We start from the raw sequence: 71,832 nt of genomic DNA on the forward strand, positions 1-71,832 counted from the left end.
GAATATACTTACCGCTACAGGCCTGGTTTCAAGTAGCATACCTTTTCATAATGCTACATACCAGGGTTCAAAAAGCATACCTTTTCATAATGCTACATACCAGGGTTCAAATAGCATACCTTTTCATAATGCTACATACCAGGGTTCAAAAAGCATACCTTTTCATAATGCTATATACCAGGTTTCAAATAGCATACATTTTCATAATGATACAGCCATGGGTTCAAATAGGATACCTTTTCTTTTAAATACTTTCAGCATTCCGTTGACCCTAGCTGGAGACCCAGACGGACAGAGTTTGTAGTTTCCCTTTTGGGAACATTCCACTTGTTCCACTACACCAGGCCAAGCTCATTCAGGCTCAGCTGAAATATTTTAAATGAAAACAAGCACTATTTGAACCCAGGAATGTATTTTGAAGCTTTGATAAACACAGTCTTGTATTCATTTGAGCCTCCTGTCTGTCTTGTCAGAGAGGTGACCGACCGGTTCAATTGGGCTCAGATGAGTTCTGTGTCTGTGTTTTCAGAGTGGTGACTGACCTGTTTATTGGGCTCAGATGAGTTCTGTGTCTGTGTTTTCAGAGTGGTGACTGACCGATTCAGTTGGTCTCAAATTAGTTCTCTCTCCATGTTTTCAGAGCAGTGACCGACCGGTTCAATTGGGGTCAGATTAGTTCTCTCTTGCTCTCTCTTGCTCTCTCTCTCTCTCTCTCTCTCTCTCTCTCTCTCTCTCTCTCTCTCTCTCTCATCTCTCTCTCCTCTCTCTCCTCAATCTACTCTCTTACTCTCTCTCTCTCTCTCTCTCTCTCTCCTCCTCTCTATCCCCCTCTCTCTCTCTCTGGGTACTGACCTTGTGTTTTGCTGTGTCATTAAACGCAGAGCCTCGGTAATGGAAAATACCAAGTTGTTTACAAAGATGTCGACCATTGATATGACAAACACACTGGCTGAGTTGAACAGTAACTTTTGTCTTGCCATAAAACAACACCACCAATATCGTTCTTTCTCTCTCTGTCTTTCTCTCTGTTTCCTCTCTCTCTTTCATAGGAAACTTAAAATTGCATTGCCAAAGCAAGTGAAATAGATTAAAAAAACAAAAGTGAAATAAACAATAAAAAATAAACAGTAAAAATTACACTCAAAAGTATAAAAGGAATAGACACATTTCAAACGTCATATTATGGCTACGTACAGTGTAATAAAGATGTGGAAATAGTTAAAGTTAAAGTGCCACACTGTGGAATTTTCACTGCAAACAAATTGGATTTGTTTTGGAATCCTTTGTGGGTCTGTGTAAATCTGAGGGAAATGTGTGTCTCTAATATGGTCATACATTTGGCAGGAGGTTAGGAAGTGCAGCTCAGTTTCCACCTCATTTTGTGGGCAGTGTTGCACATAGTCTGCCTTCTCTTGAGAGCCAGGTCTGCCTTTGGATGTCTTTCTCAATCAATAGCAAGGCTATGCTCACTGAGTCTGTACATAGTCAAAGGCAGACCACTTCCTTTTTAGGTGGTTGTAGAATTTATCGTTTCTATTCTGGATTTTGATAATTAACGGGTATCGGCTTAATTTTGCTCTGCATGCATTATTTGGTGTTTTACGTTGTACACCAATGATGTTTTTGCAGAATTCTGCATGCAGAGTCTCAATTTGGTGTTTGTCCCATATTGTGAATTCTTCGTTGCTAAGAATTCACAATATGGTTTCTATAACTGATTCAAGTATTTTTAGCCAGCGTAGAAGGCCCTTCTTGCCTTATCTCTCAGATCATTTACAACTTTGTGGAAGTTACCTGTGGTGCTGATGTTTAGGCCAAGATAGGTATAGTGTCTTGTGTGGTCTAGGGCAACGGTGTCTAGATGGAATTTGTATTTGTGGTCCTGGCAACTGGACCTTTTTTGGAACCCCAATATTTTATCTTATTGAGATTTACTGTCAGGGCCCAGGTCTGTCAGGGCCCAGGTCTGTCAGGGCCCAGGTCTGTCAGGGCCCAGGTCTGTCAGGGCCCAGGTCTGACAGAATCTGTGCAGAATCTAGGTGTTTCTGTAGGCCCTCCTTGGTTGGGGACAGAAGCACCAGATCATCAGCAAACAGTAGACATTTTACTTCAGATTCTAGTAGGGTGAGGCCGGGTGCTGTAGACTGTTCTAGTGTCCTCAAGCTGCATCCCTGTCTCACCCCACAGCCCTGTCTCACCCCACGGCCCTGTCTCACCCCACAGCCCTGTCTCACCCCATGGCCCTGTCTCACCCCACGGCCCTGTCTCACCCCACAGCCCTGTCTCACCCCACCGCCCTGTCTCACCCCACGGCCCTGTCTCACCCCACGGCCCTGTCTCACCCCACAGCCCTGTCTCACCCCACGGCCCTGTCTCACCCCATGGCCCTGTCTCACCCCACGGCCCTGTCTCACCCCACGGCTGTTGTTTGTCAATTATGGTGAGCAGGGTGAATACGTGGTCTGTTGTATGGTCATTTGGTAAAAATCCAATTTGACATTTGTTCAGTACGTTGTTTTTATTGAGGAAATGTACACTTCTGCTGTTAATGATAATGCAGAGGATTTTCCCAAGGTTGCTGTTGACGCATATCCCATGGTAGTTATTGGGTTCAAATATTTCTCCACTTTTGTGAATTGGGGTGATCAGTCCTTGGTTCCAAATATTGGGGAAGATGCCAGAGCTAAGGATGATGTTAAAGAGTTTAAGTTTAGCCAATTGGAATTTGGTGTCTGTATATTTTATCATTTCATTTAGGATGCCATCAACACCACAGGCCTTTTTGGGTTGGAGGCTTTGCATTTGGAAAATCCTGTGGGTTCTGGTCTTTAATAGCTGATTCTAAGATTTGTAAATGATCATGTATCTGTTTTTGCTGTTTGTTCTTTGTTAAAGAGCCAAAAAGATTGGAGAAGTGGTTTACCCCATACATCTCCGTTCGGATAGATGACTCTTCACGTTGTTGTTTGTTTAGTTCAAATTTCCCAGAAAGGGTTAGAGTCTATGGGTTCTTCAATTACATTGAGCTGATTTCTGACGTGCTGTTCCTTCTTTTTCCGTAGTGCATTTCTGTATTGTTTTGGCGAATCACCATAGTGAAGGTGTAGACTCAGGTTTTCTGGGTCTCTAGGTTTTTGGTTGGATAGATTTCTTTCTAAGGGTTTTGCATTCTTCATCAAAACATTTGTCATTGTTTTTAGATTTGATTGGGAAGCTGAAAGGTCAAATATACTGTTTATGTTTTCTACTGCCAAGTTTACACCTTCACTATTACAGTGAAATGTTTTCTCCAGGAAGTTGTCTAAAAGGGATTGAATTGTTTTTTGTGGGTTTCCACTTTCCTTCCGTCTATAGCATTTCTTAATATTGTGTAGTCCCTTTGGCTTCATGCTTCATGATTTAGTATTGCTCTGTTCAAGTACTGTATACTCTGATTTTGTTGTGATCTGATAGGTGCATCAGTGGACTGACTGTGAACGCTCTGAGAGACTGGGTTGAGGTCTCGCTCTCTCGCACTCTCTCATGTGCTCTCTCTCTCATTTGCTCGCACTCTCTCTGTCTCTGTCTCTGTCTCTGTCTCTGTCTCTGTCTCTGTCTCTGTCTCTCTCTCTCTCTCTGTCTCTCTCTCGCTCGCTCTGTCTCTCTCTCTCTCGCTCTCTCTCTCGCGCTCTCTCTCTCTCTCGCTCTCTCTCACTCTCTCGCTACCAAAGGAACCACTTTGCCATCTAGCATTCTGGTCATTTAAAAATATAATAATGCCTCACCTATTTGTCTGCTGTTGGTGTTTTGTATTGCATTAATGTGTTGCTAACAAAGCAGAGGGTCACGGAATGTGTCGTCATTCAGAGGAAAGGAATACTCATCTGCTGTACATCTACAGATGAATACAGTGAAGGCTACATGTTTTCTTATCAAATTAGGCGCAGGAGTAAAATGTCGAACCAATGCGCAGCGTGGTATGTGTCCATAATATATTTTAATGAGACAAACGAACACAGAAACAAAACAATAAACGATACGTGAAATACAAACCGAAACAGTTCCGTGTGGGACAAACACTGACACGGAAAATAACCACCCACGAAACCCAGGTGGAAAAAGGCTACCTAAGTATGATTCTCAATCAGAGACAACTAACAATACCTGTCTCTGATTGAGAATCATACCAGGCCAAACGAAAAAACCAACATAGAAAAATGAACATAGATAACCCACCCAACTCACGCCCTGACCATACTAAAACAAAGAAATAACAAAAGAACTAAGGTCAGAACTTGACATTATGCTATGCATGGTACGTATAAAGGCATGGATTACTACATGCACAAAGGTGAGACAGTGGTTTTATATGTGATAGTTGGCTCTAAATAAATAGCTGGAGGGATGAATTATAATTGTCTTTCTTTATCAATTTATTCAAGATTCCTTTTTTTGTTGTTGCCGTATATACGGGATAGACATGGTACACATCGTCCAACAAAATGCTTACTTGCAGGTTCCCTCTGCACAATGCAACAATAACAACTAATAAAAGATAAGAATACGAACATAAAATAAATGGTTCAGTAGAATAGAATCGACATTTTAGTGTAACCGATGTGAAATGGCTAGCTAGTTAGCGGTGGTGCGCGCTAATAGCGTTTCAATCGGTGACGTCACTCGCTTTGAGACCTTGAAGTAGTGGTTCCCCTTGCTCTGCAAGGGCTGCGGCTTTTGTGGAGCGATGGGTAACGATGCTTCGTGGGTGACTGTTGTTGATGTGTGCAGAGGGTCCCTGGTTCGCGCCCGGGGCGAGGGGACGGACTAAATTTTAAACTGTTACATTAGCATCAGTATAATACAGGAAGGCACAATTTATAGTCCAGTATTTACACATGTTTTGGGGAGGGGGGGGGGGCAGTATAAACTGAGCAGTATAATAAGTCTGGTAGCAGCAGGTGTGTTTGTGTGTGTGTGTGTGCGTGTGTGTGTGCGTGTGTGTGTAGCATGAATGTACGTGTGTGAGTATGTCCGTGTGAGTGATTGAGTGCATGTGTACTAAGATGCAGAGAATCAGAGCAGGTGGTCAGTCCAGTTCAAGTGTTCTACAGGCTGATGGTTTGTAGATAGAAACTGTCTTTTTAGCCTGTTGGTATCAGACCTCATGCTCCAAAACCGTACTAAGATGCAGAGAATCAGAGCAGGTGGTCAGTCCAGTTCAAGTGTTCAGCAGTCTGATGGCTTGTAGATACCAACAGGCTCAGAGACAGTTTCTATCAGACCTCATACTCCAAAACCGTCTGCCCGACAGTAAAGGAGAGGACTGCTCGTGGGGTCATTGATGATGCTGCAGGCCTTCCTCAAGCACCGTTTCGAGTAGATGATTTGGAGCACGGTTCCAGTGATGTACTGGGCCGTCTTCACCACCCGCTGGAGTGCCTTGCCGGGCCGTGATTCAACCAGTCAGGACGCTCTCGATGGTGCAGCAGTAGTATTTGGAGAGGACCTGGTGCAGCAAGCTGAATTTCTTCAGTCGCCTTAGGAAGTAAAGATGCTGTTACGCCCTCTTGTGGTGGGGTTGTTGGTCGGTGATGTTGACGTCAAGAAACTTAAAACTGCTGACTCTACTACAGTCCCATTGATGTGAATCAGGACATTTACCCTGCTCTGCTTCCTGAAGTCAACAATCAACTCCTTTGTTTTGATCACGTTAAGGGGGGGGGGGGGGGGCGGGTGGGGGGGGGGGAGGGGGGGGGGGGGGGTTTGTTGTCATGACACCACAATGCCAGTACACTTACCCTCCCTATAAGCTGACTCGTTGTTGTTGGTTATCAGGCCTACAACTGGGGTGTCATCAGCAACGTAATGATGGTGTTGGAGTCGTGCCTGGCCATGCAGTCACGAGTGAACAGCGAGTACAGGATGAGGCTGAGGGGCCCCCGTGTTGAGGATAGCTTGGCGGTTGTGTTGTTGCCTACCCGTACCACCTGGGGGCGGCCCATCAGGAAGTCCAGGATCCAGTTGCGGAGGGAGGTTTTAGTCCCAGGGTCCTTAGCTTAGTGATGAGCTTTGTGGGCACTATGGTGTTGAACGCTGAGCGGTAGTCATTGATAGCATTCTCACATAGATGTTCCTTTTGTCCATGTGTGAAAGGGCAGTGTGGAGTGCAATAGAGATTGCATCATCTGTGGATCTGTTGGGGCGGTATGCAAATTGGAGTGGGTCTAGGGTTTATGGGATAATAGTGTTGATGTGAGCCATGACCATCCTTTCAAAGCATTTCATGGCTACAGACGTGAGTGCTATGGGTCTGTAGTCATTTAGGCAGGTTAACTTAGTGTTCTTGGGCACAGGGACTATGGTGGTCTGCTTGAAACATGTTGGAATTACAGACTCAGACAAGGAGAGGTTGACAATGTCAGTGAAGACACTTGCCAGTTGGTCAGCGTATGCTCGGAGTACACGTCCTGGAAACCCGTCTGGCGCAGCGGCCTTGTGAATGTTGACCTGTTGGAAGGTCTTACTCACATCGGCTGTGGAGAGCATGCATGCTCTCATGCATGTTTCAGTGTTATTTGCCTCGAATCGAGCAAATAAGTTATTTAGCTCATCTGGTAGGTTCGTGTCACTGGGCAGCTCTCGGCTGTGCTTCCCTTCGTAGTCTGTAATAGTTTGCCAGCCCTGCCACATCCGACGAGCGTCAGAGCCGGTGTAGTACGTTTCGATCTTAGTCCTGTATTGATGCTTTGCCTGTTTGATGGTTCGTCTGAGGGCATAGCGTTATTTCTTATAAGCCTCCGGGTTAGAGTCGCGCTTCTTGAAAGCGGCAGCTTTTAGCTCAGTGCGAATGTTACCTGTAATCCATGGGTTCTGGGTGGGTATGTACGTAAAGTCACTGTTGGGACGACGTCCTCAATGAACTTACTGAGAAAGCCAGTGACTGATGTGGTGTACTCCTCAATGCCATCGGAAGAATCCCGGAACGTGTTCCAGTCTGTGCTAGCAAAACAGCCCTGTAGTTTAGCATCTGCTTCATCTGACCACTGTTTTATAAACTGAGTCACTGGTGCTTCCTGCTTAAATTTTTGCTTGTAAGCAGGAATCAGGAGGATAGAATTGTGGTCAGATTTGCCAAATGGAGGGCGAGGGAGAGCTTTGTACACGTGTCTGTGTTTGAAGTAAAGGTGGTCTAGATTTCTCCCCCCGCTGGTTGCACATTTAACATGCTGATAGAAATTAGGTAAAACTGTTTATGTTTCCCTGCATTAAAGTCCCCGGCCACTAGGAGTGCCGCCTATGGATGAGCGTTTTTCTGTTTGCTTATGGCGGAATACAGCTCATTGAGCGCGGTAGTAGTGCCAGCATCGGTCTGTGGTGGTATGTAGACATCTACAAAAAAATACATAAGAAAACTCTCTCGTTAGATAGTGTGGTCTACAGCTTATCATGAGATACTCTACCTCAGACAAACAAAACCTTGACACTTCCTTAGATATCGTGCACCAGCTGTTGTTCACATCAATGCATAGGCCCCCGCCCCGTGGCTTACTGCTGTTCTGTCCTGCCGATTGAGTTTATAACCCACCAGCTGTATGTTCATACCCAAGAAGACTTGAGGCTGTAACAAAGTATTAAGTAAAGGGTCTGAATACTTATAAAAATGTAATATTTCAGTTCATTATTTTTTATACAATTCCAAAAAATAAGCTGTTTTTGCTTTGTCATTATGGGGTATTGTGTGTAGATTGATGAGAAAATACCTTTACCTTTTTTAATACCTTTTAGAATAAGGCTGTAATGTAACACAACGTGGAAAATGTCAAGGGGTCTGAATACTTTCCGAAGGCATTGTAGGTGTTCCTCTTGTTCAGATGTGTTACTGCCGTGTGAACAGCTATAGAAATATCACCTTCCGTGGAGCTGTTGGAACGGTAGGCAAAGTGGAGTGGGTCCAGTGTTCCTGGTATACTGGCCTTGATGTGGGCCATGACCAGCCTCTGGAATCTCTTCATGATGACTGAGGTGAGTGCGACGGGGAGATGGTTAGTTATTTGGCCATGTCACCTTGTTTTTCTTGGGCACTGGGACGATGGTGGTCTCTTTTAAAGCAGGTGGGGACTACAGCCTGGGAGAGGGACAGGTAGAAGATGTCTGAGAAGATGGCCGCCATCTGGTCAGCACACACATCTGGGCTGGCGGCTTTGTGGGTATTCACTCTTTTGAGGGGTTTTTCTTCACGTCCCTTTCGGGGAGAGTGAAAGCACCTGGTCATCCGGAGCAGCAAGAGTCCTCCTGGATGACTTGGTATTGTCTGCCTCGAAGCAAACATAAAATGAGTTAAGCTCATAGACTGTGATAAACTCAATCTCTGAATGTGCGGGGACATCCTCTCCGGACAAATTTAATTGGTCGGCTAACAATAGGTGATAGATCAATTCCGTCATATCAGTTCAATCCAAGTGGTCAGGGGAGCGTAGGTTTGTGTCTTAACTCAGAGACATCAGTGAGGCTCTAAACAGATGTTCTGGTTATGGTCTCTGTTTCTCTGCAGGCAATAAAGTGGACCAGATATATACAAAACCAAGGTCAGACAGATTACACACCAATCGGATTCTAATAGTGGACTTCTCTTCTGATGCAGTAGTTCTATGTCCATCGTGTAATTTGGATTATTTACCTTTTTTAGAAGGCTTGAGTCCACTTTAGATTGTGAGACGAACAATGCAATCATACATATAGTAATGAGTAATAATATAATAACCACATAATGATCATACACAAATAAAACATGTATAAACTAATAATTAGGTAAAATAAAATGTTCTCCTTGATCTGTATAATCACTATCTATACTTTGTGCCACAAAATGTCCAGTTCCGTTTCATATCCTACTGTATAATGTTTTGGGTCCATTGCTGGTTGCATGCAACCCTCACAACACGAGGTTCCTTCCCCGGGAATACTCTTAGTCATGACAACACCGACAGAATGCTGTGCGTGTGCCTCGCATGTAGGCCGGGACAGAACATGCTGTGGAACTTCAAATATGCTGCAGGCACCAGAAGTATTTTAACCATGCGGTTTATTTAGCATCACAGCAATATAATATACTGCCTTGCTTTTGATCTCTCCAGGCCACCATAGGTTATAGCTGTTTTGCTATCCAGTGTAGACCTACTTCATTTTATTACTGTTCTGGATATGAGACTCCATGCTCTTGAAAGTGCTGTTCCTGGTTAGAGGGTGATATAACTCTGCATGCCCTCAATTTTTAAAGTGTGTCGAATAAATCATGTGGGGATAGTTAGCATGCTGCTGTCAACGGGAGGCTGTGAAAACATGATGTCGTACATGTTTGAGGTGTCTGAGGAAGTCTCCGGCTTCAGCAGGTGTCTGTTCAATGCTTTTGGGTGATCTCTGTTACTCCAAGCAAGAATAAGGATCTCATTTTAACTCAACACACAGATGGAATTTTGCACATTTTTAGCAGTGACGTGTCTTTACCCCAGAAGCTGATAATATTGCAGTCCATAACATACATCAACCCCTAGTTAAATAAAGATTCAATAATCATACATGTAATAGAAGAGGTTTTGAGGGCCATGTTTGTGTGATGATTAACTTTGTCTTAGCCCTTTCTGTGAGCCATGTTTGTGTGATGATTAACTTTGTCTTAGCCCTTTCTGTGAGCCATGTTTGGTGGTGATGTTAACTTTGTCTTTAGCCCTTCCTCTTGTGAGCCATGTTTGTGTGATGATTAACTTTGTCTTAGCCTTTCCTGTGAGCCATGTTGTGTGCATGATTCACTTTGTCTTAGCCTTTCTGTGAGCCATGTTTGTGGTGATGATTAACTTTGTCTTAGCCCTTTCTGTGAGCCATGTTTGTGTGATGATTAACTTTGTCTTAGCCCTTTCTGTGAGCCATGTTTTGTGTGAGGATTAACTTTGTCTTAGCCTTCTCTGTGAGCCATGTTTGTGTGATGATTAACTTTGTCTTAGCCCTTTCTGTGAGCCATGGTTTGTGTGATGATTAACTTTGTCTTAGCCCTTTCTGTGAGCCATGTTTGTGTGAGTGATTAACTTTGTCTTAGCCTTCTCTGTGAGCCATGTTTGTGTGATGATTAACTTTGTCTTAGCCCTTTCTGTGAGCCATGTTGTGTGATGATTACTTTGTCTTAGCCTTTCTGTGAGCCATGTTTGTGTGAGGATTAACTTTGTCTTAGCCTTCTCTGTGAGCCATGTTTGTGTGATGATTAATTTTTCTTAGCCCTTTCTGTGAGCCATGTTTGTCGTGATGATTAACTTTGTCTTAGCCTTTTGTGAGCCAGTGTTTGTGTGAGGATTAACTTTGTCTTAGCCTTCTCTGTGAGCCATGTTTGTGGTGATGATTAACTTTGTCTTAGCCCTTTCTGTGAGCCATGTTTGTGTTATGATTAACTTTGTCTTAGCCCTTTCTGTGGCCATGTTTTGTGATGATTAACTTTGTCTTAGCCCTTTCTGTGGAGCCATGTTTGTGTGATGATTAACTTTGTCTTAGCCCTTTCTGTGAGCCATGTTTGTGTGATGATTAACTTTGTCTTAGCCCTTTCTGTGGCCATGTTTGTGTGATGATTAACTTTGTCTTAGCCCTTTCTGTGAGCCATGTTTGTGTGATGATTAACTTTGTCTTAGCCCTTTCGTGAGCCATGTTTGTGTCATGATTAACTTTGTCTTAGCCCTTTCTGTGAGCCATGTTTGTGTGATGATTAACTTTGTCTTAGCCCTTTCTGTGAGCCATGTTTGTGTGAGTTAACTTTGTTTTAGCCTTTCTGTGAGCCATGTTTGTGTGATGATTACTTTGTCTTAGCCCTTTCTGTGAGCCATGTTTGTGTGATGATTTAACTTTGTCTTAGCCCTTTCTGTGAGCCATGTTTGTGTGAGATTTAACTTTGTCTTAGCCCTTTCTGTGAGCCATGTTTGTGTGAGGATTAACTTTGTCTTGCCCTTTCTGTGAGCCATGTTTTGTGTGATGATTAACTTTGTCTTACGCCTTTCTGTGAGCCATGTTTGTGTGAGGATTAACTTTCGTCTTAGCCCTTTCTGTGAGCCATGTTTGTGTGATGATTGACTTTGTCTTAGCCTTCTCTGTGAGCCATGTTTGTGTTATGAGTAACTTTGTTTAGCCCTCTGTGAGCCATGTTTGTGTGATCATTGACTTGTCTTAGCCTTCTCTGTGAGCCATGTTTGTGTTATGAGTAACTTTGTCTTAGCCTTTCTGTGAGCCATGTTTGTGTGATGATTGACTTTGTTTTAGCCCTTTCTGTGAGCCATGTTTGTGTGATGTTGACTTTGTCTTAGCCCTTTCTATTTTTTTTTTTTTTTATTTAACATTTATTTAGCTAGACATGTGTTTCTTACAGTAAGGACCATGCTACCAAACAGAGATGTTTTAACTCCCAACTTAAACGTTGTGGTTTGTGACAGGAATATGGACTCAGTGAAATATATTCTGCCACTTTCTATCCCTGTTCATCATACAGTGCATTCTGAAAGTATTCAGACCCTTTGACTTTTTCCACATTTTGTTACAATACAGCCTTATTCTAAAATGGATTAAATAAAACATTTTCATAAGCATTCTGCACACAATACCACATAATGACAAAGTGAAAACAGGATTTTATAAATATTTGCATATTTATAAAAAACAAAAAACAGAAACACCTTATTTACATAAGTATTCAAACGCTTTGCTGTGACACGTGAAATTGAGCTCAGGTGCATCCTGTTTCCATTGATCATCCTTGAGCTGTTTCTACAACTCTATTGGAGTCCACCTGTGGTAAATTAAATTGATTGGACATGATTTGGAAAGGCACACAGCTGTCTATATAATGTCACACAGTTGACAGTGCATGCTAGAGCAAAAACAAAGCCATGAGGTCAAAGGAATTGTCCATAGAGCTCCGATATAGGATTGTGTGGAGGCACAGATCTTGGGAAGGGTACCAATTTTTTGGGGGCAGTATTGACGAAAGTGGCCTCAATCATTTAAATGGAATAAGTTTGGAACCACCAAGACTCTTCCTAGAGCTGGCCACCCGGACAAATGGAGCAATTGGGGGATTAAGGCAGGTCAGGGAGGTGACCAAGAACCTGATGGTCACTTTGACAGAGCTCTAGAGTTCCGCTGTGGAGATGGGAGAACCTTCCAGAAGGACAACCATCTCTGCAGCACTCCACCAATCAGGCCTTTATGGTAGAGTGGCCAGACGTAAGCCTCTCCTCAGTAAAAGGCACATGACACATGACAGCCTGCCAAAAGGGACTGGGAGACAAGTCAGGATCGAGATAAAGATGAATGGAGCGAATATCAGAGAGATCCTTGATGAAAACCTGCTCCAGAGTGCTCAGGACCTCAGACTGGGGCGAAGGTTCACCTTCCAACAGGACAATTACCATAAGCACACAGCCAAGACAATGCAGGAGTGGCTTCCGGACAAGTCTCTGAATGTCCTTGAGTGGCCCAGCCAAATAGCTGTGTAGCGACACTCCCCATCCAACCTGACAGCGCTTGAGAGAATCTGCAGAGAACAATGGGAGAAACTGCCCAAATACAGGTGTGCTAAGCTTATAGCGTCATACCCAAGAAGACTCGAGGCTGTAATTGCTGCCAAAGGTGCTTCAACAAGGTACTGAGTAAAGGGTCTGAATAGTTATGTAAATGTGATATTTCAGTTTTTAATTTTTAATACATTTTCAAAAATGTCAAAGAAGCTGTTTTTGCTTTGCCATTATGGGTTATTGTGTGTAGATTGATGAGGAGAATAAAAACAATTTCATCATTTTTTAGAATAAGGCTGTAACGTAGCAGAATGAGGAAAAAGTCAAGGGGTCTGAATATTTGCCGAATGCATTGCATAACTGTGTGCAAAAGCCTTCCCACTGGACACACACTGGTTGAATCAACATTGATGTATAGCCCACCTTTATTTATTTTCAACATGTCTATGTGCCATTTTTCATATTGTACAGCATTGTAAAGTTCAAATCAATGTGTATGGGGATGTTTGGTAATTGGCTGGCTGTGGTTTGAGGAATATATTTTTTTCGGGGGGGGCAGTCTGGCCATTATAACTGCACAGAGGTGGTCCTTACGTAATTTGCTTCACAAACTGGAAGTTCATAGGTTATATGTTTATTTGACATTTTATAGATTTTATTGCATTTTTACAGATTTTATTTAGTTTTTACAGATGTAATGTTTGTAGTTTTTAGTAGGTAACGTTCTTGTTCAAGGTGATTGTCCCAATTTGAGGTACCTCACCTGAAGCTCATTACTTTTCATTTCAGGTGGGATCTGCATCGCTCAGTCCTTGAAGATCCCTCACAATCACAAGCAGGAGAACTTCGACAAGATCGTCAGGCTGCTTCTGGACACCCGTTACGCTCGGGCAGTCGTCCTTTTCACCTCAGATGAGGACATACGGTATGTGTCCACTAGTTATTATCCCCTTGAGCTAAAGCCTAGGTATTGGCTGTGTGCTAGCGCTCTAACCAAGATTTCAAATATTATCTGTACCACTGAAGGGCTGCTCAGTACCTTGGGAATTAAAACTGAAAAGCTAAAAGACAGTTCAGGAGTTCGGCAACTGAATTTCACTTCAATAAGGTTTAATTTAATACTGATGCATTTCGGAGCAGGCGCCATTGTCACACCACTATGCATCTCCTGTTCATTATCTCAACAAGCATACTGTGTGACAACAAGCTCAATGATTTATCCCTGTGTTTGCGGAAAGGAAGACTCCACACAAAATGTTTTGTTGGTTTATTGAAACAAAGTATTGAACCTTTAGGTCTTCATCAAAGGGGGTTGGAGTGTTGTTTCAAGGAACCACATGGGGAGGATAAATGATTGAACTCAGTCTGTGGAATTCTCTTTCTGATGAGCATTCCTCTAGCAGCTGAAACAGCTTCAGACCACCTTATTGGTCAATTTCACACAAGGTCCAACCCGAAATTGTATAGCATTATACATAGTGTAGTATTAAATTATAGCATTATAGTAAAGCATTAGTATTATAGTACATAGTATTAAATTATAGCTTTATATTATAACATTATATTACAGCATTGTACATAGGATAGCATTATAGTATACAATTATATTATAGAATTATATTGTAGCATTATAGTGTATTAAGGCATTATACAGAGTATAGTGTTAAATGACAGCATTAAAGTATAGCATTATAGTATAGCATTATAGTATAGCATTACAATATAGTACAGCATTATGGTATTGCATTATAGTATAACATTATAGTACAGCATTATATTATAGCATTATATTACCGTATAGTAGTACATTATAGTACAGCATTATAGTATAGCATTACATTATAGTATTGCATTATAGTATAACATTATAGTACAGCATTATATTATAGTATAGCAGTATATTATAGTATAGCATTATAATGTAGTATAGTACTATAGCATAGCATAGCATTATATTATATCATTATATTATTGCATTATAGTATAGTATAGCATTATATTAAAGCATATCATTATAGTATAGCATTATAGTATAGCAGTATAGTATATCAGTATAGTATAGCAGTATATTATATCAGTATAGTATAGCAGTATAGTATTATAATATAACAGAATAACATAGCATTATATTTTAGCATTATAGTATAGCATTATATCATAGTATAGCATTATAGTATAGAATTATAGTATACTGTTTATGGTATAGTATTATATTATAGCAATATAGTATATCATTACATTATAGTATTATAGTGTACCATTATATTGTATCGTTATATTAAAGCATAGCATTATAGTATAGTATAGCATTATAGTATAGCATTATAGTATATTTTTATGGTATAGTATTATATTCTAGCAATAAATTATATCATTATATTTTATCATTGTAGTATAGCATTATATTATAGTATTATAGTATAGTATTGTATTATAGTATAACATTAAGGTATAGTACTACATTATAGCATTATATTATGTCATTATAGCATAGCATTAAGTTATAGCATTATTTTACAGTATATCATTGTAGTATATCAATATATTATAGTATTATAGTATAGTATTACAGTATGACATTATAGTATAGTATTACATCATAGCATCATAGTATATCAGTAGATTATATTATTATAGCATACATTATAGTAAAGTATTATATTATAGCATTATATTATAGCATTAATTTACAGTATACCATTGTAGTATACCATTACATTATAGTATTATAGTATTGCATTATAGTATAGCATTATAGTATAGTTTTATATTATAGCATTATAGTATAGCATTATAGGATATCATTATAGTATAGCATTATATTATAGTATTATAGTATAGTATTATTGTATAGCATTGTAGTATAGCATTATAGTATAGTATTATATTATAGCATTATAGCATATCATTATGTTATTACATTATAGTACAGCATTATATTATATCATTATAGTATATCAATGTACAGAGTATATCATTTATACAGAGTATATCAAGTAATATCATAAAGTATATCATCTTAGTATATCAATGTACTAGTAACATCATATTGTATATCAATATACCAGAGTATACCATTATAGTATATGCTATACAGAGTATGATCATTATAGATATCAATTACAGAGTATTCAATGTTTAGTATATCAATATGTTAGTAATCATTATAGAGTATATCTCAGTATAAGAGTACCATATTATAGTTACAGTATACCTTATATATGATCACAAGTACAGACATTATAGTATATCATTATTACTAGAGTATATTCATTATACAGAGTATATCATATAGTATATCATTAACAGAGTATATCATTATGTGTACATTATAGATATATCATTGCAGTATATATAGTTATAGTTACAATGTACAATAGTACCATATCTATATCATATATAGTATATCATATACAAGCAGATGATATCATTATAGTGTAGCATTATATAATCATATAGCTATAGTATATCAATGTCAGATATACGAGACATATCATATAACATATCAATGATACAGAATATCATTAAGGTATACTCAACATACACAGTATATCATTATGGCATATCAGGCTGAGATATATCCACGAATATCGCATTGTTATACAGAATATATCATTATAGCTGTATCTTTATACAGAGTATCATTTAGTGTATCATTATACGAATGTATCATTATAGTGTCTAGCATTTAGTAATCATTAATACAAGAGATAGTATTTATTTACAGAGCATTATATTTCCATGATGACATAATATATTGTTAAGTATGATAGCCTGTATATTTATATCATTATAACAGAGTATGCCATTATAGTATACACTCATATGTAGTATAGCATATATAGCATACGACGTAAATATCAAAAGTAGCATTATAGCTATAGCACATATGTAGTAATATATATAGTATAGCATGCAGCAAATACGCATTAGATCAGCATATATATTATCCATTATTACGGAGATATGGATATGTTATAGCATTATAGATAATATCATGACAGTATTATACACTATTATAGTAAGTCATGCATTAGACATTACGTTCTGTATTAATCATTATAGCTATAGTTTAGCTGTATAGTATACTCTTATATTTAGAGCACTATCCTATAGCATTATAGATATAGCATTACATATAGTATTATATGTAGTTTATAGCATTACAGCTATAGTGTTTAACAGTATAGCCTATAACTTATCTATATATATATTATTAATTACAGCCATTATAGTATAGCATTATACGTGTATACTCATAAGCTATAGATTTATATTAATAGTATATGCTAGTATCGCACTTACAGACATAGTTACTATAGTATTCTAATCTATATAATTATATATGACAGCATTATATTATAGATAATTATTATTAGTATAGCAGAACAGTATAGTGTAAGTAGTATACTATATATATTATAGTATTATATTTACAGGCATTTATAGTATAGTATTATATCTAGCTATCAGATATATGTTCAGCAGTATACTACTAGCATTATATGCAGCTATAGCTTGTATGTATAGATACATTTATTCTATTATTATTTTTATGCATTATACCGATATAGCATATACAGCATTGTCGTTATAGCATATATTATAAGTATACTATTATATTAATTATTATTTTACAGCATATATTATGCAATATTAGTATAGCATGTCTATGTATAGTATTATATGTAGTATAGGATTACAGCTATAGCATACAGTATACTACTATAGTATATTATATTTTACCACATCATATATATAATATATGTAGCTATTAGCATTACATAGTATACGCATTACATATACCTCTAATTATATTATTATTTTGACAGCATTAATAGTATTATATGTAGTATCATTACAAGTATAGTGTAATAGCCATACTATTATATTAACATATTATTTTACAGCATTCATATTATATATATTGTGTAGTGTAGCATTACAGGTATAGTGATATATAGTATATACTATATATATTATTATTACAGTGATTATATTATAGTATTGTGTAGATGTACATTACATTATAGTGTATTATTATCACAATTATATTATTATTTCACAGCTTATATTTATATATTATTTTAAGTTAGAGCCATCTAGTGTAATAGTATACTATTAATTATTATTTTTACACATTCATATATATAGTATATACGTGTATAGCTCGATACTATAGTGTATACTATTTATTATATATATTATTTACAGCATTTATAATCATTATACTATATAGCTTATATATATATACTATTATATTATATATTATACAGATTATTATAGTATTATATGTAGATATAGCGTTATGGTATATAACATGATATATATTATTATTTTACAGGGCATCATATTATATATTATATGTAGTTTACGTCTATAGTATACTATAATTATATTAATATTTTCGCATTATTTATTAGTATATATGTAGTATAGCTTATAGCTTATAGTCTACTATATATATTTATATTATTATTTTTAACAGCATATATTATAGATATACTGTATAGCCTATAGATAAGTATACTATATATATATTATTATTTTACGCCATTTATATCTATAGTCATATATTAGATATAGCGTTATAGATATAGTGATACTATAATACATTATATTTACATCATTATATTATAGCATATACGTGTATACTTATAGTATAGCATACTATTATATTACATTATTATTTACAGCATTATCCATATAGTATGTATATGTAGTATAGCTTTTATATTATAGTATACTATATATAAATATTATATATTTTTACCAGTCATTATATTATAGCATTATCACGTAGCTTTAGAGCGTTATATATACTATGCTATAAATTATTATGTTACAGCATTTATTATAGCATTATACGTAGTATACGTCTATTAGTTAGTATACTATAATTATATATTTTACAGCATAATTTATATATTATATGTAGATATAGCTTTTATATACTAACTATATATTATATTATATTTTACAGCATATTATTGAGCTTATACGTAGTAGAGCGTTATAGTCTGTATTTATTTTCTTAGTAACCTTGTGTTCTGTTTCTTGTGTTCTGAAACGTAGCCCTGTTTCGTTGTGTCTGGAACGTACCCTGTTTCGTTGTGTTCTGGAACGTAGCCCTGTTTCTTTGTGTTCTGGAACGTAGCCCTGTTTCGTTGTGGATCTGGAACGTAGCCTGTTTCGTTGTGTTCTGGAACTAGCCCTGTTTCTTTTGTTCTTAGAACGTAGCCCTGTTTCTTTGTTTCTGGAACGTAGCCCTGTTTCTTTGTGTTCTGGAACGTAGCCCTGTTTCTTTGTGTTCTGGAACGTAGTCCTGTCTTTCATTTTTGTTCATTGATTTCACCGGTGTTCGTTTCTCACCTCGGGTCTCATCAGTTCCTTATTTAGTTCATTTCCATTCTGTTTGTGCCTTTGTGAGGTATTGTTCATTTTGACTCTACTAAGCCTTTTTTAGATCGTTTGTGAGAACCAGTTGCCCTTCAGTTCTAAGTTCTGATTCACCTGCCTGTTGTCCACCTGTGTATGACCATTTCCTGCCTGTGACCACGATTCCTGCCGTCTGCGAAGGAAAATAAACACCTGATGCGCTCCGCGCGGTGAATCTACACCTTCTTCCCCCTTGAGTATTCATTACAATAGTATAGCATACAGTATAGTATACTACTATATTTAGCGTTATATGTAGTACTGTATATATAGTATATCATTATATTACAGATGTTGTACTAATGTATCAGTCGTGTCACAAGATCTTGATTAATTCAATTTGTGATACAGAATTAGTTAATCTGTAGATCCAATCCAAACGGATACAATTTAACATCTGTTGATTTATCTGTCAGACAATATAACAAACTTCCTGGTCTCATTTGAGGAAACATCTCTTCACACTAGCAGATCTCTCTGTACAGACAAAATCTGAACGGAAGACAGAACAGAAAAACTACGTTCCTGAGGAGTACAAGGGGGTGATGACAGAACAATCTTACCGTTTGAAATAACTTTGCTGTGATTCCTGCTGTCGTGTGTTGTGTGGTGTGGTGTTGTGTTGTGTTGTTGTTGTGTTGTGTTGGTGTGTGTGTGTGTGTGTTGTGTGTGGTGTTTGTGTGGTGTGTGTTGTGGTGTGATATTTTCACATAGGTCTTGGGGGCCTTGGGAGGATGCAGAGCAAAAATACAATTTTGACTATATCCTATCTTATCCTATCATATCCTGCCCTATCATATCGTGTCCTGTCCTATCATATCCTGTCCTGTCCAATTCCTGTCATATCATATCCTATCCTATCCTGTCCTATCATATCCTGTCCTGTCCTATCATATCATATCCATTCCTATCCTGTCATATCCTATCCGGTCCTATCTTATTATATTATATTAAGTCATATATGTGTCTGATTGCAGGGGTATCCTGAATGCCAGTAAGAGGGCGGACCAGGTGGGTCATTTCCTGTGGATCGGTTCAGACAGCTGGGGAGCCAAGAACAGCCCTGTCCATCAGCTAGAAGAAGCAGCAGTGGGAGCTGTCACTATCCTGCCAAAAAGAACAACCATTGCCGGTAGGTTGTGCCTGCAGAAACAACCTGCTCAGAATGACTTTTAGTGTAGAGAAAAAAACGCTGCTTGCTGTCTTTCTGTCCCCTCTCTTTCCTTTCTCTCCTTGACTGTGGAAGAATATTGTACAGCCCAAATCCTTCGCTATTTGTCTTGAGATTTATTGAGATATACACTGAGTGAACAACTTCCTAATATACAGGTAACGCCCTTTTTGCCCTCAGAACAGCCTCAATTTGTTGGGACATGGACTCCACAAGGTGTCGAAAATGTTCCACGGGGATGCTGGCCCATGTTCACTCAAATGCTTCCCACAGTTGTCGAGTTGGCTGGATGTCTTTTGGGTGGTTGACCATTCCTGATACACACGGGAAACTGTTGCGTTTGAAAAACCTTGCAGCGTTGCAGTTCTTGACACACTCAAACCAGTGTGCTTGGCACCTACAACCATACCCCGTTGAAAGGCACTTAAATATTCTGTCTTGCCCATTCACCCTCTGAATGGCACACACACACAATCCATTTCTCAATTGTCTCAAGGTTTAAAAATCCTTCTTTAACCTGTTTCCTCCCCTTCATCTACACTGATTGAAGTGGATTTAACCGGTGACATCAATAAGGGATCATAGCTTTCACCTGGATTCACCTGGTCCAGTTCATGGAAAGAGTAGGTGTTCCTAATGTTTTGTTCACTCAGTGTATGTTGTGAGGTATATTTTTAGAGCTGTATTTGCTAGATATACTGCAAGATATGATGCAATATAGAAATATATGTTTCTACCTTCTTGACCTATATATTCAACAATAAAATAAAACATTTTACTAGGCAAGTCAGTTAAGAACAAAATCTTATTTTCAATGACGGCCTAGGAAAAGTGGGTTAACTGCCTTGTTCAGGGGCAGAACGACAGATTTGTACCTTGTCAGCTCAGGAATTCGAACTTGCAACCTTTCGGTTGCTAGTCCAACGCTCTAACCACTAGGCTGCCCTGCCACCCCATACATATAGGCATGGTATGCGTGTGCATGTGTGTGTGTGTGTGTGTGATGTAGTTAGGTGTATTACCGATGACCACCAGTCGTCAGTATTACAGTAGATCACAACTTCTCTGAATGTCTCTCTTGATGTCAAATGACACCCTATTAACTATATAGTGCACTACTTTCAACCAGGGCCATTACAAGTGTTGACAGGGCTCTAGTCAAAGGTAGTCCCCTAGATATGGAATAGGGTTCCATTTGGCACATATCCCTGCAGGGTAAAGTCTACTACTGAGTGAGAGTCATCGATGCTTCGTGCCTGAGCCTCCCCAAAAAGGCCAGTCAGAAAAGCAAGATGAAACTGTGGGACTCTGAGTTGGAGTTGTTGGGAGTCTGTGACCTTGAGCTTGTGGGTGTAATTGGTCATGGGAGAACCCACAGGTGCCAAGTTACGAAATGGTCTCCCTTTGATGATTTCAGCAATAGTTTTTTCTTTTTTTGACAAATGATTTATGGAAATGGATGTTTCCGGGACCCTGGGGTTGGAGGGAGGGAGAGAGAAGGGGAAAACGCACAGCACACACAGCACCCCCGGTCATGGAGACACTTTTAGTTATAACACACAAAGCAACCCCAATCAGAGAGCCACATTTAGTTAAAACACACACAGCACCCCCAGTCATAGACACATTTAGTTAAAACACACAGCACCCCCAGTCATAGAGCCACATTTAGTTGAAACACACAGCACCCCCAGTCATAGACACACTTAGTTAAAACACACAGACCATCCCCAGTCATTGAGACACATTTAGTTAAAATACACAGACCACCCCCAGTCATTGAGCCACATTTAGTTAAAACACACAGACCACCCCCAGTCATTGAGCCACATTTAGTTAAAACACACAGAGCACCCCCAGTCATTGAGCCACATTTAGAACACCCCCAGTCATAGATCAACATTTAGAACACACAGATCACCCCGAGTCATAGATCCACATTTAGAACACCCCAGTCATAGATCCACATTTAGAACACCCCAGTCATAGATCCACATTTAGAACACCCCAGTCATAGATCACATTTAGAACACCCCAGTCATAGATCCACATTTAGAACACCCCAGTCATAGATCCACATTTAGAACACCCCAGTCATAGATCCACATTTAGAACACACAGATCACCCCGAGTTATAGAGCCACATTTAGTTAAAACCACATTGGAGTTTCTAGCTGACATAGCATGCTATTTCTCCTGACAAACCCAGACCCAGACCTACAGCCGTGAGAGAGTACCAATAATATAATCTATGTATATCACTGTCAGATACATTTGTGGCATTGTGACATGCAATTATTTTTTATAAATTTTTATTTTATTTCACCAGGTAGGCCAGTTGAGAACAAGATCTCATTTACAACTGCGACCTGGCCAAGTTAAGCAAAGCAGTGCGACAAAATCAAACAGAGTTACACATAAACAAACGTACAGTCAATAACACAATAGAAAAATCTATGTACAGTGTGTGCAAATGTAGAAGAGTAGGGAGGTAAGGCAATAAATAGGCCATAGAGGCGAAATAATTACAATTTAGCATTAATACTGGATTGATAGATGTGCAGATGATGATGTGCAAGTAGAGATACTGGGGTGCAAAAGAGCAAGAGGGTAAGTAATAATATGGGGATGAGGTAGTTTGGTGTGCTATTTACAGATTGGCTGTGTACAGGTACAGTGATCGGTAAGCTGCTCTGACAGCTGATGCTTAAAGTTAGAGAGGGAGATATAAGACTCCAGCTTCAGTGATTTTTGCAATTCGTTCTAGTCATTGGCAGCAGAGAACTGGAAGGAAAGGCGGCCAAAGGAAGTGTTGGCTATACCTGCTGGAGCGCGTGCTACGGGTGGGTGTTGCTATGGTGACCAGTGAGCTGAGATAAGGCGGGGCCTTATCTAGCATAGACTTATAGATGACCTGGAGCCAGTGGGTTTGGCGACAAATATGTAGTGAGGGCCAGCCAACGAGAACGTACAGGTCGCAGTGGTGGGTAGTATATGGGGCTTTGGTGACAGAACGGATGGAACTGTGATAGATGGACAGATGTCACGCCCTGACCATAGAGATTTTATTCTCTATGTTGGTTAGGTCGGGGTGTGATTAAATGTGGGTCATCTAGGCTATTATATGTCGATGTTGGCCTGTTATGGTTCCCAATCAGAGGCAGCTGTTTATCGTTGTCTCTGATTGGGGATCATATTTAGGTAGCCATTTTCCAATTGTGCTTTGTGGGATCTTGTCTATCTATGCCTGTGAGCATTATTATAGCTTCACGTTTCGTTTGTTCGTTTTGTTCTTTTAAGTTTTCTATTCCAAAATAAAGGATGGAAATATACCACGCTGCATCTTGGTCTACTCCTTATGACGAACGTGACAACTGCATCCAATTTGCTGAGTAGAGTGTTGGAGGCTATTTTGTAAATGACATCACCGAAGTCAAGGATCGGTAGGATAGTCAGTTTTACGAGGGTCTGTTTGGCAGCATGAGGGAAGGAGGCATTGTTGAGAAATAGAAAGACGATTCAAGATTTAATTTTGGATTGGAGATGCTTAATGTGAGTCTGGAAGGGGAGTTTACAGTCTAACCAGACACGTAGGTATTTGTAGTTGTCCACATATTCTAACTCAGAACCGTCCAGAGTAGTGAGGCTAGTCGGGTGGGAGGGTGCGGGCAGCAATCGGTTGAAGAGCATGCACTTAGTTTTACTTGCATTTAAAAGCAGTTGGAGGCCTCGGAAGGAGTGTTGTATGGCATTGAAGCTTGCCTGGAGGTTTGTTGGAACAGTGTCCAAAGAAGGTCCAGATGTATACAGAATGGTGTCGTCTGCGTAGAGAATAACCAGCAGCAATAGCGACATCATTGATGTATACAGAGAAAAGAGCCGGTCCGAGAATTTAACCCTGTGGCACCCCATAGAGACTGCCAGAGGTCCGGACAACAGGCCCTCCGATTTGACACACTGAACTCTATCTAAGAAGCAGTTGGTGAACTAGGCGAGGCAGTCATTTGAGAAGCCAGGCTATTGAGTCTGCCGATAAGAGTGCGGTGATTGACAGAGTCGAAAGCCTTGGCCAGGTCGATGAAGATCGCTGCACATTAATGTCTCTTATCGATGGCGGTTATATCGTTTAGGACCTTGAGTGTGGCTGAGGTGCACCCATGACCAGCTCGGAAACCAGAATGCATAGTGGAGAAGGTACGGTGGGATTCGAAATGGTCGGTGATCTGTTTGTTAACTTGACTTTCAAAGATTTTAAAAAGGCAGGGCAGGTTTGATATAGGTCTATAACAGTTTGGGTCTAGAGTGTCTCCACCTTTGAAGAGGGGGATGACCGCGGCAGCTTTCCAATCTTTGGGGATCTCAGACGATACGAAAGAGAGATTGAACAGTCTAGTAATAGGGTTTGCAACAATTTCTGCGGATAATTTTAGAAAGAGAGGGTCCAGATTGTCTAGCCCAGCTGATTTGTAGGGGTCCAGATTGTTTTGCTCTTTTAGAACATCAGCTGTCTGGATTTGTGTGAAGGAGAAGCGGGGGGAGGGGGGCTTGGGCTAATTGCTACAGGGGGTGCTGAGATGTTGGCCGGGGTAGGGGTAGCCAGGTGGAAAGCATGGCCAGCCGTTGAAAAATGCTTATTGAAATTGTAAATTATTGTAGATTTATCGGTGGTGACAATGTTTCCTATCCTCAGTGCAGTGGGCAGCTGGGAGGAGATGTTCTTATTCTCCATGGACTTTACAGTGTCCCAGAACTTTTTGGAATTAGTGCTACAGGATGCAAATTTCTGCTTGAAGAAGCTAGCCTTTGTTTTCCTAACTGATTGAGTATATTGGTTCCTGACTTCCCTGAAAAGTTGCATATCATGGGGGTTATTCGATGCTAATGCAGAACGCCACAGGATGTTTTTGTGCTGGTCAAGGGCAGTCAAGTATGGGGTGAACCAAGGGCTATATCTGTAATTAGTTCTACATTTTTTGAATGGGGCATACATATTTAAGATGGAGAGGAAAGCACTTTTAAAGAGCAACCAGGCATCCCCTACTGACGGGATGAGGTCAATATCCTTCCCGGATACCCGGGCCAGGTCGATTAGAAAGGCCTGCTCGCTGAAGTGTTTTAGGGAGCGTTTGACAGTGATGAGGGGTGGTATTTTGACCTTCAAGCCATTACGCGCGCAGGCAATTATACATGTAGGATAATTGGACATCCTGCCTTTCTATTTTAGCCAGGTCAAGATTTCTTCTTTCAACATATGCATCATTTAGGCCACACTTCAGACACATTTGTTTCTTTGCCATGTGGTGTTATTCTACCCAACCCAACAACAAGTGATGGAGATTTGTGTTGTGTTCTTAATTGCCATTGCATGTGGTGTGAACACAGCAGGCTGAACAACTGGAGAGCCCGTCCAACTTAACCTCCAGCAGCCCAGAGCCCACCAGCCATCAGTCTCTTTTTCACTCAGCCAGGCTCCCCGTCACAGCTCTGCTTGATGCTGTGGGTGTGTGTATGTGTATGTGTATGTGTGTGTGTCCAAACCCAGCATCCATCCCTTCTCCTCTCACTCAGCCGGACAGAAACCCTTTCACGCTTCCTCCTCCCTTCCTCCCTCCTCTCTCGCTCCCTCCCTCCTCCTCCGCCATCATCCCTCCTCCCCCCACCCTCTCCCCCAGCCTCCCTCCTCCTCTCTTCCCCATCCTCCTTCCTCCTCTTCCACCCTCCCTCCCTCCCCCCCCTGTCCTCCTCCCTCTACCATCCTACCTATGACGAAGGTGCTGTGTTTTAACTAAACATTGTTCTATCAAATCAAACTTTATTTGTCACATGCGCCGAATACAACATGTGTAGACCTTACCGTGAAATGCTTACTTACAAGCCCTCAACCAACAGTGCAGTTCAAGAAATAAAGTTAAGAAAATATTAAACAAATTAACTAAAGTAAAAACATATATAAAAAGTAACACAATAAAATAACAAAAGTAGGCTATATACAGGGGGTACCGGTACCGAGTCAATGTGCGGGGGTACAGGTTGGTTGAGTTAATTTGCACATATAGGTAGGAGGTGAAGTGACTATGCATAGATAATAAACAGCGTGTAAAAGCAGTGTAAAAAACAAATGTAGTTTGGGGGGTGGGTGTCAATGTAAATAATCCGGTGGCCATTTGATACATTTTTCAGCAGTCTTATTGCTTAGGGGTAGAAGCTGTTATGGATCCTTTTTGGGGTGACAGCGTAGCCTAGTGGTTAGAGCATTGGACTTGTAACTAGAAAGGTTGCAAGATCGAATCCCCGAGCTGACAAGGTAAAAATCTGTTGTTCTGCCCCTGATCAAGGCATTGAACCCACTGTTCCTAGGACGTCACTGAAAGTTAGAATTTGTTCTTAACTGACTTGCCTAGTTAAATAAAGGTAAAATAAATAAAATTACTTTGGTGAATGGAGTCTTTGACAATTTTTGGGCTTTCCTCTGACACCGCCTAGTATATAGGTCTTGGATGGCAGGAAGCTTAGCCCCAGTGATGCACTTAGCCGTACGCACTACCCTCCGTAGCGCCTCACGGTTGGATGCTGAGGAGTTACCATACCAGGTGGTGATGCAACCAGTCAGGATGCTCTCGATGGTGCAGCTGTAGAACTTTTGGAGTATCTGGGGACCCATGCCAAATCTTTTCAGTCTCCTGAGGCGAACAAGGTGTTGTCGTGCCCTCTTCATGACTGTCTTGGTGTGTTTGGACAATGATAGTTTGTTGGTGATGTGGACACCAAGGAACTTGAAACTCTCGACCCAATCAACTACAGCCCCGTCGATGTTAATGGGGGCCTGTTTGGCCCGCCTTTTCCTGTAGTCCACAATCAGCTCCTTTGTCTTGTTCACATTGAGGGAGAGGTTGTGGTCCTGGCACCACACTGCCAGGTTTCTGACCATTGTGTCATTGTTGTTGGTGATCAGGTCTACCACTGCTGTGTAGTCAGCACACTTAATAAAGGTGTTGGAGTCGTGTTCGGCCGCGCAGTCGTGGGTGAACAGGGAGTACAGGAGGGGACTAAGCACGAAGCCTTTCAAAGCACTTCATGGCTACTGACGAGTGCTACAAGGTGGTAATCATTTATGCAGGTTACCTTTGCTTCCTTGGGCACAGGGACTATGATGGTCTGCTTGAAACATGTAGGTATTACAGACTCGGTCAGGGAGAGGTTGAAAATGTCAGTTGGTCTGTGCGTGCTTTGAGTAGATGTCCTGGTAATCCATCTGGCCCTACGGCTTTGTGAATGTTGACCTGTTTTAAGATTTTGCTCACATCGGCTACCGAGAGCTTTATCACAGTCATCCAGAACAGCTGGTGCTCTCATGCGTGCTTCAGTGTTGCTTGCCTCGAAGCGAGCATAAAAGGCTCGCGGCTGCGTTTCCCCTTTGTAGTCCGTAATAGTTTTCAAGCCCTGCCACATCTGAAGAGTGTCAGAGCCGGTGTAGTAGGATTCTTTGATGATGGTGTGTTGAACCTAAATGATGGTCTATGACAAAGGTGCTGTGTGTTTTAGTTAAATGATGCTCTATGACAAAGGTGCTGTGTGTTCTCTGAAGAACTCACCTGCCCATCAAAGCTGTAGTCTGGGAGCAATGCGTTCAAAAAACTGGAGTGGAATGGATTGTCAACATGTGATGACTCCTTCATTTATTCTGCAAATACCCAGTGTTTATATTTTTTGAAACCTGGAGACAAAATAAACTAGGTGTGAATGTGTTGACATGAAAGAGGTCTAGCGTAGTCGTCTGTACAGGATAAACTGAGGCTGTGTTCCAATTGGCATCCTATTCCCTAGATAGAGCACTCCATTTGACCAGATCCCTGTAAGCCCTGGTCAAATGGAGTGCACTGTGAAGAGAATAAGGTGTTTTTTGGGGTTGAAACCAGACAGTCTGGCAGAGTGAGTATTTTGGACCTCCCATTTGTCAGTCCCATATCACTAACAGACAGCACACTCAGCTCTGACTGAGACAAAAAAAGAACACAAAGGCTCTATATCAGCTTTCAACTGGCTTTCCTTGTCCTTTGTTTCAAACACAGCCCTGCTGTTTCTGTGAGAAAGATAGGCGGATTTTAATCTTTGGTCAACGTTAAAAACATCCAAAGAGATTGATGTCCCTTTCGCACACTTACCTCAGCACAGACACTGCTGTGCCATTGTTGTGCATTTCAACTGGGTATTGTTATAGGAAGGTTTTGGGCTCCAAAGGATCCAAGGATTCCACTTTATATAATGTTTACATACCCTACATTATTCATCTCATATGTATATACTGTACTCTATACCATCTACTGCATCTTGCCTATGCCGTTCGGCCATCGCTCATCCATATATTTATATGTACATATTCTTAATAATCATTCCTTTACACTTGTGTGTATAAGGTAGTTGTTGTGAAATTGTTAGATTACTTGTTAGATATTACTGCACGGTCAGAACTAGAAGCACAAGCATTTCGCTATACTCGGATTAACATCTGCTGTTGTGTGTATGTGACCAATAACATCTGCTAACCATGTGTATGTGACCAATAACATCTGCTAACCATGTGTATGTGACCATTAACATCTGCTAACCATGTGTATTTGACCAATAACGTATGCTAACCATGTGTATGTGACCAATAAGTTTTGATTTGATTTGATCCCACTGATCCTCAATCTTCTGTATTCATTCAGTTTGGAGGACTGTGTGTATTCATGGAGATGTATGGCTGACTTTCCAGTTAGCTAGCTCGTTCTATGTGTGGGCAGACTTGCAGTAGTCTGGATGCATTGTTTACCGGTTAGCTAGCTTGTACTGTGTGACCCTGGCTTGTGATGCTTGTGTACCAGTTGTCTAGCCGGCTTACTTGCCTAGCTTACCCTACCCTGAATGTTTTGTGTATGGGTTGTGAACCAGTTAGCTAGCTCATACTGTATGCCTGCCTTACAGTACCATACCCTGGAGGCTTGTGGATGTGTTGTGTACCAGTTAGCTAGCTCTCAGTGTGTCTCCCTGCCTTGCAGTACCATACCAGTTAGCTAGCTTGTCCTGAATTCCCACTGGCAGCCTGTCACAATAGATAGCTCTGGTGGAATTGGTAGAGTGTTCCAAAGTGACAAACAATGAGAGAACGGGGAAGAGATGCTTTGAGCTGTGACACTGATCAGGTTAACCATCCCAGCTCCTCCGTAGCATTTTGAGCTAATGGAAAAAGAATTTCAAGGAATGTGACATAACCAGGAAGAATTGTGGTCCTAGATATAGCCCCACTAGTTTGTCCTGGTCCTGTTATAGCCCCACTACTTTGTCATGGTCCTGTTATAGCCCCACTACTTTGTCCTGGTCCTGTTATAGCCCCACTACTTTGTCCTGGTCCTGTTATAGCCCTACTACTTTGTCCTGGTCCTGTTATAGCCCCACTACATTGTCCTGGTCAGGTTATAGCCCCACTAGTTTGTCCTGGTCCTGTTATAGCCCCACTAGTTTGTCCTGGTCTAGTTATAGCCTGACTACTTTGTCCTGGTCCTGTTATAGCCCCACTACATTGTCCCGGTCAGGTTATAGCCCTACTAGTTTGTCCTGGTCCTGTTATAACCCTACTAGTTTGTCCTGTTATAACCCTACTAGTTTGTCCTGGTCAAGTTATGGATCCACTAGTTTGTCCTGGTCCTGTTATAGCCCTACTAGTTTGTCCTGGTCAAGTTATAACCCTACTAGTTTGTCCTGTTATATCCCTACTAGTTTGTCCTGGTCAAGTTATAGCCCTACTAGTTTGTCCTGGTCAAGTTATATAATACTTCCTCTATTTGTCTGGTCAGGTTTATAACCCTACTAGTTTGTCCTGGTCAAGTTATAGCCCTACTAGTTTGTCCTGGTTACTTATCCACTACTAGTTTGTCCGGTCAGGTTATAAACTACTGTATTTAGATCCTTGTAAGTGGTTTAGCCCTATTATATCGTCTCTGAATACTAGGTCACTGTGTTAATTCTATCAAGTTTAAAGGATCCTAGTTTAATAGCTAAACCCCTAGACTAGTTTTCCTGCGTAAGTAGTTATACATATAGATTTGCTCTGGTCAGTGTATAGGACACTACTGTTTGATGAATAGGTCAGCTTTTAATATCTAAGCAATTATACTATGTGGTATGATGTCCTTGATTATAGCACGGCTACCTGGGTGTACATGGTTCACCAGGGTTAATAAAATACACTAGTTTGTCTCACTGGTCACGCTGACTTTATGACGTAGTTCAGTTTTAGTACCTTGGATCTCAGCCGGGATGTTTTGTGTCTGTATTTTGATAGTAATTGATCATGTCATTGATTTTAATATAAGCTGAGGAAAAACGTCATTATAGTTTAGTCCTGGTTCACATGGCTCTACTCATAAAGCAATCAAATTAGATATGAATCTCTGGCAGGTATGGAATGGGAATGGCACTAAGTTATTGTTCTGGAGATGAGTAGTTTTAATGGGCCTAATTGAGTTTGTCCTGTGTTTCAGCGCTCTTATAGCATGCATTGATATTATACTCCTTGCCGTCTAACTCAAAACAAGCTTTCAATGAGCGCTACCTTCAGATTGTTTCATTTGATAGAGGTCTCTCCTAGACGGGATAAAGAGTGTGATCATAGGGTCTGTTTTGTATACAACGGCTTTCATATTCTTGTCCCCTGAGTCACGCGTTTAGCTTGTTTCAAGTTGTCTTGTCCGGTTATGAGAGTGTACCAAATAGTTTTTGTCCTCGGTCAGGTTTTTCTCGGAAAGAACGAGTGTTGTCTAAGGGTCAGTTCACGGCTTTTAAGCCGACACTTCACTTAGTTCCGGGTTCCAAGTAGCGTCCTATATTTCTAGTCCTCCTATTGGTTTAGTCCACTGTGTTCACTGTTGTATATTTGGGCCTATATAAGTTATAGTCACAATGAGTCATGACGTTTTACTAGCCTGGCTTAATATAGAGTAGGAAACACGGCTCCCATGTAAGATGAAGGCCCTCAATTGAAATATAAATTTCATAGGGAGTTAGGTTATTTTATATAGGACTGTAGATGTATAGTCTCAGACTCACCGAATATGTGGTACCTCCATTTCTGTTTAGCATCTCAGGCTAGATATACTAGCCTCCTAGTTTTGTCTGGTCGGTCACGTGGTGCGGAGATTCATATTTCAGATGCTACTGTTATCACCAGCCTTGATACTTGAAAAGGTAAAATCCTATGTACTTCTCCACCAGCTGGTTTCCCGTATCTCAGAACCATCGGTTAACTAGATTCTCACACTTTGAGAAATTAGGTATTCCTTTAGGATTTAAATCTAAATCTGCATGGACCAAAATGTAGTTTTACGTTCAGCTATTAGAATCACAGCTTGCCTCTGACTTTCACAGTGACCCAGGCTGTGTGTGTTTTATTTGGCCACTTGTTGTTATAGGTTTTCCATGAGCAGGCGGCTCAATACTTGTCTCCAGGAATGTATGAGCTCCTATCAACAGCGTTCTGTCCGAATACAGAAAACTCAACACGACTGCTATAACACTAACATGCACAGCAAACCCAAACCATAATGCTGGGACGATGTAACATTTACCAACCAGCCTTGGATTTGATCCCTTATGTTTCCACCTTGACACCTTGCACCTTGAAGTCAGCTGTCAACTGGACCAGTAAACTAGGTTGTTGATCAGGGGGCAACAGTAGTCCTCTAGGTTGTAAGGGATGTGACATCACAGTAAACTAGGTTGTTGATCAGGGGCAACAGTAGTCCTCTAGGTTGTAAGGGACGTGACATCACCAGTAAACTAGGTTGTTGATCAGGGGGCAACAGTAGTCTCTAGGTTGTAAGGGATGTGACATCACCAGTAAACTAGGTTGTTGATCAGGGGGCAACAGTAGTCCTCTAGGTTGTAAGGGATGTGACATCACCAGTAAACTAGGTTGTTGATCAGGGTGCAACAGTAGTCCTCTAGGTTTGTAAGGGATGTGACTAACCAGTAAACTAGGTTGTTGATCAGGGGGCAACAGTAGTCCTCTAGGTTGTAAGGGACGTGACATCACCAGTAAACTAGGTTGTTGATCAGGGGGCAACAGTAGTCCTCTAGGTTGTAAGGGATGTGACATCACCAGTAAACTAGGTTGTTGATCAGGGGGAACAGTAGTCCTCTAGGTTTTAAGGATGTGACATCACCAGTAAACTAGGTTGTTGATCAGGGGGCAACAGTAGTCCTCTAGGTTTTAAGGGATGTGACATCACCAGTAAACTAGGTTGTTGATCAGGGGCAACAGTAGTCCTCTAGGTTTTAGGGATGTGACATCACCAGTAAACTAGGTTGTTGATCAGGGGGCAACAGTAGTCCTCAGGTTGTAAGGGACGTGACATCAAGATAAACTAGGTTGTTGATCAGGGGGCAAGTAGTCCTCTAGGTTGTAAGGGATGTGACATCACCAGTAAACTAGGTTGTTGATCAGGGGGCAACAGTAGTCTCTAGGTTGTAAGGGATGTGACATCACCAGTAAACTAGGTTGTTGATCAGGGGGCAACAGTAGTCCTCTTGGTTGTAAGGGATGTGACATCACCAGTAAACTAGGTTGTTGATCAGGGGGCAACAGTAGTCCTCTAGGTTGTAAGGGATGTGACATCACCAGTAAACTAGGTTGTTGATCAGGGTGAACAGTAGTCCTCTAGGTTGTAAGGGACGTGACATCACCAGTAAACTAGGTTGTTGATCGGGGCAACAGTAGTCCTCTAGGTTGTAAGGGATGTGACATCACAGTAAACTAGGTTGTTGATCAGGGGGAACAGTAGTCCTCTAGGTTGTAAGGGATGTGACATCACCAGTAAACTAGGTTGTTGATCAGGGGCAACAGTAGTCCTCTAGGTTGTAAGGGATGTGACATACACAGTAAACTAGGTTGTTGATCAGGTGCAACAGTAGTCCTCTAGGTTGTAAGGGATGTGACATCACCAGTAAACTAGGTTGTTGATCAGGGGGCAACAGTAGTCCTCTAGGTTGTAAGGGACGTGACATCACCAGTAAACTAGGTTGTTGATCAGGGGGAACAGTAGTCCTCTAGGTTGTAGGGATGTGACATCACCAGTAAACTAGGTTGTTGATCAGGGGCAACAGTAGTCCTCTAGGTTGTAAGGGACGTGACATCACCAGTAAACTGAGTTGTTGATCAGGGGGCAACAGTAGTCTCTAGGTTGTAAGGGACGTGACATAACAGTAAATAGGTTGTTGATCAGGGGCAACAGTAGTCCTCTAGGTTGTAAGGGATGTGACATCACCAGTAAACTAGGTTGTTGATCAGGGGCAACAGTAGTCTCTAGGTTTAGGGATGTGACATCACCAGTAAACTAGGTTGTTGATCAGGGGGCAACAGTAGTCCTCTAGGTTTAAGGGATGTGACATCACCAGTAAACTAGGTTGTTGATCAGGGGGCAACAGTAGTCCTCTAGTTTTTAAGGGATGTGAAATCACCAGTAAACTAGGTTGTTGATCAGGGGGCAACAGTAGTCCTCTAGGTTGTAAGGACGTGACATCACCAGTAAACTAGGTTGTTGATCAGGGGCAACAGTAGTCCTCTAGGTTGTAAGGATGTGACTCACCAGTAAACTAGGTTGTTGATCAGGGGCAACAGTAGTCCTCTAGGTTGTAAGGATGTGACATCACCAGTAAACTAGGTTGTTGATCAGGGGGCAACAGTAGTCCTCTGGTTGTAAGGGATGTGACATCACCAGTAAACTAGGTTGTTGATCAGGGGCAACAGTAGTCCTCTAGGTTGTAAGGGATGTGACATCACCAGTAAACTAGGTTGTTGATCAGGGTGCAACAGTAGTCCTCTAGGTTGTAAGGGACGTGACATCACCAGTAAACTAGGTTGTTGATCAGGGGCAACAGTAGTCCTCTAGGTTGTAAGGGATGTGACATACAGTAAACTAGGTTGTTGATCAGGGGCAACAGTAGTCCTCTAGGTTGTAAGGGATGTGACATCACCAGTAAACTAGGTTGTTGATCAGGGGCAACAGTAGTCCTCTAGGTTGTAAGGGATGTGACATCACCAGTAAACTAGGTTGTTGATCAGGGTGCAACAGTAGTCCTCTAGGTTGTAAGGGATGTGACATCACCAGTAAACTAGGTTGTTGATCAGGGGGCAACAGTAGTCCTCTAGGTTGTAAGGGACGTGACATCACCAGTAAACTAGGTTGTTGATCAGGGGCAACAGTAGTCCTCTAGGTTGTAAGGGATGTGACATACCATGGAAGACTATGACAGAGGAAACTCCACTTTACACGACGAACGTAAACTATTTACAATCCACACATGTTGGATAGTTATTGTACCTTTTTGTCCGTGTATCCAATTGATGTGCTGTTTTAATAAATGACAGTGAAGAACACATATCATGTCAGTTTCCTCTGAGGTCTGAGCTTCAGATGCTCTGTTATGACGGTCCTCTGTGTAACTCCAACACACACACACACACACACACACACACACACACACACACACCACACACACCACACACACACACACCACACCCCATTTCTGTTATCAAATGTTCTCAGTGTGCTTCAGATGTCACAGATTCTGTTTTCTATTGTCCTGAAGATTGAAGTCTTCCCTCTTCTCTACATGCTGTATTACTTTTGACCAGAGCCTTATGGATAGTTCCCGTGTCTAATCAGATCCCTACTCACTCACCGTTTCCCACAGCTTACATGCTTAACAATACTATCAATTCATTTGTACTTTTAACCGGATATTTGTATATTCATCTGTTAAAAAACAGTTATCTGTTAAAAACGGAGAAATCAGTTATTGTTTTTGGTTAATAACTAGCGAACATGATGTTTTGAGCATCATTCTAACATATGAACTCTACAGGCTTGACAGACACATACTAGTATTAATACTCGAAAAGATGAATCAAATTTCATAACCAGGAAAGACCGGCAATCATGCTCTCAAACCTTTCAATATTTCATATAATAAAGCTAGTCTGAGGTGCACATTTTGCAAACAAAGAAAAAAAAAACGAATGTCACATTATTTTTGTTTGTAACTTCCAATTATCGTATTGTCACGGTTGGGAGACGAGGCTGAGACAGAACACTTGTTGTAGTTTTGAAGCATGAAACATTTAAAACGCTTCTCAGACAGGGCTGTATCTACCCAACCAACGCTAACAGTAACATAAAGCCGTCCCTCATTTCTCAGCCTCGTGTAGACAGACAGACTAAGTGGATTAGATTAGAATCCACTTGAGTTGAAATGAAAAAAGGAGTTGCCGACGGTAGGGATGTAAATGCATATCCAAATGAAATGTTCTTTCAACCACTAGTCAGACAAATGATTACAATGATTAATCAGAGTGTAATTTGTGCTTTACATTTTTCCCTTGTAGATAATTGCAGGGCATACATAATGCAGAAGGTAGAGGAAGAAGCCAGAGATATTTTTTTATTTCCTGAAGTGCCTTCTCTCTCTCTCTCTCTCTCTCACACTCTCTCTCACTCTCTCTCACACTCTCTCTCGCACTCTCTTTCGCTCTCTCTTTCGCTCTCTCTCTCTCGCTCTTTCTCTCTCACTCTCCCACTCTTTCTCTCTCACTCTCCCACTCTTTCTCTCTCACTCTCCCACTCTTCCTCTCTCTCACTCTCTCTTTCTCTCTCTCTCTGTCTCTGTCTCTCACAATTCAAATCACTCTCACTCTCTCTCTCCCTCTTTCTCTCTCTCCGTCTCTCTCAATTCAATTCAAGCTCTCTCTCGCTCTCTCTCGCACTCTCTCGCTATCTCTCTTTCACCGCTCTCCTCTCTCTCTCTTCTCTCTCGCTCTTCTCTCTCGCTCTCTCTCGCTCTCTCTCTCTCTGTCTCTCTCTCGCTCTCTCTCTTCTCTCTTGCTCTCTTCGCTCGCTCTCTCTCTCGCTCTCTCTCGGCTCTCTCTCTTCTATCTCTCTCACAATCAACTTTCACTCTCTCTCTTTTCTCTCTCTCTTTATCTCTCTCTCACAATTCAATTTTCACCAGTCTTCTCTCACTCTCTCTCCCTCTTTCTCTCTGTCTCTGACTCTCACAATTCAATTCACTCTCTCTCACTCTCTCTCTCTCTCTCTCTCACAAAAACCCCATCCTCAATTCTTTCCTCCATCTCCTAACAATGCCATTAATGTGTATCACTCCACCAGTCTTTCAGTCCTCTGCAAACAGTCCAACTGCCTTCTCCAATCATCCCTTATTTTCTGTTTCTCTTTCTCTGAAGGGAGCATTTTTACACCTAATTGAAAACATAAAGTACATGTTCTCAATACAACAACACACTCATAGATCTGCTTCAGTTAGTTTATGTTATTACAGGCCTTTAACATGTCCAGTTGTATCATTTTGATTGATTTAAAAAAAAAACAATTTCAAATGTTGCTGGGTTTTTTTAAAGTACATTTTGGAATTCGCAAAAAGTACTAAGCTGTTTTAATAGCGTTCATGTTATTATCACAGTCTCTTTCATGTCTCTGAATCAAAGTTGTAAAGCACAAAAACAGAGAAGTGGCTAAGTGTGTTGGTACCGGGTGCTTGTAGATAAAAGGGGGTTATTTACTTTGATGTCGTTCGGTACTGGACATCTCACGGTGTTAGCCATGCGGGCCATGCGGCGTTAAGCCCCCCAGATCACCGCTCTGATCAGAAGAGATACATATTGAGAAGTGACACCGTACTGCGGGAATCACACAGATATGTGGTCTGCATCCCAAATGGCATCCTATTAGCTTTGTAGTGCACTACATTTGACCAGAGCCCAATAGGGTAGTGCATTACTTTTGACCGGAGCGCTATGTCGGGAACAGATTGCCATTTGGGATGCACACACTGTGAGTGGTGACAGGGTGCTGCTGTGTTCACTGAGGGATGGTGACCTGTGCTGTTATTCTGTTAGCCTCTTCTCTACACAGGGTTCAGAGCAGCTAACAGCAGCATTTACCTGGAATGCATCCACAATGGCACCCTATTCCCTTTGTAGTGCACTACTTTTGACCAGAGCTCTATAGGGCCCTAGTCAAAAGTAGTGCACTTTAAAGGGAATAGGGTGCCATTCAGGTGGTCATCACATCTTATGTCCTACCAGCAACCACTACATGGCTTGTCTCTTGTCCGTTCCTGGACTCTGGTCTGGGGAGACGTGGAGTGGCAGAGCCCTTATCTTATGTGGTAGTACTGTCACTGTTACCTGAGGAGTCCTTGTATACACACACACACACACACACACACACACACACACACAACCACACACACACACACACACACACACACACACACACACACACACACACACACACACACACACACACACACACACACACACACACACAACACACACACACACACAACACACACACGCAGGGCACACACACGCGGACCAGCAGGACACACCACACGCAGGACACACACACACATGGACACACACACAAAAACACACAAACACACACTGGGTCAGCATTATGTGTTCACTGTGTTCACTTTGTTGTCATGTCCCCTTTATAATTAGGAGGCTGTAATTATTATCACCATAATTAACAACTTGCTACTGCAGCAGTATTGGTTGGCAGTTACCAATGGTGGGAGAAATATTACTTTATTTCCATTGTTAACTGACAATGTTGTGCAAATATCTCCTTCTCATTCAAGGTTCGTCTGTTATTTAACCTTTATTTAGCCAGTTAAGACCAAATCATTTTTTTTACAATGACGGCCTACCCCGGCCAAACCCTCCTTTAACCCGGACGACGCTGGGCCAATTGTGCGTCGACCCTATGAGATGATGGGTGTGAGTCTTTCTGTAATGGATCTATTTAAGTTGTAGTCATTATGTCATACCTCTTGCTTTATTGAACCAGGACTATAGTTTAAATAAAGGTTAAATTAAAAAATATATAAAAAAATAAATAAATTGAACTGGGGGCTTTTTCACAAGGTCAGGATCATCATTTCAATCTCAAAACGTTATTGTGGTTATTACTGATGGGGCAAGGACATCTTTAACTAACACTGCCAGATGATAGACGTTCATGCTACCTATCGATTTTACACAATACAATTATTGAGATAGGACAGTAATCCAGTTACGTAATGGACACTGAAGTCTTCCATTAGCTCCCCCTAAGGTAAAGCCAAATGATTTAGCTCAGTAGGCTAACAGTCAGTCTTGTAGAACTCTGCAAACTCGGGTTTTAACCATTCTTGGCTATAAAAACAACAGAAGACTTTGCTCTGTTGTCGCCAAGGTTCAATTGATTAACTGGGTTTCCCCTGTAGTCTCTCTCGCTGGTACACACTGTAAGAGAGGCAATTAAACTAGAATCTATTAGCAACTCTGTTCTCCTTTTTAGGCCATTGAAACAAAGCTGGGGGAAGGTCATGGTGTGATGCATTATATTGGAGCAGGTTTGACGGTGTTATGGTTGGAAGAAGCATATAAAGACACAGAGAAATTTTAACTCTCTAGAATGATGTCCTATTTTAAAGTAGATCTGAAATAGGAAAATAACAAACTAGCGTGTGTCAAAAAGATGCAAAAATGTATTCTCTGTTCCAGAAGGTGATGTCATGTCAAAGCTCAAGGCTGAAGGACAGTTCTACTGATTTACTCATCAGCTTTAATTCCTGACACGTATAGGCTCCATCCCTATTGGCAATGGAGCCAGCCAGGGAATGGATGTGTTTGTGCAATTGGTTTCACAGGGTCTATTTCAGCAGGGGATCGAGGGTCTATTCTGATCTAGGAACTGGACATTGATAAAGCTTGGAGGTAAAAGTGTCTTACGTAATGGGAATAATGTATAGTCAGTCTAAGTTAGAGGGGTTTTTGCCCACATGCCTTTTTTCTACACAAACAGTGGATTGTTAAACAAAGATACTCTTGAGGCCTAAGACTTGTTCTAAGACTTGTTCTAAGACTTGTTCTAAGACTTGTTCTAAGACTTGCTTATCTGTCTTTTATTTCCAGGGTTTGACGCATACTTCACATCGCGGACGCTGGAGAACAACCGCAGGAACGTTTGGTTCGCAGAATACTGGGAGGAGAACTTCAACTGTAAACTAATGAGTTCCTCCAAGAAGGAAGACACCAGCAGGAAGTGCACAGGTAGCCATTTTGTTGCTGCACATGACAAAGTTGTACTTTAAACCCATTAAATATTGTTATTTAATCATAGGGAATGGTCATAGGCATATAATAGATTTTGGAGAACTCAACAAGGTTGTACTTTATTACCCTAAACATTTTAACTCTTTAATCACATGACATTGTAGTAGGTGTATGACAGGATCTGCAACACATTGCTGTTCTCTGAAAACCACTTGGTAATGTTTTATTCTGCGCTCTGCAATGATGTACAGTAACCACCCTAAGGCTTGGTGCTCTTGTTGTAGGTGTGGATGATAGGGTTTGAAATCAATGCAGTGGTATTGAACACCACTCTTTTGCTGAGGAAGTTCAACCCACAACAGTTTTCTTTCTGTGCATGCAACCTACTCTACTGCAGTCTCATATGTATGATTCATTGAATTGAAGATCACTGCCCACCAAACAACATGCTGCTTCTTCAATGACTCTCTTTCTTGTTTGTTTCAAGTTTTTCCCCTTGCATTAGAACGCGACACCATAAAGAAGAGCTCAAGTCCCCTTGCATTAGAACGCGACACCATAAAGAAGAGCTCAAGTCCCCTAGTCCGAGCTGAGCTTAGCTGAGCCCTTCCATTACATAATGAGCCTGGCTTCATCCCTATCCATATCTCCTCTCTGCTGTGGGTTCTGCATTCCAAATGGCATTTCCTATGAGTCATGGTCAAAAGTAGTGCACTACATAGAAAATAAGGTGCCATTTGAGACTCAGCCTGTATTTCAGGATGATTGACTTGTACAATACTACCGGCACAGCAGGCTGGATGAGACACGGTGGAAGACTGACAAGTTAAGCCTTGAAGCATTCTTAATGAGAATGTCAGAAAACAGATATTACATTATACATCTACAAACAAGGTGTTTCTTTCTGTGGAATAAGTGTGGTATAGTTTAGCCACAGGAAACATGAAGAAATACTACACGTGTGATGTTTATCTGGTGATAGTGCAGTAGGTGGAGGTGTCATTTAATTAACTATTTTGTTAATTAAATTATTTGTAAACATAACTCAATAATATTTGAAATTATGTATTTCCTATTCATCAAAAACTGTATCAATAAGACTTGAACTGACTTACAGTTGAAGTCAGAAGTTTACATACACCTTAGCCAAATACATTTAGCAGTGGCTTCTTCTTGTTGAGAGGCCTTTCAAGTTATTATGTCGATATAGGACTCGTTTTACTGTGGATATAGATACTTTTGTACCTGTTTCCTCCAGCATCTTCACAAGGTCCTTTGCTGTTGTTCTGGGATTGATTTGCACTTTTCGTACCAAAGTACGTTCATCTCTAGGAGACAGAACTCCTTCCTGAGCGGTATGACGGCTGTGTGGTCCCATGGTGTTTATACTTGCGTACTATTGTTCGTACAGATAAACGTGGTACCTTCAGGCGTTTGGAAATTGCTCCCAAGGATGAACCAGACTTGTGGAGGTCCAACATTATTTTTCTGAGGTCTTAGCTGATTTCTTTTGATTTCCCCATGATGTCAAGCAAAGAGGCACTGCGTTTGAAGGTAGGCCTTGAAATATATCCACAGGTACACCTCCAATTGACTCAAGTTATGTCAATTAGCCTATCAGAAGCTTCTAAAGCCATGACATAATTTTCTGGAATTTTCCAAGCTGTTTAAAGGCACAGTCAACTTAGTGTATGTTATATTCTGACCCACTGGAATTGTGATACAGTGAATTCTAAGTGAAATAATCTGTCTGTAAACAATTGTTGGAAAAATGACAGGTGTCACGCACAAAGTAGATGTCCTAACCGACTTGCCAAAACTATAGTTAACAAGAAATGCGTCGAGTGGTTGAAAAACAAGTTTTAATAACTCCAGCCTAAGTGTATGTAAACTTCTGACTTCAACTGTATATTCTTTCTAAATATAGTATAATCAAATGATACAACTATTAACTATAAGATTTCACCTTCCTTGTAACAGTAAAATACATATTTGTTTGTTTACTGTTAGAGAAAATCTTCGTATTTTCTAAAGGTCTCTCTTGATCAAAACATCTGTCCCATCGTTGTGAATGTCTCACAGAGCTCTAGCTTGGCTTCCTGAACTTGTACAAAAATGCACCTTTCATTTCATACTAATCTTGTCCATCTATGACAAACAAAAATAGTTTTTAAGATTTTAGATTAATGGCTATAATTCAATCTCTACATGTGCTATAGTGATGAAACCACTCTCTACTGCTACTCTACGATGTAAAGACTGCAGGCATGTGCTTTGTCAGTGGCTGTGAGGTAACGTTCAGTCTGGAGTTGATGGACAGTCGTAAGAGTGAATGAAATGGTAGGAGGTACATCCCAGCGTCAAGTGGTTTCAAATTTCACGTCCTTCGTAACACAGGCTCAAAAACAGATATACAACTATGTCCGTCAGAACCAGGGCCCTCAGTTAATGTGGTGTCCACATATCGACTTACATGCAAATTAGCAAATATGTACCGGTTTTAGGCCAGATTGTTCTTCAAGCTGTTGAAACGTTCATACTGTAGATGACCAGCAAGGTCAAATCATAATCAGTAGGTATAGGGAGGGGGGGGAGGGCAGAGAACCTGGCAGGATATAACCCCACCCACCTTTGCAAAAGCAAAGCCCCCACACCACCAAAGGGATATCAACAGGTCCCTAATTTACTACTCTGAGACAAGGCCGAGTATAGTCCACAAAGATCTCCTCCGCTGCACGAGCCGAGGACAGTAATGATGGAAGAGCGTGAGAGAACCAGTGACTCAGCCCTTGTAATAGGGTCAGAGATAGAGAATCCCAGTGGAGAGAGGGGAACCGGCCAGGCAGAGACAGCAAGGGAGGTTTGTCAATCCAGTACCTTGCCATTCACCTTCGCACCCCTGGGCCAAACTACACTCAATCATAAGACCTACTGAAGAGATGAGTCTTCAGTTAAGACTTAAAGGTCGAGACTGAGTCTGCATCTTTCACATGGATCGACAGACTATTTAATAAAAATGGAACTCTATAGGAGAAAGCCCTGCCTCCAACGAGTTCAAACAGGTGCAGTTAATACAGGTAATGAGTGGAGAACAGGAGGGCTTCTTAAAGCAAAACTAACAGGTCTGTGAGAGCCGGAATTCTTACTGGTTGGTAGGTGATCAAATACTTATGTCATGCAATAAAATGCTAATTAATTACTTAAAAATCATACAATGTGATTTTCTGGATTTTTGGTTTAGATTCTGTCTCTCACAGTTGAAGTGTACCTATGATACAAATTACAGACCTCTACATGCTTTTTAAGTAGGAAAACCTGCAAAATCGGCAGTGTATCAAATACTTGTTCTCCCCACTGTATGTACGGCAGGACCAAATCGTCTAGTAGGAGCAAGTCCATGTAATGCTTTGTTGGTTAGCAGTAACACCTTGAAATCAGCCCTGGCCTTAACAGGAAGTCAGTGTAGAGAGGCTAGCACTGGAGTAATATGATCAAATATTTTGGTTCTAGTCAAGATTCTAGCAGCCGTGTTTAGCACTAACTGAAGTTTATTTAGTACTTTATCCGGGTAGCCGGAGAGTAGAGCATTGCAGTACACTAATCTTGAAGTTACAAAAGCAGCATTTTTGGGCTCAACATTTTTTCCAATATTTTTCGAAGATGTAAAAAAGCTGCTCTTTAAATATTTTTTATATGTTCGTCCATAAAGGAGGGAAATCAGGGTCCAGAATAATGCTGAGGTCCTTCACACTTTTCTTTGAGACGACTGTACAACCATCGAGATCCATTTTCATATCCGACAGCAGATCACTTATGTTTCTTAGAACTGAAACTATCTAACATCTCTGTTTTTTGTCAAAGTTTAACAGTAAGATTTCTTAGTGAGGCAAGTGCACTAATTAACATGAAAACATGATTAATAACAGCCATTTCCTGTCGGTATCCTACCATACGTAATCCCCTTTAACAAGACACCTCCACTATTACTGCAGTAGCTTCAGTGACTGCTGTACCTTTTCTTTTAACACATTACAAGACACAATTACTTGATTATCATTAAAAACATGATTAACAACTCCAAGTACAATCTCTAGGTGGGTACACTATTTCCTATGAGACATCTACCTCCAGTGTGAGAGGTGTGAGAGCGTTCAACCAAAGCAACCTCGGAGATAGACAGTACCTTTTTTTGATATAACAAATAACTTTTTTGAATCTGTACTTAATTAATTGACATTAAAAAAACATTATTCGTCATCCTCAAGTCTAGATTTTTAACAATCTCCGGATACGTACCCTACTGATCCCCAGTAATACCTAAGCCCCATAATGAGACACCTAGGTAGTACCCTACTGATCCCCAGTAATACCTAAGCCCCATAATGAGACACCTAGGTAATAAACCGCCAGCAGTGTTAACAGGCTGAGAGGTCAGTGGTAGTGATATGACGACTGTACCTTCAGAAACTGCTGTATCAAATCAAATGTATTTATAAAGCCCTTTTTACATCAGCAGATGTGTAACGGTCGTTCTCCTCCTCTTCGTCTGAAGAGGAGGAGTAGGGATTGGACCAAAGCGCAGCGTGATAGTTTGACATAATGATTTATTTAAATGATAGAACGAAACACGAAAACACTTTAACAAACTACAAAACAAATAAACGATGTAGACAGACCTGACTTGAGAACTTACAAACTACGAAGAACGCACAAACAGGAACAGACTATACACGAACGACAACGAACAGTCCCGTGTGTGCAACATACACAGACACGGAAAGACAACCACCACAAACAAACAGTGAGAACACCTAACTTAATATGGTTCTCAATCAGAGGAAACATCAAACACCTGCCTCTAATTGAGAACCATATCAGCGCAACACATTAACCCAACATAGAAACAAAAACATAGACTACCACCAGCTCACGTCCTGACCAACTAAACAAGATTAAACAAAGGAAAAATAAGGTCAGGAACGTGACATAACCCCCCTTAAGGTGCGAATCCCGGGCGCACCAGCATAAAGTTCTAGGGGAGGGTCTGGGTGGGCGTCTGTCAGGGTGGCGGCTCTGGCGCTGGTCGTGGTCCACCCACCACCATAGTCACTACCCGCTTTCGGTAGTAAGGGGCAGCACGGAATGATTGGCAACTACCGGAATGAGGGGCATCTCCGGAATGAGGGGCATCTCCGGAATGAGGGGGCATCTCGGAATGAGGGGCATCTCGGATGGGCGGCAGCTCGGAGGGGACGGATCCTGGCTGGCTGGCTCTGGCGGATCCTGGCTGGCTGCTCTGGCGGATCCTGGCTGGCTGGCTCTGGCGGATCCTGGCTGGCTGACGGCTCTGGCGGATCCTGGCTGGCTGACGGCTCTGGCGGATCTGCTGGCTGAGTGACGGCTCTGGCTGCTCATGGCTGGCTGACGGCTCTGGCTGCTCATGGCTGGGCTGACGGCTCTGGCTGGCTGCTCATGGCTGGCTGACGGCTCTGGCTGCTCATGGCTGGCTGGCGGCTCTGGCTGCTCATGGCTGGCTGGCGCTCTGGCTGCTCATGGCTGGCTGGCGGCTCTGCTGCTCTCATGGCTGGCTGGCGGCTCTGGCTGCTCATGGCTGGCTGGCGGCTCTGGCTGCTCATGGCTGGCTGGCGCTCGGCTGCTCATGGCTGGCTGGCGGCTCTGGCTGCTCATGGCTGGCGGCGCTCTGGTGCTTGGCTGGCTGGCGGCTCTGGCTGATCCTGTCTGGCGAAAGGCTCTGGATGATCTGTCTGGCGGAAGGCTCTGGCTGATCCTGTCTGGCGGAAGGCTCTTAGCGGCTCCTGTCTGGCGGAAGGCTCTAGCGGCTCCTGTCTGGCGGACGTCTAGCGGCTCTGTCTGGCGGACGGCTCTGAGGCTCAGTACAGACGGCGGCTTTGAAGGCCTGGACAGACGGGCAGCTCTGACGGCTCGGGACGACAGGCAGCTCTGACAGCTCGGGACAGCGGGCAGCTCTGACGGCTCGGGACAGACGGGCAGCTCTGATGGCTCGGGACAGACGGGCAGCTCTGACGGCTCGGGACCAAGACGGGCAGCTCTGACGGCTCGGGACAGACGGGCAGCTCTGACGGCTCGGAACAGACGGGCAGCTCTGACGGTTCGGGACAGACGGGCAGCTCTGACGGCGCTTGGCAGACAGACAGTCTCTGGCCGGCTGAGGCGCACTGTATGCCTGGTGCGTGGTGCCGGAACTGGAGTACCGGGCTAAGGACACGCACCTTCAGGTAGTGCGGGGAGCAGCAACAGGGCACACTGGACTCTCATGGCGTACTATAGGCCTGGTGCGTGTACCGGCACTGGTGGTACCGGGCTGAGGGCACGCACATCAGGGCGAGTACGGGGAGAAGGAACAGTGCGTACAGGACTCTGGAGACGCACAGGAGGCTTGGTGCGTGGCGTAGGCACTGGTGGTAATGGGCTGGGGCAGGGAGGTGGCGCCGGAAATACGGGACCGTGCAGGCGTACTGGCTCCTTGAGCATTGAGCCTGCCCAACCTTACCTGGTTGTATGCTCCCCGTCGCCCGACCAGTGCCGGGAGGTGGAAATAACCCGCACCGGGCTATGTAGGCGAACCGGGGAACACCATGCGTAAGGCTGGTGCCATGTAACGCGGCCCGAGGAGCGCACTGGTGACCAGATGCGTTGGGCGGCATCATGACATCCGGCTCAATCCTCAATCTGGCGGCCGATACGAGGAGCTGGTATGTACGCGCACAGGCTCTGAACACGTACAGGAGACACCATGCGCTCTACTGCGTACACGTGTCGTGTCTGCCCGTACTCTCGCTCTCCACGGTAAGTACAGGGAGTAGGCGCAGGTCTCCTACCTGACTTCGCCACACTCCCTTTTAGCCCCCCCCCAATAAATTTTTGGGGTTTCTCTTCGGGTTTCCAGCCTCGCTTACGTGCTGCTCCTCATTCGCCGCCTCTCTGTTTGCTGCCTCCAGCTCAGCTTTGGGACGGCGATATTCTCCTGGCTGTGCCCAGGGTCCTTTCCGTCCAGAATCTCCTCCCAAGTCCACGAGTCTGGTTTTTTGGCCGTTGCTGCTGGTTCCTCTCACGCTGCTTGATCCTTGTTTGGTGGGTGGTTCTGTAACGGTCGTTCTCCTCCTCTTCGTCTGAAGAGGAGGAGTAGGGATTGGACCAAAGCGCAGCGTGATAGTTTGACATAATTGATTTATTAAATGATAGAACGAAACACGAAACACTTTAACCAACTCAAACAAATAAACGATGTAGACAGACCTGACTTGAGAACTTACAAACTACGAAGAACGCACGAACAGGAACAGACTACATACACGAACGACAAACGAAACAGTCCCGTGTGGTGCAACATACACAGACACGGAAGACAACCACCCACAAACAACCCCAACATAGAAACACAAAACATAGACTACCCACCCAGCTCACGTCCTGACCAACTAAACAAAGTTAAACAAAGGAAAAATAAGGTCAGGAACGTGACAAGATGTCACAAAGTGATGGACAGAAACCCATTATAAAACCCCAAACAGCAAGCAATGCAGATGTAGATAGAATTACAGTTGCAAGGAAAAACGCCCTAGAAAGACAGGAACCTAGAAAGAAACTTAGAGAGGAACCAGGCTCTGTGGGGTGGCCAGTCCTCTTCTGGCTGTGCCGGGTAGAGGAACCAGGATCTGAAGGGTGGCCAGTCCTCTTCTGGCTGTGCCGGGTGTACCCTTTTTAGTTAACAAACAAAACGGATGAATTATGAAAATAGTTTAAACTATCTCCATATGCTAGTCCTCCAAATAAAGCGTAATCTCTTAGAAGTATGTTGAATAACTGTAGTGGTTAATTATGAAACAAGCAACAAACAAAAAAACATTTTGATCACCTTGAAAGATTCACAACACAGTGTGCAAACAATAACACCACTCAGAAGCATATACGTTGAAATACCTTTTTATTGTTTATATGAAACATGATTAACATCTAGCTACATGTAGGTATTCTAATTCTCCACACCAAGACTTCTTAATAACTTATCCCCATGACAAGCCACTTAGGCCTCCAGTGTGAGATTTCAGCAGGAGTGAATGCTGTACCTTTTTTTTTAACATAACATACACATTGATCAGAGTCATAGTTCATTAGCGTGAACACATGATTACCAATCTCCAGTTATTACCTATCCGAATATATAATGAGACCCCAAGGTAAAAAAGCCACGTCCGGTGTGATGGTATGAACGTGTCACTGTTAGCAGTAGCTCAGATCACTAACCCTGCTCTGGCTGTGGTTCCCCTCTCCTATCTAGGTGGAACATGCTTTTGTAGTTTAGCCCCTTCGCCTGGAGACAGCCAGGCAGCCAGCTAGGCAGGCAGGCAGGCAGCGAGCTGTGTGAGGCCAATTTGCACACATCAAGGAACAGAGTGGGACGACAGTAGGGGAAGCACATGCTGCTGTTGTAAGGATTACATTATGCTGCAGGGGCAATATGGGTCCTGGGATTGTGATAGGGTAGGAGAGATCAGAGTCTGGTGTTTCCAGTGTAGGAGGAGAGCATCAGAGTTCTGGTGTTTCCAGTGAGGAGGAGAGATCAGAGTCTGGTGTTTCCAGTGTAGGAGGAGAGATCAGAGTCTGGTGTTTCCAGTGTAGGAGGAGAGATCAGAGTCTGGTGTTTCCAGTGTAGGAGGAGAGATCAGAGTCTGGTGTTTCCAGTGTAGGAGGAGAGATCAGAGGTCTTGGTGTTTCCAGTGTAGGAGGGAGATCAGAGTCTGGTGTTCCAGGTAGGGAGAGATCAGAGTCTGTGTTTCCAGTGTAGGAGGAGAGATGAGAGTCTGGTGTTTCCAGTGTAGGAGGAGGAGATCAAGAGTCTGGTGTTTCCAGTGTAGGAGGAGAGATCAGGTCTGGTGTTTCCAGTGTAGGAGGAGAGATCAGAGTCTGGTGTTTCCAGTGTAGGAGGAGTAGGATGGATCTGGTGTTTCCAGTGTAGGAGGAGAGATCAGAATCTGGTGTTTCTCAGTGTAGGAGGAGAGATCAGAGGTCTTGGGTTTTCCAGTGTAGGAGGAGAGATTCAGAGTCTGGTGTTCCAGTGAGGGAGGGAAGAGAACAGGGTCTGGTGTTTCCAGTGAGGAGGAGAGATGAGTCTGGTGTTTCCAGTGAGGAAGGAAAGAGAACAGGTCTGATTTTTTCCAGAGAGGGAGGGAAGAGACAGGGTCTGGATGTTTCCAGTGTAGGACGGAAAGAGAACAGGGTCGATGTTTCCAGTGATGGAAGGGAATTTGGGGTCTGGTGGTTTGCAGTGAGGGATGGAGAACAGGCTTTGGTGTTTCCAGAGAGGAAGGGCTAGCATTACAAATCTACATACCTACAGCTATCACACGTTACTACGCATACAATACTTCCATTACCTGACTAGCCATTTAAATATCTGCTATACTGTACTAGCCAATTACAATATACTATACCTGACTAGCCATTTAGCAATGATCTGCCTATACCTGACTAAGCCATTACAATACTGCTTATACCTGGCTAGCCATTATAAATACTGTATAGTCTGACTAAGCCTTTACAATACCTGCTATACCTGACTAGCCATTACAAATACACTATACTCTGGCTTAGCCATTGTAATACTACTACACCTGGCTTAACCATGAATACTACTATACCTGACTAGCCATTACAATATACTAAACCTGGCTAGCCATTATAATATCTATACCTGACTAGCCATTACACATATTACTATACCTGACTAGCATTAAAATACTACTATACCTGGCTAGCACATTACAATACTACTATCCATTATAATACTCCTAACCTGACTAGCCATTGTAAATACTACTATACCTGGCTAGCCATGTTAATACTACTATCCCATTATAATACTACTATACCTGACTATCCATTATAATACTACTATACCTGGCTAGCCATTACAATAGTACTATACCTGGCTAGCCATTTAATACTACTTATAACCTGACTAGCCATTACAATACTACTATACCTGGCTAGCCATTACAATACTACTATCCATTATAATACTACTATACCTGGCTAGCCATTGTAATACTACTATACCTGACTATCCATTATAATACTACTATACCTGGCTAGCCATTACAATACTACTATACCTGGCTAGCCATTACAATACTACTATACATGGCTAGCCATTACAATACTACTATACCTGACTAGCCATTATAATACTACTATACCTGACTAGCCTTACAATACTACTATACCTGACTAGCCATTACAATACTACTCTACCTGACTAGCCATTACAATACTACTATCCTGACTAGCCATATATACTAACTATACCTGACTAGCCATTACCAATACTACTATACCTGACTAGCCATTACAATTACTTACTCTACTGACTAGCCATTACAATACTACTATACCTGACTAGCCACAATACTACTAACTGACTAGCCATTCAATACTACTATCCATTATAATACTGCTATACCTGGCTAACCATTACAATACGACTATACCTGGCTAGCCATTGTTAATACTACTTATACCTGACTAGCCATTACAATAATACTATACTGACTAGCCAGTAACATACTGCTATACCTGACTAGCCATTGTAATACTACTATACCTGACAGCCATTGAATACTGCTTATTACCTGACTAGCCATTACAATACTACTATCCATTATAATACTGCTATACCTGACTAGCCATTATAATACTGCTATACCTGGCTAGCCATTATAATACTGCTATACCTGGCTAGCCATTGTAATTCCACCCTACCTGGTTATCCATTGTAATACCACTGTACCTGGTTAGCCATTATAACACTACTGTATCTTAGGAGTTCTAAGCCTGTTATTTTTCTGTCCTGTCCTACATTAATTAGCAGCCCCTCCTCCTCTCTGTTGGATTATTACTTGCGTGGCGTGTTAGCTGCTGGCGCCGCCTCCCTCTTTAACCAGACGATGATTAGGACAGGATTTAATAGGACGGTTCCTTCCTCTCACGGTGTCTCCCTGTTTGTCTAATTTTGGTTGACTGTTTCTTCATCTTCACATTTCTCAGCCTGCTACGGAAGCTTATTGCTGCCACAGAACAAACAGTTCATGTCCCCCCCGTTCTTTTTGTCAGCAATACCCTTCATGGCTGACCAACAGTGGAAATAGATCTATTATTGCTGACCTTAATCACCTCTACAGTATTTGGCGGCTACTAAACGTTCACATACGGAACGGGGTCAAAAGCAGGAGAGATAGTAGTTGCTTCTCTCCTCCTCTACATATTATCCTGGAACCCAATCCTCATGAGATATAAAGTGCAGCCAGAAATGTCATGCACCCTAACACAATGTTTGGTGGTTTTACTAGCAGCTAAATACGTCCAGTCACCGCATTTGAGAACACGTTCTGTTACCATGTTCTAAGCAAAGTAGTCTTCTCGTACATTGTTTCAGGAAGCTGCCACAAAACACCATTCACCTGAGTACATGTGCATTTCTGTTCACTGTGATAAAATAAATATCTGTTTGCATGACATTTTTGGCTGCACTTTATATCTCATTCCAGCAATTACACTCAAAAATGGCACAAAACCATCAACTTATACAGTATACCATGTTTTACTGTTTACTGAAAATTAAACTCAGCCGCATGGGGATTGGGTTCCAGGATAATATGCAAAGGAGGAGAGAAGTAACCATCTCCCCTTGCTTTTGACCCCCGTTCAGCGTGTGAACGTTTAGCGGCACCAAATACTGTAGGGGTGATTCGTGTGACATGCTTTCTCCATTCTATCATAGAGCAGGAAATAGAACATCTCTTTAAATGTTACTGGCTGGAACAATCTTCTCTGAGATAAATTCTAAGCTCCCACGATGCACTGTGTTGGGGGGGAGAGAGAGGTTCCAATGTCCCTTGTCCAAATGTAAATGAGTTTGTTTGATACGGTACATAATGATAATGTGTCTATGTGTTTGATAGGGTATATCATGATAGTGTCTATATGTATGATAGGGTATATAATGATAATGTATGCATGTCTATGTGTATGATAGGGTATATAATGATATTGTCTATGTGTATGATAGGGTACATAATGATAATGTGTCTATGTGTTTGATAGGGTATATCATGATAGTGTCTATGTGTATGATAGGGTATGTCATGATAATGCATATGTAACAGTATAACTTTAAACCGTCCCCTCGCCCCGACACGGGCGCGAACCAGGGACCTTCTGCACACATCAACGGTTGCCCACGAAGCATCGTTACCCATCACTCCACAAAGGCCGCGGCCCTTGCAGAGCAAGGGGCAACACTACATCTAGGTTTCAGAGCAAGTGACGTAACTGATTGAAACGCTACTAGCGCGTACCCGCTAACTAGCTAGCCATTTCACATCCGTTACACTCACCCCCCTTTCAACCTCCTCCTTTTCCGCAGCAACCAGTGATCCGGGTCAACAGCATCAATGTAACAGTATAACTTTACGRCGTCCCCTCGCCCCGACACGGGCGCGAACCAGGGACCCTCTGCACACATCAACAACGGTRGCCCACGAAGCATCGTTACCCATCGCGCCACAAAGGCCGCGGCCCTTGCAGAGCAAGGGGCAACACTACATCTAGGTTTCAGAGCAAGTGACGTAACTGATTGAAACGCTACTAGCGCGTACCCGCTAACTAGCTAGCCATTTCACATCCGTTACACATATATGAGTTTAATAGGGTATAATGATAATGTATTTGTTTTTGGGTATATAATGATAAGGTTCTAGGTCCCCAAGAACACAGTGGCCTCCATCATTCTTAAATAGAAGAAGTTTGGAACCACCAAGACTCTTCCTAGAGCTGGCCAAACTGAGCATTCGGGGAAGACGGGCCTTGGTCAGGGATGGTCACTCTGACAAACCTCGAGAGTTCCTCTGTGGAGATGGGAGAACCTTCCAGAAGGACAACCATCTCTGCAGCACTCCGCCAATCAGGCCTTTATGATAGAGTGGCCAGACGGAAGCCACTCCTCAGTAAAAGGCTCATGACAGCCCGCTTGGAGTTTGCCAAAAGGCACCCTATAGGACTCTTAGACCATGAGAAACAAGATTATCTGGTCTGATGAAACCAAGGTTGAACTCTTTGCCCTGAAATCCAAGCGAAACGTCTGGAGGAAACCTGGCACCATCCCTATGGTGAAGCATGGTGGTGGCAGGATGATGCTGTGGGGATGTTTTCAGCGGCAGGGACTGGGAGACTGGTCAGGATCAAGAGAAAGATGAACAGAGCAAAGTACAGAGAGATCCTTGATGAAAACTTGCTCCAGAGGGCTCAAGACCTCAGAATGGGGCGAAGGTTCACCTTCCAATAGGACAACAACCCTAAGCACACAGCCAAGACAACGCAGAAGTGACTTCGGGACAAGTCTCTGAATGTCCTTGAGTGGGCCAGCCAGAGCCCGGACTTGAACCCGATCTAACATCTCTGGAGAGACCCGAAAATAGCTGTTCAGGAACACTCCCCATCCAACCTGACCGAAATTGAGAGGATCTGCAAAGAAGAATGGGAGAAACTCCCCAAATACAGGTGTGCCAAGATTGTAGTGTCATACCCAAGAAGTCTCAAGTCTGTAATCGCTGCCAAAGGTGCTTCAACAAAGTACTGAGCAGAGTTTCTGAATACTTAAAGAAAATTGAAATATCACATTTACATAAGACATTTGCAAAAATGTCTAAAAATCTGTTTTCCCTTTTGTGTATAGTGTGAAGATTGACGAGGGAATTTGTTTTTAATCCATTTTAGAAAAACGCTGTAACGTAACAAACTGTGGAAAAAGTGAAGGGGTCTGAATACTTTCCGAATGCACTGTATAATGATAATGTACTGTATATTGCATGTAATGATTATATGTGTATGTCATATGGTGATGATACGAGCCACAAGGTACCAATGATATTTTATGGTTGTGAGATTGTGTTTTCTTTAGTGTTCATTTTGTTTTATTATTTATTACGGGAAACACAGTTGCTAATTAAAGTTGGAAGCTCTGTTGGGTATTTGCAAAAGATCAAAAGAAATCTGGAGCAGTAAGACATTGCCATGGAGACATTTGGGTTGAACTGTTGCTACACTACCACGTGTGTGTGCGTGTGTGCGTGTGTGTGTGTCTAAACAAAGCCAATGCTGAATACAGATCCAGCCTAGGGCAACCATTTTAACTACTCCAAATCTTTCAGTTATTCCTGACTCTGTTGTTGGTATTATATATTTTCAGGGGAATCAAGCATTTCTGCAATGACAGATTCCAGTGCACGTTTGTGAACTTTCACCATCTCAATGCTTAATGTGGTTATTTGTGTCTTCCTCTTTTTATTGTTTCCCAAGTTGTCCTATTTATTTAATTTAACGTTAAAGTTGATTATTTTATGCTCAGACTAAGTGTTCAAGTAAAAACATTTCATAATAAGTCAGAGAAATAAAAACTAAAAAAGTAGTATAATTAAAACTGATGAAATTAAATGCCATTTTCTTTCAGCGGAATCAGAAATAGTACCAAAATGTACAGAGGGAAGGAACCTTTCTCTACAGAGTCTTGTAAGATGATGTACTGTACATACCTTGAGTTAATTAACACAACAAACTGTTGTTTACCCAGCTATTTTTTATTTTTCCTAACAGAAGCCCTGTAAATATGTGACAAAATGAAGCAGTAGAAATTAGGATTGGGTCTAAATTGAATAATGGATAGTGTAACAGGTCATTCAAATCTTTGAAGAAAGGAGATTAGGATTTTGATGGTCAAACACACGTTGTGCTTCACCATTGTTGTTGTTATTATCATCATATTGTAACCATTATTTTCCTCAATAAGTCTGCTCAATGTAAATTGGTTGTAATGTTATTATTTCTCAGGAAAATGTCAATGAAAACACAGAAAAAGTGTCCTGTATTCTCATTGTTTGCCAGTGTACAATCGCTGGCATACAATGCATTTGAGATGTGAACATGTCTCTGCGTGTGTTATCATTTAACCCCCTAAGGTTGATGTCTGCGCTCCACTGAAATGTAATTAGCATAATCCCCCCCAAAATCGCCATGAAAATCCTTCAGTTTAAACTAGAGATATCTGGGTTTTGTTGCACTGGATGCGTCACAATCACAACATCCGCCCGATGTAACACTTCTCCAAGTGCGGTGAAAGCTGACAGAGCTAGAGCGCTGTTTGTCAAACCATGAGACATCCCAAAAATCGGTCTTCTCACAAAATAGTTTGTAGCGTCGGAAAAGTTTGGCCGACAAACTATTATGACCCCTTTTTCCTACGTTTTGCTGTACGGGTCGTACACAAGTGTCTTGGGACTTGTTTGAAGTCGGTGCAGCCGATCTGCCAACTTCTGTCTGTAGCATCCGAACAGTTTGGGCTACACACTAGTACGGCCCGTCTGTGTAAAGGTGAGACTGTCACGAACAATATATATGGAGTCTGTTGAGTGACAAAATAAGGGGTTAAATACTAATATTTTCTGTTCTGTCTCAGATATAGGACAGGCACTTCAGAACAAACTTCCTTCAGAATTTTTTTGGGGGGGAGGACTATCTGTTGCTCGATGTAGTGAATCTGTTATTCAATGCATTTGTATGGGCGAATAGCAGTCAAGGCCAAATACAATGATTCATCAAATACAAAATAAACATTTAAAAAAATGATACTATGCCTCAGGACAACCTGGCCTGATGATTCCTGGCCGTCCCCACCTGGCCGTGCTGCTGCTCCAGTTTCAACTGTTCTGCTCGCGGCTATGGAACCCTGACCTGTTCACAGGGCATGCTACCTTGTCCCGGATCTGCTGTTTTCAACTCTCTCTCTATCTTTCTCTCTGACGCACCTGCTGTCTCGACCTCTGAATGCTTGGCTATGAAAAGCCAAATTACATTTACTCCTGAGGTACTGATCTGTTGCACCCTCTACAACCACTGTGATTATTATTTGACCCTGCTAGTCATCTATGAACGTTTGAACATCTTGAAGAACAATCTGGCCTTAATGCCCATCTCCCCGGGAACAGCCAGAAGAGGACTGGCCACCCCTCAGAGCCTGGTTCCTCTCTAGGTTTCTTCCTACTGTAGGTTCCTGCAATTCTAGGGAGTTTTTCCTAGCCATGGTGCTTCTACACCTGCATTGATTGCTGTTTGGGGTTTTAGGCTTTGTTTCTGTTTAGCACTTTGTGACATCTACAGATGTAAAAAGGGCTTCATAAATACATTTGATTGATTGAGTTGTACTCCTCTCCCCTGGCTTAGAAAGGGTTTATACTCTTATGGGTTAAGGTAAAATGTTTGGTATAGTACACAATGGTTTAGACTTTTGTTGTAATTGTCCCAAAGTCTCCAAGGTGATGAAATAAGTCCGGAGAAGGTAGAGAGCAGATCCCTCCAATGAAATTGTTCAAGATAAAGCAGCTATTCAAATGTCCAGATAAGCCTCTGTGTAATTCCATGAGTCCACTTGATCAAGTGAACTGATGTAAAGCCTTAGTAGCAGATTAAACAGCATGTCCAATTCACGTAACCATCATAATACAGGCAAACTGTCAATTTCCCTGAAATCAGTCTTCTCAAGAAAACATCCGAGTCCGAACGATTTGACCTACAAAATATTATTACCACTCTATGGAAAGGGGTGACCCCTCACAAGTGTCAGGGGACTCGTACGAAATTGGTAACGTCTATGTGCCAACTTCAAATACAATTTTATTTGTCACATACACATGGTTAGCAGATGTTAATGCGAGTGTAGCGAACGCTTCTGTCTGTAGCGTCCGAACTGTTTGGGCTACAAACGCATGTGACCCCACTGTGGAAGCGGGAGATTATCACGACTTTCTCTTTTTCTCTATGACCCAACAAGTGTCATGGGACCAAAAACATGAATGGAAAGATGAAGCTAGTTTTGTGGCCGCTCCCAAAAAATTGTTTAATATGTGTAAAAAACTAAATATACATATTTCCTGGGCTTTCTTATATTTCCCAGATATAGGACAAACACTTCAAAATCTTGTTTCGTATTATACATTTGTTGACTGTCATTTTTGCCATTTATGAATGTGTTATTCAATGCATTTCTCTGGGCTATAGTAGTAAAGTTCAAATTCAATATATTATAAAAAAAATATATATATATATATATATGATTTTTGGATACCTAACATTGGTCCTAAAATTCAAAATCAAATAGCTAAATGATCCATAGTATGACCATCTTAAAACAATTCCATATGTCAGTTTAAAACCCCCCCCACCCCCCGTAGAGTATTTGTTCATATTTAAATTGTTTACAAACATTGAACTAAAACAAGCTTATATTTTGGATGCTGATAGAATAAGATTTGAACTAAGCTCATCAGGCATTTACAAGTTATATTCTTCAAGAATCAATGGGTACACATTATTCATTAACTTTTACTTGGTACTCATCCCGGATCCGGGAGCACCCTCATCAGTAAAAAATATGACTAGCATAGCCTAGCATAGCGCCACAAGTAAAAACTAGCATCTAAATATCATGAAATCACAAGTCCAAGACACCAGATGAAAGATACACGTCTTGTGAATCCAGCCATCATTTCTGATTTTTAAAATGTTTTACAGGGAAGACACAATATGTATTTCTATTAGCTAACCACGATAGCAAAAGACCCAACTTTTTTTCTCCACCATTTTTTTACTGCATAGGTAGCTATCACAAATTCGATCAAATAAAGATATAAATAGTCACTAACCAAGAAACAACTTCATCAGATGACAGTCTGATAACATATTTATTGTATAGCATATGTTTTGTTCGAAAAATGTGCATATTTCAGGTATAAATCATAGTTTTACATTGCAGCCACCATCACAAAATCTCACTAAAGCAGCTAGAATAACTACAGAGACCAACGTGAATACTCATCATAAAACATTTATGAAAAATACACAGCGTACAGCAAATGAAAGACAAACATCTTGTGAATCCAGCCAATATTTCAGATTTTTTAAGTGTTTTACAGCAAAAACACAATATAGCATTATATTAGCTTACTACAATAGCCAATCACACAGCAGCATTGATTCATGCACGTTAGCAATAGCGAATAAACCAGCAAAAGATATTACATTTTTCACTAACCTTCTCAAAACTTCATCAGATGACAGTCCTATAACATCATATTACACAATACATATATGGTTTGTTCGAAAATGTGCATATTTAGCGGCACAAATCGTGGTTATACAATGAGAATAGTAGCCAAACTGCAAACAAAATGTCGGGAGAAATCTTGYGAGAGGCACCTAATCTAAWCAATAAKTAATCKTAAACTTGACTAAAAAATACAGGTTGGACAGCAAATGAAAGATACATTAGTTCTTAATGCAACCGCTGTGTTAGATTTTTTAAATTAACGTTACTACGACATACAGCGTGCGTTAAAGCGAGACCGCACCGAAATGAATGGCGGAATAATAGTTTAATACGGATGTAGCAATAGCAGATTGCCCCTTTTAATGCAAATGTAAAGTAATGTCCCGTATTTACCCAGTTATTAGGCAGAAGTCGTTTCGTAACATTACATATGTGCTATACTTGGCAGCCAACACACATCTGAATTACGTACACAGCACATACAAGAAATGTATTAAGTAAACAAAAACAGTACAAATCAGGAAGTCAGGCAGGATCTATTCAAAAATACATATTGGAATATTCTTCTCTTTTCATCCACAGGCCAGGAGCGGATCGGGATTGACTCTAAGTACGAACAGGAGGGGAAGGTTCAGTTTGTGATCGATGCGGTGTACGCTATGGCCCATGCCCTTCACAACATGCAGAGAGACCTGTGTCCCGATGTCTCAGGGATCTGTGAAGATATGGACCTAGCTGGGGGCAAGAAACTGCTCAAGTACATCCGCAGTGTCACCTTCAATGGTAAGTATACTAATGCCAACACATCAATCAATCGACCAATCAATCAACCAATTAATCGATCATTCAACCAATCAATCGATATAGTACCCCATAACGACGTGATAACAACCTATTAGCTACACCCTGGTGAAGGTTCTTCAGCCAAAATGTTGGTCAAATATTTTACCTAAATATTACTGAAATACATCCACAACTACCAGAGGTACAACATTCACTTCCAGTTTTGAAGAATACAAAACAGCAAAACCAGACAATGTTTACACTGTAGGAAGTGATGTCATAACATTCATGTTCCATATTGACTGACCTTCATGTCTTAAAGTAATGATGGACTGTCGTTTCTCTTTGCTTATTTGAGCTGTTCTTGCCATAATATGGACTTGGTCTTTTACCAAATTGGGCTATCTTTTGTATACCAACCCTTACCTTGTCACAACACAACTGATTGGCTCAAACACATTAAGAAGGAAATATAATTCCACAAATTAACTTTTAACAAGGCACACCTGTTAATTGAAATGCATTCCAGGTGACTTTGATTTTCTATTTTAAATGTTTTACTCATCTATTGTTTTACTTAACACTTTTTTTTCTTATCTTCTTATTTTAAGCATTGTTGGTTAAGGTCTTGTAAATAAGCATTTCACTGTAAGGTCTACACCTGTTGTATTCGGCACATGTGACAAATAAAATGTGATTTGATTTGATACCTCATAAAGCGGGTTGAGAGAATGCCAAAAGTGTGCAAAGCTTTGATTAAGGCAAAGGGTTGCTACTTTGAAGAATCTCAAATATAACATATATTTTTTATTTGTTTAACACTTTTTTTGGTTACTACATGATTCCATATATGTTATTTCACAGTGTTGATGTTTTCACTATTATTCTACAATGCAGAAAATAGTAAAAATAAAGAAAAACCCTTGAATGAGTAGGTGCATCCAAACCTTTGACTGGTACTGTATGTGTGGAATTATTTTATTAGACCAGCCCACAAACAAAAACAAACAAATCATGTCATCTGTAATGCTGACTGATAAGTGCATTATAAAGGTTTCGGGTTTGATTATGAAAAAAAAGAATAATGGTTTTCAATTTCTATTATTATAATGTTTTTTAATTAAATGCATTATGTGGGTTGAATGCTGTAACAAACACAGATTAAAACAATTAATACAAGTCCCATGATGGTAGTGAGTGCCCATTACTGCTTATCACTTATTAACCATAATTTATTCACATGACTTTACTTTAATAAAATATTTCAGTTGTGTATATACACAATTTTTTCAGCCTATTTGAAGACTTTATTATTTCATTCCAAGTCCTCGTCTCATATTTATAGAGCTGCTGTCTGCGCTGTCTGACAAAATCTGTATTTTAGTAGTTCTTCAAAGTAAATAAGGCATACTTTTATGACTGCTGAACACCAACTATAGCTCATAGATCATGTACTGTATTGTTAAGCAACTGCTCTCTATCCCTCTCAAATGTGTGTTCATGACCGGATAAGTAGGTGTGCAATTTATTAAGGTCATTGTAGGTAATTACCACATTTCTGCGCTAAACTATGTATAATTTTTCCCTGTTGGAAACTACAACTCCATACTACATCGCACATTTCGGGCTTGATTTACATTTTGTTGTCTTACAGCCTAAATTTAAAATGGATTCAATTGAGATGTTTTGTCACTGTCCTACACACAATACCCCATGATGTCAAATTCGAATTATGTTTTTAGAAATGTTTACAAATTAATAAAAAATGAAAATCTGAAATGTCTTGAGTCAATAAGTATTCAACTCCTTTGTTATGGCGAGCCTAAATACGTTCAGGAGTAGAAATGTGCTTAACAAGTCACATAATAAGTTGCATGGACTCACTTTGATTGCAATAGTGTTTAACGTGATTTTTGAATGACTACCTCATCTCTGTACCCCAACAGATACAATTATTATCTGTACGGTCCCTCAGTCGAGCCTGTCTTCTCTTGAGAGCCAGGTCTGCTTACAGCTGCCTTTCTCAATAGCAAGGCTATGCTCACTGAGTCTGTACGTAGTCAAAGCTTTTCTTAAGTTTGGGTCAGTCACAGTGGTCAGGTATTCTGCCACTGTGTACTCTCTGTTTAGGTCCAAATAGCATTCTAGTTTGCTCTGTTTTTTTGTTAATTCTTTCCAATGTGTCAAGTAATTATCGTTTTGTTTTCTCATGATTTGGTTGGGTCTAATTGTGTTGCTGGGGCTCTGTGGGGTCTGTTTGTGTTTGTGAACAGAGCCCCAGGAACAGCTTGCTTAGGGGACTCTTCTCCAGGTGCATCTCTCTGTAGGTGATGGCTTTGTTATGGAAGGTTTGGGAATCGCTTCCTTTTACGTGGTTGTAGAGTTTAACGTCTCTTTTCTGTATTTTTTTTAATTTGCGGGTATCAGCCTAATTCTGCTCTGTATGCATTATTTGTCGTTTTACATTGTACACAAAGGATATTTTTGCTGAATTCTGCATGCATTCTCAATTTGGTGTTTGTCCCATTTTGTGAATCTGGTTGGTGAGCGGATCCCAGACCTCACAACCATAAAGGCAATGGGTTCTATAACTGATTCAAGTATTTGTAGCCAGATCCTAATTGGTATGTTGAATTTTATGTTCCTTTTGATGGCACAGAAGGCCCTTCTTGCCTTGTCTCTCAGATCGTTTACAGCTTTGTGTAAGTTACCTGTGGCGTGATGTTTAGGCCAAGGTATGTATAGTTTTTTTGTGTGCTCTAGGGCAACAGTGTCTAGATGGAATTTGTATTTGTGGTACTGGTGATTGGACCTTTTTTGGAACACCATTATTTTGGTCTTACTGAGATTTACTGTCAGGGCCCAGGTCTGGAAGAATCTGTGCAGAAGATCTAGGTACTGCTGTAGGCCCTCCTTGGTTGGTGACAGAAGCATCAGATCATCAGAAAACAGTATACAGTTTACTTCAGATTCTAGTAGGGTGAGGCCGGGGGCTGCAAACTGTTCTAGTGCCCTCGCCAATTTGTTGATGTTATGTGGGGCTCAAGCTGCATCCCTGTCTCACCCCACAGCCCTTCTCACCCCCAGCCCTGTCTCACCCCACAGCCCACTGCCAAGAGATGAGCTATAGGTGTACCTCCCATAGAAGTCCCCTCGAAGCCTACATAGTGAATATGTACATACCCAGCGTGCGACAGAGCTGCAGGAGTTGTGATCCGTTTTTGTTGGTTATGTTGTCAAACTGTAGTTGTGCCTAGGGGGCATATGGGGGAGGGAATGCTGTCATCTCCAGGGAGGCGTTTGTCCCCCTGTGGGCTGAGGGTGTCAAATCAAATCAAATAAAATGTATTTATATAGCCCTTCGTACATCAGCTGATACTCAAAGTGCTGTACAGAAACCCAGCCTAAAACCCCAAACAGCAAGCAATGCAGGTGTAGAAGCACCGTGGCTAGGAAAAACTCCCTAGAAAGGCCAAAACTAGGAAGAACCCTAGAGAGGAACCAGGCTATGAGGGGTGGCCAGTCCTCTTCTGGCTGTGCCGGGTGGAGATTATAACAGAACATGGCCAAGATGTTCTTATGTTCATATATGACCAGCATGGTCACATAATAATATATCACAGTAGTTGTCGAGGGTGCAGAACCTCAGGAGTAAATGTCAGTTGGCTTTTCATAGCCAATCATTAAGAGTATCTCTACCGCTCCTGCGGTCTCTAGAGAGTTGAAAACAGCAGGTCTGGGACAGGTAGCACGTCCGGTGAACAGGTCAGGGTTCCATAGCCGCAGGCAGAACAGTTGAAACTGGAGCAGCAGCACGGCCAGGTGGACTGGGGACAGCAAGGAGTCATCATGTCAGGTCGTCCTGAGGCATGGTCCTAGGGCTCAGGTCCTCCGAGAGAGAGAAATAAAGAGAGACAGAGAGAATTAGAGAGAGCATACTTAAATTCACACAGGACACCGGATAAGACAGAAGTACTCCAGATATAACAAACTGACCCTAGCCCCCCGACACATAAACTAATGTAACATAAATACTGGAGGTTGAGTCAGGAGGGGTCAGGAGACACTGTGTCAGGTTCTTGTCCAGTTCTAGCATTTAGGTCACCATAGACTAGTATATGTCCCTGAGCCTGGAAATGATTAATTTCCCCCACCAGGATGGAGAAGCTGTCTTCATTAAAGTATGGGGATTCTAGTGGGGGGATATAGGTAACACACAGGAGGACATTTTTCTCTGTTAAGATCATTTCCTTTTGAATTTCTAGCCAAATGTAAAATATTCCTGTTTTGATAAATTTAATAGAGTGAGTTAGGTCTGCTCTAAACCAAATTAGCATACCCCATGAGTCCCTTCCCTGTTTCACACCTGGTAGCTTGGTGGATGGTACTACCAGGTCTCTGTCGTTAACACTACCTTTCTTAACAGAGTGGTATTGTGTTAACATAGCACTGTGCCATGCCAGGGGATGGTCTGTGTGGAATATTAAGTTGCTTATGTTCCCATTTTTATAACAGTCAGCAAAACGTGTCTCTTGATTTTCCATAAGGAGCTTTTTCTGTACTATTTTCTTGCCTTATCATTTTTTACATACACAGGGTACTGTATTTTAATTACCTCTGAACAACAGCTTCAAAGACTTCTGCATTTGGTTGGGGTAGCCTGTTTGATTCTCGTGCCATTGGGCAAAAGGGCTTTGACACCTCTCACTTGACACGTCAGTGCTAATTGAAGTTCTATCTCCTTGTCCTAGCAAACTTGGTAGTCCAACTCAGCATTAAGTCCTCATAAAGTAAAGTATATCACTGTAATGTACTTTTCTTCTCGGCATTTGAATATAAAATATAGCTTCAGACTAAACATTACTCGCTCAGTTCCAGGTTGGATGGTGTTTTCAGGTTCCAGGTTGGATGGTGTTTTCAGGTTCCAGGTTGGATGGTGTTTTCAGTTTGTTTCCCAGAGCGTTTGCTGTATAGCTTGGGCCTTCCAGGTAATTCCGTAATTCCATCCAAAATCATGTTGTAGGCTTTGAGTTTTGATCGGGAGAGTTTATGCTGTGGAGGGTAGAATCCTGTCCCTGTCAAAACATCCAAGTTTACAGTGGCTTGCAAGATGATTCACCTCCCTTGGCATTTTTCCAATTTTGTTGCCTTACAAATTAAAATATTAAAATAGATTTTTGGGGGGGTTTGTATCATTTGATTTACACAACACCTTGAAGATAAAAAATATTTTCTATTGATTAACAAACAAGAAATAACACAAAAAAATCTGAAAACTTGAGATTGCATAACTATTCACCCCCCCAAAGTCAATACTTTGTAGAGACACCTTTTGCAGCAATTACAGCTGCAAGTCTCTTGTGGTATGTCTCTATAAGCTTGGCACATCTAGTCACTGGGATTTTTGCCCATTTTTCAAGGGAACACTGCTCCAGGTCCTTGAAGTTGGATGGGCTCCGCTGGTGTACAGCAATCTTTAAGTCGTACCACAGATTCTCAATTGGATTGAGGTCTGGGCATTGACTAGGCTATTCCAAGACATTTAAATGTTTCCCCTTAAACCACTCAAGTGTTGCTTTAGCTGTATGCTTAGAGCCATTGTCCTGCTGGAAGGTTTCCCTCAAGAATTCCCCTGTATTTACACCATCCATCATTACTTCATTTCTGACCAGGTTCCCAGTCCCTGCCGTTGAAAAACATCCCCACAGCTTGATGCTGCCACCACCATGCTTCACTGTGGAGATGGTGTTCACGGGGTGAGGGGTGTTGGGTTTACGTTTTCCTTGATGGCCAAAAAGCTCAATTTCAGTCTGATAAAGGAATTTATATGTTTAAAGTAATGACTAAAGAATTCCACCCTGAAACATATTTAACGGTGTGAAATGTATTGGAATAATAAGACTATAATCCAATAATGTGTGTGTGGGACAAGTTAAGACGGAGAAATGTATGGTTGAGAAAACAGAGGCTGGTATAAAATGACTGTGTTTGCATTTTTGACTTCAGAACGTTCTCTGAATAAAGAACTAACCTATTGCAGACTGGGGGCTTTGTCTAATTCTTCATTAACCAGGGTCTTACAAACTTCTGGGAATTGGTTAAAGCTATAGTGATAGTTGAGTTCAACCATTGGGATAAAAATTCTCGTGATACAGTCTCATCTGACCAGAGTACCTTCTTCCATACGTTTGAGGAGTCTCCCACATGCCTTTTGGCGAACACCAAATGTGTTTGCTTATTTTTCTCTTTAAGCAATGGCTTTTTTTCTGGCCACTCTTCCGTAAAGCCCAGCTCTGTAGAGTGTACGGCTTAAAGTGGTCCTATGGACAGATACTCAAATCCCCGCTGTGGAGCTTTGCAGCTCCTTCAGGGTTATCTTTGGTCTCTATGTTGCCTCTTTGATTAATGCCCTCCTTGCCTGGTCCGTGAGTTTTGGTGGGCGGCACTCTCTTGGCAGGTTTGTTGTAGTGCCATATTCTTTCAATTTTTTAATATTGGATTTAATGGTGCTCTGTAGGATGTTCAAAGTTTTGGATATTTTTTCATTACCAAAACCTGAACTGTACTTCTCCACAACTTTGTCCCTGACCTGTTTGGAGCGCTCCTTGGTCTTCATGGTGCGGCTTGCTTGGTGGTGCCCCTTTGCTTAGTGGTGTTGCAGACTCTGGGGTCCTTTCAGAACAGGTTTATATATACTGAGATCATGTGACAGATCATGTGACACTTAGATTGCACACAGGTGGACTTTATTTAACTAATTATTTGACTTCTGAAGGTAATTGGTTGCACCAGATCTTATTTAGGGGCTTCATAGCAAAGGGAGTGAATACATATGCACGCACCACTTGTTTTTTTTTTTTTTTTTTTTGACAAAGTATATTTTTTAACTCCCCTTCACCAATTTGGACTATTTTGTGTATGTTCATTACATGAAATCCAAATAAAAATACATTTAAATTACAGGTTGTAATGCATCAAAATAGGAAAAACGACAAAGGGAATGAATACTTTGGCAAGGCACTGCATCTAACGCCAAATATATATTTTTCTAAGAACATGCTGAAAAATGCAGGAGCTCATCTGCTCATGACCTCTCTGTCCTCTGTCTCTTCTCCATCACCCCAATGAAGTGACAACATCAGTTATTCTCTTCTCTATCTCCATCACCCCAGTGAAGAGACAGAGGCATCAGCCATTGTGTGAGAGAGGAGATAATGAAGCATGAAGCGACTAGGTAGCAAGGAGTAACAGGCTTCCATCCACCCACACAGCACAGCAGGTACATTGGGACTCGGCAGTTGCAGTCTTTTGCACTGTCTTAGAATCTTCCCTTAATCATCCCTACTTTCACAGTACCTGAACAAGTTTGTAAAAAAAATCCTACCTTAGTTTTCATAACCTCCCACAATGTCTCTCCCCATGTCAGGTTCATTTAACTCCTGAGAGTCAATTTCTTGCTCTAAGCTATGAGTGGGCCTGTGGCTGTGACGTTTAGCCTCCTTCCAATGCTATTCTGAAGACTCTGGCTGTAGTGTCTATTTTATTTTGAGTGTTAACTGTAACCTGGGTGTCCTCTTTAGCCTTGTCTACAAGGCTTGCTGCCAAATGTGCCTTGGTTCAGCATGTTCAAAAACCTTTTTTCTGAGGGCTCTTTGTTGTTGATATTTTTTATTTTATTTTTTACATCTGAGGCATAGGACATTCATTTACTGTACATCCCACCCACTCAGCTGCTAGGTTAATCCCTCCAGTCATTTCTAGACCCAAGCTCCCTACCTTTTTTGCATGTTCTACAGCCCAACTATTAATTATGCATGACAAGCCAGGGGTTATACATTTGCTTGGTCTTGAACTGCAAATTGCACCTGCTCCGAGCACTTCGTCGGTGGATGCACTGCCCCCCTCCCCCCAAGCTCCCCGTCTCCCTCTCCCACTGAGTCTGACTCGCTAGTAGGCCTACTAACTAGTGGAGGGATTAGCAGCGCTGCTAGCTAGTGGAGGGATTAGCAGCGCTGTTAGCTAGTGGAGGGATTAGCAGCGCTACTAGCTAGTGGAGGGATTAGCAGCGCTGCTAGCTAGTGGTGGGATTAACAGCGTTGCTAGCTAGTGGAGGGATTAGCAGCGCTGCTAGCTAGTGGAGGGATTAGCAGCGCTACTAGCCAGTGGAGGGATTAGCAGCGCTGCTAGCTAGTGGAGGGATTAGCAGCGCTGCTAGGTAGTGGAGGGATTAGCAGCGCTGCTAGCTAGTGGAGGGATTAACAGCGCTGCTAGCTAGTGTAGGGATTAGCAGCGCTTGCCTAGGGTAGTGGAGGGATTAAGCCAGCGCTGCTAGCCTAGTGGAGGGATTAGCAGCCGCGGCTAGCAGGTGGAGGGATTTGCAGCGCTGCTAGCTAGTGGAGGATTTGCAGCGCTGCTAGCTAGTGGACGGGATTAGCACCTGCTAGCTAGTAGGATTAGCAGCGCTGCTAGGTAGTGTAGGATTAGCAGCGCTGCTAGATAGATGGAGGATTAACAGACGTGGGCTAGCTAGTGTAGGGATTAGCGCGCTGCCTAGGTAGTGAGGATTGAGCAGCGCTGCTAGCTAGTGGAGGGATTAGCAGCGCTGCTAGCTAGGTGAGGAATTTGCAGCGCTGCTAGCTGTGGAGGATTGTGCAGCCGCTGCTAGTAGTGAGGATTAGCAGCGCTGCCTACGTAGTGGAGGGATTAGCAGCGGCGAGCTAGTGGAGGGATTAAGCAGCGCTGACTAGCTAGTCCTCAGGGGATTAGCAGCGCTGCTGAGCTAGTGGAGTGGGATTACAGCGCTGTGCTCGCTAGTGGAGAGGTTAGCAGCGCTGCTAAGCTAGTGGAGGGATGTTGCAGCGCCTAGCTAGCTCAGTGGAGGGGATTAGCAGCGCTGGCTATGAGGATCAGCTGTCCTAGACTAGTGAGGATTAGCAGCGCTGCTAGGTAGTGGAGGGATTAGGCAGGCTGCTAGCCTAGTGGGGATTAGCAGCGGCTGCTAGCTAGTGGAGGATTGCAGCGGCTGCTAGTAGTGGAGGGATTAGCACCTGCTAGCTAGTGGAGGGACTTAGCAGCGTCTGGCTACGTAGTGAGGGATTGCCAGCGCTGCTAGCTAGTTGAGGGATTAAGCAGCGGCTGCTAGCTAGTGTGAGGGATTAGCAGCGCTGCTAGTGTGGAGGGATTTAGCAGCGTGCTAGGTAGTTGGAGGGATTGCAGCGGTGCTAGCTAGTGGAGGGATTAACAGCGCAGCTAGCTAGTGGGGGATTAGCAGCGCAGCTAAGCTAGTTTAGTTGTTCAGCTACTCAGTGTATGGAGTTGTTCACTAATCAGTGTTGTGGAGTTGTTTCACTACTCATGTATGGAGTTGTTCACTAACTCAGTGTTGTGGAGTTGTTCAACTACTCAGGGTGCCCTGCGAGTGTTCACTAATCAGTTGTGCCAGGTTGTTCACTTACTCAGTTGTGAGTTGTTCACTGACTCAGTGTGATGGAGTTGTTCACTTACTCAGGTGTGGAGTGTTTCACTACTCCAGTTGATGGAGTTGTTCCACTACTCAGTGTTGGTGAGTTGTTCACTAATCAGTGTGATGAGAGTTGTTCACTACCAGTGTGGTGAGTTGTTCACTACTCAGGGTGGTGGAGTTTTCACTACTCAGTGTGTGGCAGTTGTTCACTACTCAGTGTGGTGAGTTGTTCACTAATCAGTGTGTGAGAGTTGTTCACCTTTCACTACTCCAGCTGCTGTGGAGTTGTTCACTTAAACCTCAGTGAGGTGGAGTTGTTCACTACTCAGTGTGATGCAGTTGTTACTACTCAGTGGGGAAAGTTTGGGGGGGAGGTTGTTTTTTTTCACTACTCAGTGTTGGTGGAGTTGTTCACTACTCAGTTGTGGAGTTTTCACTAATCAGTGTGGTGGAGTTGTTTACAATCAACTCTTATGACAGACCTGATGTTGTGTTTACTGCAGCCCTGTATAGGACAGACTGATGTTGTGTTGTACTTTTGCAGCCCTGGATAGACAGATGATGTTTGTGTTTTACTGCAGGCCCTGTGGATCCTAGAGCTTGCCAGAGGCTACATAGTCAATGCTCACAGGAAACAGAGCAGCAAAACCTGGAAGACTCACTCTCACACACACACACACACACACACACACACACACACCAAACACACACACAACACCACACACACACACTCACAACAACACACCACACACAACACACACACACACACACACACACACACACACACACACACACCACACTCTATCAGGACGCTTCCAGCTCTATTTTCTTATCCCTGCTGAGGCAGAACCTCGCTATCAGGGTACCAGCTCAGTTCATAGTCCCTGTCTGAGGCAGAGCAACTGCACAGGCTTTACCGGGTATCACACTCCTGTCCTGAGTTGTACGCTGTTCAATTACAGCTGAAGGAGTCTCTGTTGCATGGCGGATAGACGAGATTAAGAGCAACAACAACACTGGGTGTTAGGTTTAGGGATTCTAGCAATAAAGAGAACAGAAGAACTAAACCTCCTGTGCAGACAGCAGGCATTACAGCCATGCAGATAAGTTAGACAAGGCAGACGGAAACATAGAGACGCAGACAGCAGACGGAGACATAGAGACGGCAGACAGGCAGACGCAGACAGGCAGACGGAGACATAGAGACGCCAGGACAGGCAGACGCAGACAGCAGACGCAGACATAGAGACGGAGACATAAGAGACGCAGACAGCAGACGGAGACAGGCAACGCAGACAGCACGACCGCAGACAGGCAGCGGAGACAGCAGACGCAGGCAGACGCAGACAGACAACATAGGACGCAGACAGACAACATAGAGACGCAGACAGACAGACAGAACATAGAGACGAGGACAGACAGACAGACATAAGACGCAGACAGACAGGGACAGACATAGAGACGCAGACAGACAGACAGACATAGAGACGCAGACAGGACAGACAGCAAGACAGACATAGAGACGCAGAGCAAGACAGAGATAAGAGCAGACCGAAGGACAACCAGAGCAGACAGACAGACAGACAACAGGCAACGGCAGAAACAGAAGACAGACAGACAGACAGACAGACAGACAGACAGACAGACAGGACAGACGCAGGACAGACAGACAGACATAAGAGACCCAGCCAGAACAGACAGACATAGAGACGCAGACAGACAGACAAGACAGACAGGACATAGAGACGCAGACAGACAGACAGACAACAGACCAGAGCATAGAGACGCAGACAGACAACAGACCAGACAGACATAGAGACGCAGACAGACAGACAGACAGACAAACAGACAGACATAGAGACGCAGAAGACAAGACAGACATAGAGACGCAGGACAGGACCACACAGACAGAAGAAGAACAGAGAGACAGACATTATAGACGCAGACAGACAGACAGACAGACATAGAGACCGCAGACAGACAGACATAGAGACGCAGACCAGACAGACAAGACAGAACAGACAGACGACAGACAGACCAGAACAGACAGACAGAAGACAACAGACAGACAGACAGACAGACAGACAAGACAGACAGACCAGGACAGACGACAGACGTACAGACAGACAGACAATAGAAGATGATAGATAGATACATAGATAGATAGATAGATAAGATAGAAGATAAGTAGATAGGATAGATAGATAGATAGATAAGAGATAGATAGATTAGATAGATAGATAGACTAGATAGAATAGATAGATAATAGATAGATACTGTAATTCATTCTTTGCTCGGAGTTTATTTGACCAACCATTTTGCTACGAGTTCTTCACCATGCTGAATTTATATTAACCAACCGTTTGACTTAAACCCTTACACCACGGTGACTTGGTGTGGAAAAGGACAAGAGACAAACAACTGTTAACATTGTACACACATGAGCCTTTCCTCTTGCCAATGAACTCTCTATTTTTCCTTCAGCTTACTCTTCGGCCATATTATGACCAACACCATGTTTTGCATGTCATTCCCGATACAGAATGCAGGGACGTCTGTGACATTCAACAAAACGGAGATGCACCGGGACGTTACGACCTGTTCCAGACCAGATGGACAACAACCAGCGCGCCCCGGGGTACAAGAACATTGACCAGTGATGGAAACGCTACAGCTGCAACGTGATACTATATGTATTGTAGTTATTGGTGTTGTGGGTGTGCGTGTGCACCGTGTGAGTGTGCGTGTGGGGTGTGTAATTGGGTTGATATGAACCCCACGCCTAACCACTAATGCATGAGGTATCCTTGTGATGCAAGGAATAACGTTAGTTTAGAAGCCTAACAAGCCCTTACGAGTGTGTGTTGTGTGTGGTGTGTGTTCTATTGTGTGTGTGCACTGTGTGTGTCTGGGTGTGTTGTGTGTGTGTGTTGTGGTGTACATGATGTGTGTGTGTGTGTTGTTGTGTGTGTGATGTGTGAGCATTTTCGTGCATCATCTGCGGTTACATACATTATCTTGCTTGTGTTCATGTGAGTATATACCTTGAACCACCAGTAAAACCCATAGAATTTAAAGACCTCGTGCTTTCTAAGAGACATCGACGACGTGTGAACTTGACAGGACTGTGTGGTCTCTCTGTAGATGGATAATGGTATACATGTGAACGTTACAGACTGTGTGTCTCTCTGGTATTGGTAGATGGTATACATGTGAACGTTACACGACTGTGTTGTCTCTCTGTTAGTGGATAGATTATACATGTGAACGTTACAGACTGTGTTGGCCTCTGTAGTGGATAGATGTATACACGGTGAACGTTTACAGACTGTGTTGTCTCTGTTACTGGATAGATGCGTATACATTGAACGTACAGGACTGTGTTGTCTCTCTGTTATGGATAGATGCCGTATACATGTAACGTTACAGACTTGTTGTCTCTCTGTTAGTGGATAACGGTATACATCTTAATGATTGTCGTCGTAGCAGGTGAAAGAGCCTTAGTCAACACCAGTCATCGAATTCTTAAAACCACAGCACCCACCTGCCTCTAATCCTAATCCATTAACCACAGCACCCACCTGCCTCTAAATCCTAATTCATAACCACAAGCAACCCACCTGCCTCTAATCCTAAATTCATTAACCCACAGCACCCACCTGCTCTAATCTAACCATTAACCAACAGCAACCCACCTGCCTCTAATCCTAATGCATTAACCACAGCACCTCACCTGTCTTTAATTCCTAATTCATTACCACAACACCCATTCTCCTCTAATCCTAAATCATAACCATAACAACCAGCTGCCTCTAATCTAATCATTAACCACAGCACCCATCTGCCTCTAATTCCTAATTAATTAACCACAACACCCAACCTGCCTCAATCCTATGCAATTAACCACATCACCCACCTGCCTCTAATACCTAATTCATTAACCACAACACCCACCTGCTCTAATCCTATCCATTAAACCACAACACCATCTGCCCTCTAATCCTAATCCATTAACCCCAGCACCCACCTGACTCTTAATCTAATTGCATACCCACAACACCCACTGACTCTAACTCCATCACCCACCTGCATCCATTAACCACAGCC

At 42.0% G+C, this 71,832-nt stretch overlaps 1 protein-coding gene across 1 annotated transcript; it reads left to right on the plus strand.

The window, feature by feature from the left end:
• Nucleotides 1-13,023: 13,023 nt before the first annotated feature.
• On the plus strand, nucleotides 13,024-58,378 carry LOC112073180 (metabotropic glutamate receptor 7). Its single transcript, XM_070440060.1, has 5 exons — nucleotides 13,024-13,030; nucleotides 13,311-13,446; nucleotides 19,937-20,091; nucleotides 39,146-39,283; nucleotides 58,062-58,378. Exons 1-5 carry the CDS (start codon nucleotides 13,024-13,026, stop codon nucleotides 58,376-58,378), a joined length of 753 nt encoding a protein of 250 aa, XP_070296161.1.
• The last annotated feature ends 13,454 nt before the right edge of the window (nucleotides 58,379-71,832 follow it).

The sequence above is a fragment of the Salvelinus sp. IW2-2015 genome, unplaced genomic scaffold (assembly GCF_002910315.2).
Source record: "Salvelinus sp. IW2-2015 unplaced genomic scaffold, ASM291031v2 Un_scaffold2180, whole genome shotgun sequence".
Taxonomy (NCBI): Eukaryota; Metazoa; Chordata; class Actinopteri; order Salmoniformes; family Salmonidae; genus Salvelinus; species Salvelinus sp. IW2-2015.

Coding starts and splice junctions, on each gene's coding strand:
- LOC112073180 (XM_070440060.1), top strand. Junction 20,092..39,145: donor AAAAAGAACAACCATTGCCG/GTAGGTTGTGCC, acceptor TTTTATTTCCAG/GGTTTGACGCATACTTCACA. Junction 39,284..58,061: donor CACCAGCAGGAAGTGCACAG/GTAGCCATTTTG, acceptor TTTCATCCACAG/GCCAGGAGCGGATCGGGATT.